The following is a 72,089-nucleotide window of genomic DNA, read 5'->3' on the forward strand; positions in this document are numbered from 1 at the left end:
ATCACAACAGGCCCTAAGAATACGAAACAAGTTGAACCAAACCATTTCTTAACCTTAGGGGTTGTTTGGTTACACAAAGAAAATGGGGGAAGTGGAAAATCATGGGAATTTGAAAATACATGAGTTGTTTGGTTGACAATAAAAAGTGTAAATGAGGGAATTGCAAATTCATGGGAATCGTGACTTCCCACAAAATATGGGAAGTTAATTACCTAACCCCCCTAGGTAAGTCAAACTTCCCATGATTTGCAAATTCCCTCGTGCCAACCAAACAACTTTATACAATTCCCATGATTTTGATGTAGGAATTTAATTCCCATGAAATACAAATTCCCATGGGTAGTAATTTCCCATAGCAACCAAACGACACCTTAAACTTTGCTTAAACCAAGTTCAACTTCAATTGTACTTCCCTAATCCCTACAAATCTTCCCCTCGTCCCTCGTCCCTCGTCCCTCGTCCCCTTAATCTAACTTCAATTAGGATACACCCTAACCCAATCATTTTAAAACAAAAACAACATAAAAATATAAAATCCCTTCAACTGTGCATTCAATCACCCCCTCTTCTTTCCTCTTTCTCTCTCCTCCCCTACTCTCCTTCCTCTGTATTCTGCAATGAATTTCTTCAAATCTGTCTTCGCAGACGAAGACCCAGAACCCGATCCTCAATCACCACAATCTTCTCCCAAACATCAACAACCCCTTCAACCCGAACCCGAATCCGAACCCGAAGATCAATCCACAGCACCACCCACATGGGGTTTCGTCGGCGGCTTAATCAAAACCTTCGCAACAAAATCCGAATCCGTAATCGAAACATACCGTCGTGATTTGCAGGAATTTAGCTCTGGTTTAAAGATTGAAACCCAGGTTTTCAAAGAGGTTGCAAGTTCATCTCTCGAAGTTGGTGCATCAAAAGCGCAAGAATCCCTTGAATCTGTTGGTCAAGCAATTGATAATATTGGATCTGTTGTTTGGAAATCTACTGCTCAGATTATTGCTCAAGGGAGTGATTCGGATCTCGAGAACCCGGATTCGAGCCCGCGATCGAATCCGGGGTTGAATTTGAATCCAATTGATGGAAGGAAGTACAGTAGGTTTGATGCGCAGTTGAGGGGGATTCAATGTGATGTGAATACGTATGTTGAGGAATTTGAGGATGTGGGTGAGTTTGAGAAGTGGAAATCGTCGTTTAATTTGGGGGAAAAGAGTGAAGAAATGGGGAATTTGATGAGGGAAAATGGGGTTATGGAAGGGATTTATAAAAGGGTTGTTCCCAATTTGGTTGATCATGATTTGTTTTGGTATAGGTATTATTTTAGGGTTTATAAATTGGAGCAAGCTGAGAGTGTTAGGGCAAAATTAGTGGAAAGAGCGAATGAGGATGAAGAATTGAGCTGGGATGTTGATGATGATGAAGAAGAAGAAGATGATGAATTGAAACAACCTGATGTTGTTGATGGTGGTGATAATGTAGGGGAGGAGGAGAAGGGAGAGAAGGTGAAAGACGAAGGCGGTGTTGTTGAATCGAATGAAGAGGCGAAAACGGGAGGGAATGAGGAGGAGGAGGTGAAGAAGAAGAATGTGGATGAGAAGACACCCTCAGAGGGGAGTAAGGATAGTGATATAACAGTGGTTTCGACACAACCATCTCGAGGAGAGGAGGAAGAGGAGGAGGATCTTGGTTGGGATGAGATTGAGGATCTTGGTAGTGATGATGATGTTGGTGAGAAGAAAGGGAAGCAAACTGAGGGTGGTGGTGGGAGTCCGAGCAACCGGGAAGAATTGCGAAAACGGTTGAGTGTTGCTGAGGATGATGAGGATTTGAGTTGGGATATTGAAGATGATGATGAACCTATTAAGAAAAGTTAGAGAAAGGGTATGTTATAGTTATACTTTGTGGTTACATGATCATTTGATTTTTAAGAATGCAATTGTTATTTAAAAGCTTTGATATGCTTATTGTCTATTGTCATGTAATTGCTTAGTTTCAAATATATGCATTAGTTTAATTCTTTTGTGTGGTTTTAGTCCTTGAGTTCATTGTATAAAGTTATATGATTTGCTAAGAATGCTTTGTCATAAACCATTCGAAATTGAATACGAAGTACATTGCAAGAACAAGTAGTAGTATATTGATCCAAAATGTTGGAATTTGAATGAGATAGTAAGGGTTGAATTTTTCAGAGAATTGGGAGTTGCTAATATTGCTATCTTAGAGTGCCATATTCATCAATCAATTATTGATTTATAGAAGAATAATGGTACGATCTTTGTGACTACAAATAATGGATTCGTTGTGGATTATAGCTTGGTCGTTGTAATGATTATTGATTAGTAGAAGAATCATATGCAAATCTGTGTAATAACCAAAATGCTACAACTGTATATTGGAGATTGTTTTGGCTATGTTAATTCACTGCCTGATGTCGTTGTAAATTTGATAGAATCTTAGCCCAGACCTCACTGCTTTAGTTCATAGTTCTCATGGAATGTTTTTGAATCAGTGCAATGTACAAGAGATTATATAAGGTGATGAATCTGATGATAGGTGAAGCATAAATAAGGGTTAAAGCAGAAAGTGTATAGGGATATGGAAGGTGCATCTTAACTCGTTAAGCGATCATCATTGCTCAGGTTGTGTTATTATTACTCAATGAATCATTTAGCAATAAAAACCATTGCTGTTGAAGCCCACCAAGGCACCGAATGCACAGCAACCTGCGGTTAGTCCTATACCAGAAGTCCAGAAGTCTGTTTGGCCTGTTAATACTAGAATTGACCAGGGATTCACTGTAAATGCTGTCTTTGCTCGTTATTGCCAATATATTGGTCTGCTTCCTTACATTTATCTTGTAATGCCTGCAAATCATTGATAGATGAAAGGATCGTGTATGCTCTTTTAAGGACTAGCTAAAATAGATTACCTTTGTCTGTGCTGATCTACTTCAAGTGGTTATAGTATTTACTGTACTGAAGCGCTCTACACGACAATCTTATTGTTTTAGCCGTGGATTATTTTTTAATCAATACAACTATAACTTCCCATATCCTTTTACGTATCTTACCTATAATTAGATGTATAACAGCTGGTATAGGCTTATAGCGCAGCTTATGTTGTAGCGTTAAGCTAAGAAATATACAGTCGGGAATATCTGCAGTCTGACCTTATCCAGAGTGTCTACAGGTTTTTTTTGAAGGGAAGAGAGAAAGAGGATTATGTTAAGGGAAGAGATGAAAAAGAGACTGTAAAGATTGATTGGTTAATTAATTTGCAAGCTAATTAGTAATTACTACCTTTACTAGTACCGCGCAGAAGCATTGTAAACGCTGTTTCTGGTCTAAAACAATATCTACAGTTGTGTTGGAGTGTCTTTGATTCAACATGGACACTTGGATTGTTAGGCCAAAATAATTCGTCAAAATAACTTTATATATTACTAGGTTACTAACTTCATAATTAGTATGCACGATTTTCTACAGTCTAAAAAAAAAAGGTATTTTAGAATACCTCATTTTTTTTTTCTTTTCACATTCCTTTCTTCCTTACCAACCCTTGAACCCTTGTTCAAGTGTAACCAAGCAAATGATTTATGCCAACAAGACACAAGGAGGGTTGGTGTCTTCATGTGAAAATCATTTACTCTAGAGTATTGTCTGTGGTAACAAACACAAATTTTGTACCAAGTAAGGCTTGGCCTGTAAGGATTTGGACTTATGACTTAAGCCTTGTTTGGAAAAGTGTTTTTTGAAGAGTTTTTAGCTTATAGAGACATATTACTATATTAGAGGTTTGACCACCTTAAAAACCTAATTTCGTTGTTTGGAAAAGAAAAAAAAAATGAAATTAGCTTATTGAATATTTAGGTTTTTGGTTATTATATACACTTACAACCAGTCAAATCTAGGAGTGTCCATTCAGATAAAACCCAAATCCAAACCGAATTATCAATTCGGATCGATCCAAACTTTAAATCGGGTTAAATTCTTTTGAAAATTCGAATTTTTGAATCGGATCAAATTGACCTTATTCAGATCCAAAAAAACCGAAATAGAAAATGTTATTTTCTATAAAAAAAATAAAAAATAAAAAGTATTTGTAATATAATCATGTTAAAACTATTTTTATGATTATATTAGTATTAGTTGAGTAAACCTATGCTTTCAATACTTGTATTAATCGCGTACAACTATACTATCAAGAATTGAATTTTTATTATTGCATTTTTATTTTTATAATCGCATTAGCCCCAAAAACATTAGCAACATATTTTAATTCGGATTTTCTGGATCCAAAAAATCGAATTATAATTCGGATTGGATTTGGTAAGGAATTCGGATCAAATTGGATTTGATAATTAAAAATCGAAATTTGTTTCGGATCGGATTGGATTGGATTTGGGCTAAATCCAAACCGAAAACCAAATAGACAACCCTTACTCAAATCTCTAATACAACCAAATAGTCAAACCAGTAAAAACAACCCACAATATTAATCAACTATCAACTAATTACCAAACGAGGCCTTAATAATCCTAGGATCAAACCTCATTAATTAGAGGCTTTTATGGGGTGATGTTTCACTTTATCCTTATGGCTTACCCCTTCACTATCGAAATAACAGTAAATAGAAAATTTGGTTTTTGCATGACTGTGTACAATATTTCAATCTTTATAATTTATTGGAAAATTTGCAAATTACAGCTATTTAAAACTTGTATTTTGTAAATTGCAGCCATTTTAAAAAAAAAAACAAATTGCAACTCAAAGTTGTTATAAATTGTAAATTGCAGCCTAATTCAATTTTTCATCGATTTGTGTATCAAAAAATGTTTGTTTAAGGTTTTATATTTTTGTTATGCAAAACAAGGCACTTACGTTACTTTTTTGCCAATTCCGAGGTATTTTAGAATACCTCTATATTTTTCTCTCTTCTTCTTCCTCTCTCTCTACCAACCCTTGAACCCCTGACCTTGAGCGTATCATTAGAATGATTTTTGCCAACAAGGCACAAGGAGGGTCAGTGTCAATTTGTGACAAATATTTTTAATTATATTCTCCGATTTTTTGAGTCTTCGACACAAAGGCACCAGTGCAAAGGAATCTTTCCATAATATCAAAATGAGATTGTGGTTATGTACTCTAATCAAGTATTTTGACACGTTATCTAAAATAAAATAAAATAATGTGTAATAAATCGAGAAAAAAGAGTGACATGTAGCAAAGTTTTGTAACATAATACACCTTCAGAAAGATGGATACATAGATAATTAGATACACCGTACTTCATATTAATTTTTGTCAATGGGATTCAATATTAGTAATGTAATTAAAAGATCTTTCTTGGGAATTGAACGCAAAAAGTCTTCCACTAGTATGCAATATTGCAATCATGTTTTCCATAGGAGTTTAGATTGACAACTTGACATCAAATAGAAAAACCCGAACAAGTAATATTAGTCTTAAACCACTTAATTTAATTTGTACTCTCGCTGCCCTTTTTTATTCTACTCACTTTTCCAATTAGGTCCACCGAAAGTCCTAAATCAAATAATTGTAAAATTTTCCTCTTTATGACAAGTTATACACACAAAATACACAATTGTGTTTGAAGAAAAAATGATTAGTGCCAATCTTATCATAACAAATTAACAATGCTTACTTTAAAAAGTTTAGTCAACTCTTTAAGGAAACTAAAGTAAAAACGTAACGCAATATCTTAAGCTGTAGATTAGCATACTAAACACTAAAACCAAAAGGCAGAGAGAGTATTTGAGATGCTCACCATTTCCATTTCGTGCCTTCATCCTAAGCATTAGGCAAGACGTTATATCAAACACTTTATGTAGCATATATACAAGCCCAATTTCTAGCTCTATATGTGCATATGTTAAATTATTCGTCGACCACTGAGCAAATCTGAAAGCCGAAAGAAGACATGTCTGATGCCTTTGTGGTGCTCCTGATAATGGTGGGTGTAGGGATTGTGGTGGTGTCCATCTATGCTGCTATACGTTCTTGTAGAAGATCCAATTTTCTCACTTGCATTGCCAAGATCTAGCTCGATATTTTTCCAGGGTGGATCACAGTGTGTTTTTTTTCATGAAGTATAAGGGCGCTTATTTGCAGGGTTAGTAAATCATTCAATTTCTGGAACTTTGTCTGTTTCATTAACATGTATTAACATATTGTAAAAACATAGACAATGTAACTTAGGAATATAAGGGGATATATTTCACACAAGATGCTGTGTTAACACAGATTAAACACGAAGTAGAATAGCAGCAACAAGCAGCCAAGAAGGCATAGATTTTGGTTGCTAACAGCACCTGATGTAAATTTCTGCAAATAACATTAATGAAGATGGAAGCAAAACAGATACAATGTAAAATTTGATGAGTGTGAAGCGTAATACCAATTTTTAATAGACTGAAACACAGGAAATCAAGCACAAACTTGTCTACAAAATTCCCCATACAACTCTTTTTAATAAAGGCGGATAATCACTAGAGTACAAAACTGCAATTGCTCAATCTCATCAGTAAAGCTTGCTAAACATCGACTTTTAACTAGAACACAAACCACGGTGAAGTAAACTTTGTTTAGACACCAATAACTTCTGTGGTCTCACCCTCTGCGATGGTTCCCTCAGATGGCCTTTAAATATTTACACCTGTTTGATTGCAATGAAAATCACTGACAAGACTGGGATCAAGCTAGCTGTCTATGCTGTGAATTGCTTCACCAGGTTTCTTGGCCGTGACACTACATTCTAGAGCTTGTAGAGTCTGGAGCAAATAAAATGTGAAACTGATCAAATCTGAAGAAGCCTGCTGTATTTCTGAGCTGCTTGTTCTACATTTTCTACAGGCAAAATAAGTTAAGCAGAATGCTATAGAATGATACATCGCTGTCCTAGTGAACAGCTTCCATAAACCCTGTTGACATACCAAAGCATTATACATTGATAGCGCGCAAGTGCTGTTGCCTTAGTTCAAAGTGAAGAGAAAAATATAAGAATCAACTAAGACTTATATCATAAGCTCTTCATTATCCAAATTGAAGGGTGAAAAAGAAAAATTACAGAGAGCAGAGGAAAGCCTGTTTTCGAGCGATTAATACCCTCTGATTCTGTTTTTTGGGGGAAAGAGTGAGGGGGTGGGATGTTAGGAAGGAAAGCAGGGGAAGATCAGTAATGAACATGCATACTGTGAAATAAAATATTCATTAAAAAGGTAACCACAGAATTAATATAGCCTCAAGCCTTAAGTAATAAGAATAATTTAAAATCTTGTTAGCAAACATACTCTAACATAGATTAGGTTACTCAGAAGAAAACTACAAAGTATACGCCATCACGGAAAAACCTGTAGGCTCCAGCATACCAAATGCTTATGCACCTGCTTCCGAAGACCTCATCTGTTGCTGCAACTCCTCATCAGCATTCCTCAAAAATTGATCCCAACCACTTCCAGCGTTCATATCTATATAATCATAAGGAACCGCAGTCTTTAATCCTGGACGTACTGTATGCTGGCTTCCCACTATTCTACAATCAATATCTTCCTCTAACTTTCCAGCTAGCTCCAACTCTTCCCAAGTAAACAGTAATGGCAATGTAAATGCACCCCATGGATTAAAATCAATCAACTTGACCTTATTATCTTTCGTAACATAAACATCAAACGTGTAATTTTCAGATTTAAATTTCCCTTCAACATTATCCATAAAAAAATCATGGATCATATCTTTGAGCTCGACTTTCCTTTCCAGCACAGCAGGATAATAAGCAGTGACTTCACGTTGAGAAATTCCAATTAGCTGCTGAGCATAGACATAACAACGGAACTCCATCTCTGGTCTCAAAGAGGGGTACCATTTGCGCAGAGCAAGGTAAAAAAGTGGTGGTCTTGACAAAGTCTTGTCACTGCATGAATCATACGGATGGCACAAATCATGCACCACTGAATCAGACGATTTTAGTAAGAGAGCTATGTCACAAAATGATGTGCATCTGAGGGTTCCTGTAGAGCTAATCCAAGCAGCATCTTTTGGCGAACTCCAATTTAACTTGGGAAAGACAGCACCACCAAGGGATTCAATTGATTCTTTGATCTTTAATTCAAGTTCCGGGAAAGAAGGGGGAGATGGTGGTTGCTCTGATTCATCTTCAGATCCTTCTGACACTTGATAGTCCTCCTCATCTTCAGGTTTATGAATCCTATTGGGCAAGGCGTCCTCATTTGAAACTGAAATGGGAAGCAAAAGGGGGCCATAATCTTCACACAGATACTCAATAAAGGATTCTGGGAGTTCATGGACAACAGTCTTTAAAGAGACAGATTTAAATTTCGGATACCATTCTTGTATCTGGCAACAGTTCACTTCTTCTAACTTCATTTTCTGAGACAAAAAAGATAGCACAAGTAAGAGCAGAGAATAAATTTAAATAAGGATAAAACAATTACAGCACAAGAACTTGGCAATAAAATAGAATAAGAGTGTTGCACATAGTCATTAATGGTCTGTGTCAATATTAAAATTTAGTCTTTCCTGATACGAAAATCTATTTGGGAGGGCAATTTTTTCTTCTGATATTAATTGCACCAATATCCCATAATGACGATCCTACTTTGTTAATCAACCATCCTATATTGTACTCAATTTTTTGCAACGATTGCATTTTCATACACATCATTCATTCTATTTGTTGTAAACTCCAATGATTATAACTAGAAAGATAAACATAAAGTACAATATCATTAAGAACCAACCAAAGATACAAGACAAAATCCATCATAATATCTATTTAAACATCAATATGAGTTTGCCCAATTATAACTTTCAACAACCAAAACTTAGATCATACTTCCATAAAATGACATTTTACACCATCATAAATTCATAACAAATGCAAGTCATTTAAAAAAAAAAACAAAAAAAGAACACTCCAATCAGCAAGACATTTAAAAATTCTCTACAAAGCATAGAACCTCAAAACTCACCAAATAAACCCAAAATGAATTAAATTTTCTAGGCGACTTCTATCGGGTTGATTAAACAGTAGGTAGATAAATAAATCCTAGACTTTCAGTTTTCAGGGATAATCATTTGCTATGGTTGAGTGAATTATTATTAGTAATGAAACCCAATATAATTATTTTATCATGGTAACAACAAGGAATTCATCAAATAAATAGCAAATATGTATCAAGAGTCATAAAGCTGGTGAATTTTAATTTTTCGGCTATTTTGCAAACAAATTGATATTAATCCCAACTAGTTCTCAATGAAAGCATAATTAAACTAAACAATTGGATGAGTGTTCTGTTATCTAACCAGCAAAAATCCAACAAGACATATTTCATAATAATAATTATTAAAAAAAAAAAAAAAAAAAAAAAAAAAAAAGAGGGTTATTTGAACAATGCCCAGATGAATTTCAGCAAAATTATGTACAATTTTATATTTTTAAGGGCAATAAAATCAAAATTAAAGAGACAGTACCTTTGAAGCAACTATTCGACCACCTGACCGGCAATGAGAATAATCTTCTTTGTGAATTGTTTTAACTCTTTTGATTTCAAATTCTAGGGTTTATATAGATTTTTTTAATAGAGATTATATTAGATTATTAGAGTAAAAAAAAAATTATTAAAAAAAAAAAACCCACAATCACTGTGGTTATAATCTAATTTACTGTATTCGTGCAGGACCGAAACAGATCGACCCGGACATGACCAAAAATTAGAATTTTAAAAATCGAAAACCGGACTGCTTAAGTTAGGATCAAACGGAAACTCGGACCTGACCGAAAGAATCAGTCCAAAATCCGGACAAGACTGCTTTGGACCGATTTAAAATGTTTTTTAAAAAAAGAATTCTAATTTTTTTAATAATTTTATGAAAAACTCGAAAAAAGTAAAGGAATTCTATTTTTCAAAAAATATGCTGACCATAGGTTTTGTCGAATTTTCATTAATAATATCCCTCTTAAGTGTCGTGCTTAGTAAATGGCTGCGCAGAGAGCTGTCAAACATACACTTCTAATAAAAATACGACACCTCACCATCTACAAAATAAAAGAGAGGGAAATTATGGGGGGGAAATTTCAGACATTAACCGCCAAACTAAAATCTTAGGCGGGAGAAATGATTTGGCGCCAATGGTAAAAGATTGTAGGTCCTACCTTTCCCACCCACTTTCATCTTCAATTTATAAAATAAAATAAATAAAAATAAAATGTCTCAAAGGAAGCCATTAACATTACAACTTTTTCAGCCAAGTTTTTATTTTATTTTATTATTTTTTTTAAATAAAATCATTGGTGTTCAACAATATATTTCTTATTTGTGATGTTCAAGATCCTATTGTTCAATATTTCATTCTCCATACTCCATCTACAGTAAAGCATGTTTTATGTAATGATATTAAATCAATGAACTATAATGTTGTAATTTCAATTTTTATTGTTATCGTTTTTTTTAATAGTCCGACAATAATCTTTGTGGTTGTTTAATTTGAATCTTACAAATATTTTGTGTTATTTAAATCAAATGATCTGGTTTTGACAAACTTCTGGAATTGTACAATTCTGGTTAAAATTCACTATTTTGGTTCGACGAAGAAGAAGAATCGAGTTCTACGTGATGTTAAAATGTTTATATTAATTTAATAACAAATACAATTTTTAAGTATCTTGAATACTATATATTAGTAACTTGATAATGACACGTATATTATTTGTAGTATAATATCTAGAGTTACTAAACAAATGATGGAAATAAAATTCAAATACATTCCAAAAAAAAAAGGCACTTATAATTAACAAAGATAAGATTCGAACTCGGGACCAATGCATGGAATATGGTTTATACATTGCACTTGTAACCAAGATTACAGGATATTCATCATGTTAACAAATTTCTGCGTTAAATACTTATAAAACACATCGCTGTTATTTGCGAACTATAATACAAGTTTTCAATACTATTTAAATTCATATTGTTACCAAATAACAAACAAACTTACAAGAATATAATTGAAAATTATATTATTGCCAATAATTTGTTTTAATTTCAATTTTAATTATCATAGTAATGGACTACAAATATTTCAAAGATCGAAAAGCATGATGTCTTAATTTCAATTATCATAGTAATTAATGGAATTCAAAACCTTAATGAAATTCAAACACATTATGATAATTGTCGAATTGTGACACGGTATTTCCCCCTGTCAAGCTACCTTTGCCCAAGTATATCCACCGTAAAATTAAACCGTGAAATACCTAATGTTTGGTTAACCATCCAATACCATCGATAATAATAAAGTTGGAGGGTTCAAATTAAATAGTGAAGGTTTAAAATCGTTTATAAAATTAACAATTGTAATTTTAAAAGTAGTTATCATTTACTAATAAATGTGACTATACAAAACTTTTTTATACTTTGTTACATCTTGCAAGGAGGTGTATCAATTTTTTCCTTATGTGAAGGAGAATCCAAATTTTAACAATAAATCATTCATTCACTATTCGTTAGCATTATTAATATGATGTTATTACTTACCTTAATAAGACACGTACAATAAATCCATAAGGGGTACCTCATAAATTTGAAAGGTAGAGATAAAATTACTAACTATCGAACAATTGTTTAACCAAATATGTATATATTTATATAAAAATATATAGGGAAATTCTCTTTGGTAAACTCATACTTTTTAATTTTCTCAGTGGTAAACAATAAAAAAAACTTATTATCCTTGGTAAACTTTAATTAGTTATAATTATTAAATGGTAAACTAAATGAAATTATAAGCTTAACCCTAGTTAACTAAAGACTTAATGACTAATTTAGCCCTTATCCTTAATTATAGCTTTCCCCAAAAAAAACTTCAACCACCCAAAAGGTACATCCATCAACCAGAACCACCGCAACCATAGCCGCCATCGCCATCACCACCAGAACCACCTTCCAACCGTTGACATTACCACCAACAACCGACCCAACTTCACCGCCCACCCAATTCGCCCTAAACCCACCTAAAAAAGCCAATCCTCCATGAGATCCACCCCACCGAATACCTACCCTCCCTGGTCGTCGCATCTCTTCCCCTTCCTCCTCCCTCCTCGGCCGTCTCATACCCTCCCCTCCCTCACCACCCGTCCCAGCCCCCTCCCCCTCCCTCGCTAGGTGTGTTTGTCGCGCAAATATATATCATCAGAAAAAAAAAAAAAACAAAAATCCCGACCTTCAAAAGTTCAAAGCATCAATGGTGTGGTAGTCGGATCTCTGATTTCAATTGATTATCAACCTAATTGAAGGAGGAATTACAGAAATTGGGGAGATTTTGAAGTGAAATACATTGTTTAGGTAGGAGAGATTGAGGATGTAAGGGATTGTTTGGGGAGGGGTGGTGGTTCAAGGGGAAGGAGAGACGCGTGCAAGGGTGGGGGAGTCCAGCGCACCGGCGAGTGAAGGCTGAGCGCGGGGCGCCGGCGTGGGTGGGGGTAGGGTGGCTGGCCGGTGGTGATTGGGGGGGATCTTGAAAGTGAGAAAGGTAAAGAGGAAGAAAAGAGAAGAGGATGAAAATGGTGATAGATTGGGTTTGGGTGAGGGTATTTTTGTAATTTGAGTGTATTAAGTGGGATATTTTAGGAATTTTATTTTATTTTTTTTTAAAATAATGTTAACCATAGTTACGTAATTATATAAAATCATCATTAATGTTACCATTGATTTAGTAAAGATAATTAGGGTTTACCAAGGATAATAAGTTTTTTTATTGTTTACCACTGAAAAATTTAAAAAGTATGAGTTTACCAAAGAGAATTTCCCATATATATATATTTACAATGTAATGACAAAACTCAAGTAAAAGGGCTAAAAGTAAGGTGTGAAGGGTTATAATCAAATAGTGGAGGGTTACAATAAAAATAACTGCAATTCATACAAAAATTATTAACTACTAATAAATATAGAACATTGTCAAAAATGATATAAATGAAGTAAAATTTTTACAAATATAAAGAGATCTCTTACTAGTCTTTATTTTATTATCATTTTCCATCTTCATTAGCATCAATTATATGATCTAAAATATTTTTAATACAACGTTGTTATTTGCAAACTATTATATAGGGTTCCAATATTATTAAAATACATATTGTTACTAAAAATATTTCGACAGTAATTACATATATTTGATTCGAGTAAAAAAAAATCACACTTATAGCGAACACATGATTCGAGCCCGGGACCTAAATGCATGGATCTCGTATTAACTAATCAAAGTTGTAACCAAAATTGCGAGATATTCACCATATTAACAAATATATTTTTAAAATACTTATAGTACACATCGTTGTTATTTGCAAACTATCATACATGTTTCCAATACTATTTAAATTCGTATTGTTACCAATTGACAAACAGACTTACAATCGTTTTGTTAATAATATAATTGAAAATTATTGCCCATAAAATATTTTTATTTCAATTTGAATTATCATAGTAATGGACATCAAATGTTTCAAAGTTTGAAAAGCCTGATCTCTTTATTTCAATTAACATAGTAATTAATAATAGACTACAAAACACTACGGGAAAAAAATGTATTTGGCACCGGTTCAAACCCGGCTTAAGGCATCGGTTTGAACCGGTGCCTATTTGGGGGGTGCCAAAAAGGGGTTTAAAAAGGCACCGGTTCAAACCGATGCCAAAACTTGAAATTGGCACCGGTTAACCGGTGCCAAAACTGGGTTTTAAAAAATGTGGAATTGTTTTTGGCACCGGTTAACCGGTGCCAAAAGTGCCAAATATTATAATTTTTTTTTTTTTAGAACAGCAAAAAATTAAAAATCTGACTTAAATTATTTAGAACATCAAAATATAGATTGAATTTCAATCAACATAATAAAAAATTTACAATATATAATCAAAACAATTTTACAATATAGATCAATAAAGTAGTAGTTCAATTACAACAAGGAAAAAAAATATCGAACAATTAATATAATTAAGCTTCCATCTTGCTCAATATAAAAAAAAATTCGAACGATTAATATAATTACAACATATAAAAAAATTACAATATAAATAAAAAAATAAACTCAATATTCTTGCATCTTGCTTCTTCCATTTAAGATCTAACTCAAGATATCTGCACCAATTAAAGCAAAAAAAAAAACGATTAACCCAGAACATCAATTAAAAAATAAAATCCAGAAAAAATAAAAAATACAATCGAATAAAATAAATATAAAAAATAAAATCGAATAAAATAAAAAAAAATCAAAAAATTAAAAAGAAAATCAGTTGGTAAGAAAAAAAAAACCCCAGAACATCATTTAAAAACCAAAATTGAACCCAGAAATTAAAAACCAAAATCGAAAATCTGAAGAAAAAAAAAAAAAAAAAAAAAAAAACCTCAGAAAATAAAAAAATTTCGAATTTAAATCGAAAATTTAAAAAGAAAATCCCAAAACAAACCCAGAACAAATCTTGCATCTTTAACGGATCTAAATCAAGTAAAAAAAATCAACAAACCCAAAAACGCATGCATTAACCCAGAAATCGAAAAACAAAATCAAAATAAAAAAAAAAAAAACAATCGAAATCGAAAAAAAAAACCCAGAAATAGAAAAAAAAAAATCAAAATCGAAATCAAAAAAATTAACCCAGAAAAATTCACAAATCGAAAACACCCAGAAATCGAAATAGTTGAACTCGGAAAAAAATTGAAATCGAAAGAAAAATCAAAAACCCAGAAAAAAAAAACGTAACAAAAAAAACCGAGAAATCGCTGAAAAAAAAAATCAAAATCAATTGAAAGAAGAGTTTGAAATTAAGAAAATCAAAATCGAAAAACAAACTATTAAATTCGATTGAAATACCTCAAAATCCGTTTTGCATGTTGTTGTCTTCGAATTTGTTAGTGGTTTTCGAGTGATGATAGAAAGGAGGAAGAGATCCAGAAAGATAAATGAAGGAGAGGAGAGGAGAGGAAAGAGAAAGAGGAGAGGAGAGGAGAGAGAACGGCCGAATGAAATATTTAGGGTTTTGGGTAGTTATAAGGGCGGTTTTTTTTTAATATGTAAATGAACCGGTTCGTAAAGGCACCGGTTCAAACCGGTGCCCTTTTTATTATTGGCACCGGTTTGGGCTGAACCGGTGCCTTTTCCATTTGTTTAAAAACCCGCCCAATTTTGGGCCGATTTTTGGCACCGGTTTGGCTTGAACCGGTGTCATATGGGGGGTGCCTAATGCTATTTTTCTACTAGTGAAAGCATGCCGTCTTTATTTCAATAATTAACATAATCCATAAGGGGTATCTCATAGACATAAACTCAAGTTAGAGGGCTAAAAGTTAGTTATGAAGGGTTATAACTAAATAGTGGAGGGTTACAATAAAAGCAAATTTAATTCATATAAAATATTATCAACTACTAATAAATACAAAAATTTTTCAAAAATGAAATAAATGAAGTAAATGTTTTTACAATATATACCATGCAGAACCTCATCGAACACTGGTGAACGGTACAACACATTAAGATCATTACAAGATCCGGGAATACCAAAGAAGGAATGCCATATCCATAAATCCTGATCCGCAACGGCTTCCAGTATTAGCGTTGCTTTCTTGTTCCTACCGGCGTACTGCGCTTTCCAAGCCGTTGGACAGTTCTTCCATTCCCAATGCATGCAATCAATGCTGCCTATCATGCCTGGAAAACCACGCAGTTCATTTTGATGCAGTATCCGGGCCAATTCATTAGTTGTAGGGTTTCGCATGTACTCGGTTCCGAACTGGTCAATGACCCCGGCACAAAAACGTTGTAGGGCAACTCGAGCGGTTGACTGACTGATTCGAACGTATTCATCAACAGCGTCTGCAGCCATGCCATAGGCTAACATTCGTATCGCGGCTGTACATTTTTGCAGAGGTGATATGCCTAACTTTCCAGTTGCATCCCTACGCTGCTGGAAGTAAACATCACCTTCAACGACCTTGTTCATTATACGTAAAAACAAAGGTCGTTGCATACGAAATCTTCTTCTAAATTGGGTGGTATTGTACACAGGATTATCGGAAAAATAATCATTGAACAGCCTGGCATGTCCCATTTCCCAATCTCCTCTGTTCGTACCCCCTCTACGTGATTTTGAAGTACGTTGGGATTGTGTTTGGGGCATGAGGAAAGATGTGGGTTGGTATGTGAAGAGTTCATCAACGAGTTGATCATATTCTTCATTATTGGAAGAAGATGAACTTGAACTTGAACTTGATGATGGTCTGGAATACATCATGTATTAATATTATAATTTTCTTAATTGGTGTGGTTGTGGATATGTGCCATGCCTACTATATATAGCAAATAAATCAAATGAATATGTGGTTACAAATCTGAATGACCACACCAACTAAAGCATTCAAATTTTCAGCCACGGAATAGGTATACTATGCTAGTTGACAATGACAAATCTTGACAAAGTGTATTCAGAACAAAAGTGACTACACCATGTCGGTATGAATGACCTAAAGTTAAAGCATACTGACAAAGTTAATTCAGAAACATGTGACTACACAATGACAAAAATGTGACTACTGAATGATAAAGAGTTATTGCAATTTTGTTGCCATGAATGACCCAAAGTTAAAGTGAAATCAGAAAAAAAGTGACTACCCAATGACAACAATTGAATGCAACTATGTCGGTAACAATGACAACTGAAATCAACTTGTTAAACAACTTGTCATTCAATATTGGAAAATCAGAATACAAGTTTACATATGACAGTGAAATTAAACACACCACTAATACATGTTAAACATAAAAGACTACATTGCGCATAATTAAAAACTTAACTAATACAAGCGTACACCTACTACAACCAAACATGCTTATAAGCCCTGTAATTTACCCAGTAAGAAATTCTTGTACGACTCTTCTTCAGGAGTGAGTGGAGTAGGCGAATTCTTCATAGCTTGCACCATATCAAACCAGGTTTTCATCTTATGAATGTCAAGTTCCTCCCTTTTCCTCTGTTCCTTCTCCCTTTCAATTTTGATCCGCTCTTCCTTCAGAATGGCCTCCCTCTCGCGAATTGTTGCCAATTCCTTCATTCGTTCGCTAAGCTCAGACGAACCACTGTCCGAAGCTACTTCTTTCCCTTTACGCTTGGCCTTTGCTTTCTTCACACCTTCGGGTCGTTGTATTCCTCCAGATGAAAAACCATCCGTAGGGGTTTCATCCCCTCCATCATCTCTGGACCTCTTCCCACTTCCAGCACTACCTTGCTCCTCAACATCACGAACAGCTTTTCTTTCCTCCTTTGACAAGGACCATCTCAGCTTTGGCCTCCACTTTGGATCTCTATTAAGCATTTCAACAGCGTGAGGAAAAGCGAAATTACGACCTTGGGCGAGATGGAAAAGCTTCGACGCACTTTTTATACGGTCAGCTTCGTTGTAACCACTCCCTCCCTCCGGAAGTCTACCTGCTTCATCATAGCAAGATATCCACTGTAGTGTGTCTGCTGCCAACCTTCTCCAGTGCGACGTCAGACTCTTCATAGGTCTTGGTGGAAGTATATGCGGCTTCTCCGCATGAGCAAGTTGATATGCTGCGTGTACATCGCGCCAAAGGGAAGTTGCTTTCTGGCTCGTGCCTTTAATAGCATTCTCACTGATCTCCAAGTACAACCCAATCAGAGTTTCATCTTCCGCAACTGACCAAATTCGAGTCGCTCGTGCAACAACCTGGTTGGATTTCAGTTCGGGAACTGGTGGAGGATATTGCGGCGTCTCTGGTACGCTGTCCTCTTCGCTCTCATTGAATTGTGTGTTGCTATCATGTACAGTTTCAGGTGTACATTCTTCAATAACATGGTTTCATAGGGGAAACTGAGTGGGTGTCTGATACTGTGGAGATGGTTGCAAAGACGTATTGCCCATTCTTTGCAAGAACAATTGAAACTCGGGATTAGTTAGCAAATCATCACTAAAACCAGAAAATTGTTGGCGGAAATTTGGGTTGTTTGGATCCATTAAAAGATTCTGCATCACAAAACAAAAGATAAATATTTGTACTAAAATTTACTAATTTTTTACAAAAGATAATTTTTTTTTTCACATAATCACATATATACTAATTTTAATACATAACTAAATTTATATATTAAAAAAAAAATTAACCAATAATTGGAAGACTTTATTAACTACGAATTTAGTAATGTTTGAATTTAGTAATGTATGGAGAAAACACACATATACTAATTTTAATACATAACTAAATTTATATATTAGAAAAAAAAAGTAACCAATAAATGCAACACTTTTGCAACTACAAATTTAGTAATGTATGGAGAAAATATCAACAACTTTCTTCAATTACATAATGCAATTAAACAACATGGTTTTATATTTTTTTTTTTCAAAAAAACACACATATAATAATTTTAATACATAACTAAATTTATATATTAGAAAAAAAAGCAAATATATCAAATAAATGCAACACTTTTTTTACTACAAATTTAGTAATGTATGGAGAAAATATCAACAAATTTCTTCAATTGGGTTTTTCAATTAAGTAAACATGGCATATAATATTTTTTTTTTCAAAAAAACACACATATACTAATTTTAATACATAACTTAATATTACAAAAAAAAAAAAGTAACCAATAAATGCAACACTTTTTTTACTACAAATTTAGTAATGTATGGAGAACATATCAACAACTTTCTTCAATTACATAATGCAATTAAACAACATATATTTTTTTTTCAATTACATAATGCAATTACATAATATTTTTTTTTTCAAAAAATCACATATATATTAATTTTATTACATAACTTTATTTAAATAATAATAAAAAAAAAATTTACCTCAATATGGGTGTGTTGCAACAAAAATGCTCTTCAACAAATTTAAAATGCTTAAGAAAATAAAAAAGTGGAGGATTTTAAGTGATTTCGAAAATATATCAAAATATATCAAAATGCATGTCTATTTATAGAGAATTTAATTTTATGACCGTTGGTAATTTTTTTTTTTTTTTTTACTGAAAATATTTTTCAGAAAATGCAATGGGAAGATTATAACCGTTGTAAAACGGCTAATTTTGTCATTGGCCAACACCCTGAACATGCCACGTGTCGCGCTCCTACTCGCTGGCAGCCTGGCATGAACAGTACCCGTATTTTTTTTTCCAGCTTTCCTCCAGCTTGTGGGCCCCACCGAGATCACTGTTCATCAGAAGAAATGCCCATGCTATGGACATTTTCATTTTTGCCCATGGGCTTTTTCTTGCATTTTTGGTTTAGCTCACCATTGTGGGTGATGAGCAAAGTATTTGCTCACAAGAAATGCCCATGAGCATATATTTTGCTCATGGTTGTGAGTGCTCTTATAAGCTTCTTTTACATATAGCCCTAAGGGTCATCAATGTCAAGTTCCTTTAATAAATTAAGATATGCCTAATGTCTATCCTTAACATTGATAGTATATTATTCTGATTAATTTTTTTTATCTTTTTATAAAATTGCGTACACGGTCTTTTTATTATTCTGTTTAATTTGGTTTTTGGTATTTATTTGTATTTTTTTTTTGTGTTAATATTGTATCATAGAATAAAATACAAATATAAAATCAACAATCTCTCAAATTTCTATATTTAATATTTCGTTGTTGAAAATTATCTTATGTTTTTGGTTAAAAAATGATTATTGCTTTTGTTTCTTGAATTGATATTGTAATTATGTGTGAAATTTTCTTACATTTAGTAATATGTTCCACATAAACATAGTAACTACAAAATATTTATATGTAACAGATATTGAAATATAAGTAGTATAAAATCTAAATTAGTAACAACGAATCCCTTATATCGAACTTAAAATTTGTGTTTAATCAGTTACTGGGATATATAGAAGAGATCCATGTGTTTATGATTGTGAATACTACAACTTTTATTTTGTGTTACTAAAAATAAACTAACTTATCAAACATTTATGTTGATGATAGGAGAAAACCGAAGAACATTGGAATTAACGATTTGTCATTTTTCTTCAACGAAATATTATGTTTTAATTATGGAAAACGCCAAGTTCAATTAACGTATTAGGTTGATGTGAAACAAATCATATAATGGAAAACCCCAAGTTTAATTATCTATAGTGTTAAATATTAAAAATTCACATTCATCTATAAATATTAAAATTAAACACTAGAATAATAAAAACAAAAATCGTAATCGGCGAAATAGATCTCCAAATTGCTGTTACACATGCAATTCTCCAGTTTAATTCGGATCACCCATCATCTTTCCAGGGGTAATTCTCCATTTTAATTACATTTCTTCAGTACTGGAATTAAACTCCAATTTCGTGATTACGAACCCTAGAAATTATTAGGGATTTCAAGGGATGTGAAAAGAAAATAAAATAAAGAAATTATTAAAAATATGGAGCAAATTGTGTACACAAATCCAGAATATTGAAGATTAAAAATATGTAAATTATTTTCACAAACAAATCTGGGAACAAAATTATAGAAGAATAGATGAACATTATGAAGAACAATGGAGGAAAGAGAAGAACCATATAAATTGGGGATTTGTGAAACGAAAATTAAAAATAAAAATCGTAAAAAAAAAATTAAAGCAAATTATTCCATAAATTCATAATATTAAAATTTTTGACATGTAAAGTATTTTATAAACCAAATTTGGATAAAAAATTTAAAAAAAAATAGGAACATGAAAAACAAGAATAATGGAGGAAAGAGGAGAGAGAAGAGAGAAAATTAGACCCAAAAAAGGAGCTGGTTGAAATGAGAGAGGAGAGAGAGTGGGGTGGTTGGGGAGAGTGGGGACCAAGTTTATTTGAAATTTGAAAATAAAATTTCAAATGAAATTCAAATTTTTGTTTTTTTGGACTTTAATGAACAACCAATGGAAAGATGACACATCACTGGTGTATGTCTGGCCCACATACACTCAGTGTATGTGTAGCCTTAGCCTGGTTGCACATCATGACAATTACTAGTAGAAGTTTTAAACTACTTGGTAATTTATTTTCACCAAAAATATTTACTTCCCTTTGTTAATTAGGCTTTCATTTTGGTTTAGCAATGTCACCCAACTTTAATGAGGGTTGGGGCTTGGGACTTGCAATCAAATTAATGTTTTATGTTCCTCATTTTCATTTGTTCTCACATGTGAAATGTAATATTGTAAACTTTTTGAGGAAGTAGAAATCTATACATCTATACAATATATTAAAAGGTGTTCTACAAACCGTACATGCGTCACATGACAACTTTAACTTCTATCAAAAGGCCACATGTACATATGTCGTCTCATTAACTTCTACTCCGTACTAGAATTGTGCTATGTAGGATGAGGACACATGTAAATATGTTTTTTTTACACCGGATAAAACAAGTTTAATAATAATAAGAAAGCGAATTAAAAGAAGAGGACAGGGAAACTAAGTTGTTAGCTGCTTCTTTTAGGCAGATTATGAGCTCATTCCACCTTTGATCTTGATTCTTTTCGAACCACACACCAGTTTAGAGATTTTGAGTTGTTTTTCATCTCGTTGATAGTCCACGCCATACTCTTATCACCAATATCATCCTGCTGCAGAAGATCCACTAGGCCCGAAGAATCCATCTTATTTAATTTATCCATGACTTTTTTTTTTTAACTAATTATTGATTATATACAAGAAGCTAGATTATAAATGAAGCTATTGAACTAAACAAGCAACCGAGTCCAACTATTAGTGTTTGTTCTTACTTTTCAGTACGTGAATTTTCTGAATTTTGAGATATAACATAAATTTATGATATCCTTTGCTTTTGTTTGTTGACAGAAATTGATGGATTTGTTAGAATTTCATACCTATTTTCATTGATAGATGTGATACACACAAGTAAAGTTATACGGTATATGAATCATGCATGATGAGAGATAGTAATTCTGTTTAATGACTATTAGACTTAGTGTAGTTAAGCCGGATGAGGTTACAACATGTATTGTTACATTGCAGAGATTTATATTTTGGGGCTTAACACTGGGATCATGAACTAAAAGTAAATTTTGTAAATGATTACAACAAAATACCATATAACATAGTCATTAATTAGGCATTAATGACAACTAGTAGTGACAGCTGCAATTACTCTTCTCAGAATGCTAGTCATTTAGACCCTTAGTAGTGATTAATAAAAGTAGATAAATAATAAATCTTACTCACTCTGTTCCTTAGAGCATGCCCACTGGTTAACCAATTGGATTGGTGATATGTCCATTTTATATAGTGTTTTACCCCCGTCCCTTGGTCGTTATTAGTAGTGTTTTTGGCTCTTTCGGGCCACTTTTATTACTAATTTGTGTGTTCTAGTGTTTTCGTAGTCTTAGTTGTATTTTACAGGAGATTGCATTCTTAGAGCATTTTCCCGGGCTTTATGGATCAACTACGAAAGCTAGAAGGACACGACCACTTTTGGAGCCCAAGATCGGTGAGAGCTGGTGATTAAGGGCTCGGTAATTGGGATCCCGAGGCATTTGGACCAAGTACTTAAGACTCGAGGAGGAAATCCGGATTGGGCCGAGAAATCAAGCCCAATCGAAGTCCAGGCTCAAGGAGAAGCAACCGCCCGATCGGGCTACCTCTAGCATGATCGGGCGCGGCAAGACTAGTAGGCTGAGCTTGCTGAGGCGCGCCCGATCGTGCGAGCTTCTAGCACGATCGGGCGATGCTTCTTGGGAAGAACGCGAAGAAAAAGGCGCGCCCGATCGGGCGCGCGTTTTTAGAAGACCTGATTAAGTTTAGTTTTAATTCCTGTTTTAGAAAACGTTTAAATACGATTTTGTACGGAATTATTAGAGTATCTTCTTCCTTAGACTTTCTCTCTCTACTGAGGATCTTTTCTCTCTCTTAAATCTTCTCTCAACTCTTGTTCTTGATTATTTTTCCCATTAATACAGATTAGTTTGGTAACGATTTCTCTTCTCTTAATCTTAGTTATTTACTTTATTCTTTTTATCATGTCTTGCTTTATTGCTTTGATTAGTTTAGTTTTTAATATGTGTGAGTAGTTTTATTTCTAGGGTTTAAGGGGATCCATAAATAATATGAAGGGGTAAATTGTCGTTGTTAACTATCAATGTTAGATTTATTTCCTATTGATTAATTTAATGCTCTGTGACTAGATTATGCCTATATTTTATGCATGAGTTTGACAACATTGATTTGAGATTCGACAGATGAGAATTAATGTTTAGGTCTAGTTTCTATAGGCAGATTAATTTATAAATGGTTAAGTCGAGATTCGAGAGATGAGATTTGATACCGGTAAATTAATTGTGTGATTGTAATACGTAGCGAAAGCCCTTTACAATCTGGTTAATTGATGCATTGATGATTGACTATTATTGGTTATTGGTATTGCATGATAATTTCTTATTGAATTGTTTTAACGTTTTACAATTGCGGCTTGTAAAAGTGTAGCAATATTAAATTGATGAATCGAGCAGATGTTAATTTGATATTAAAGGATATTTTCAATAAGAACTTAGATCTAGTAAATTGCGAAAGCCTGTTAGATCTATGGTGATTAATAAATTGCGAGAGCCTGTTAATCGTGTTATTTATTGCAATGTTAATGATTGATTACTATGTTTTACCCTGGAATATTATTTATTGGTGAACCTATACCCTAGATCCTTTCATATATTGTTTTCTCTCTATTCTCAATCTTAGTAGTTTAGTTTCTTGTTCGAATATTAATATTGGTTACTTAGATAATTTAGATTATAATAATTAATTAGGAGTAAAAAGACTTGTTTCCCTGTGGAGATCGACCCTACTTTCCAATCTACTTTAGTTAGAGGACTTAGGAATTATTTTTTATTAGGGGATACGACTTTACCTTGTCAGTTGGTTATTAGGAGAGAGAAAGTGAAAAAATAATAAAAAAAATTGAAGAGAGAAAAAGTTGGGGGAATATTTCAATAACCTGGTTATTTGGGGTTGGTTATGCAATAAAATATTGCAAGTGGGTGGGTTTTTTTGACAACCCTTATGACGTGGCACAAGAGGATTTTGGCACCTATTTCTTTAATCAATGGCTGAGATTTGCTCTGATTTTTATTACCGTTGTAATTTTGTAATGGCCATAATTTTTATAATACAATTCTAAAAAAAAAAAAACACCAACGACTCTATTTTATTTTTCTCTATAAAATGAGCCCAATATTGAGGTATTCATTCCTACAATATCACAACCACAAAATGAAAAAGAAGGTCTTTTTGCCAAATTACAAGAAGCTGGACGAAAGGATGTTGAGCGTGATTTTGGAGTATTACAAGCTCGTTTTGCAATAATACGGAATCATGCGCTAGCTCGTGACACATCAATGTTAGGAAAAATAATGATAGCATGTATCATTATGCACAATATGATCGTTGAGGACGAAAGAGATACGTATAAAACGTATTACGATCCAAATGAATATGATCAAGCTACAAATGCGTCTTCAAGTAATAGAAACACTGAAGAGCCTTTTTAGTTCGAAAATAGCAACAACCGAATTGCAAGTTTGGAAATTTATATTTCTAATACAGCTCGTGTTCGTGATGAACCTATACATAAAGCCTTGAAGAAAGACTTTATTGAACATATGTGGCTTAAATTCGGTGTTAACAGTAGGCAAAATAATTTGCATTAATAGCTGTATAATCGTAACATTAAATTATTGTATTTGTATTCAAGCACAATTCGTTTTTATCTTTGATTGAATATGTATTATTTTTATTATTATCAAATTTAGTAAAGTTGCAATTATTGTGTATTTCTTAATTATTGTGTGTTTCTTAATTAACGACTAATTACTTACTAATTAAATAATATAATGCATTAATTTTAAACTTAATTCATTTTATTTAAGTAATGTATGCTAATAATAATTATTAGTTTTAATTGATTATTACCAAGTGCATTATTTATATATGATAGGATTTAAGAGAGATATTGTGTGGTGGGTTGGGTAAAAGTAGGAGAGAGAAAATGTATAACTAAAAGTTGTGGTTAACTATTGGGAGACATTGATTATTAAATGGGTATAAGAGTGGTTATAGGTGAGGTGAAAGATGTAAAAATTAATAAAATAAGCAATAATCCTAATGGTTGTGGGCAACAATTGTGTTTGCTCTTACTAATAGTCTCTTAGAGCAAACACAATGGTTGCCCACTAATATTGGGCTCATTTTATAGAGAAATATAAAATAGAGCCGTTGGTGTTTTTTTTTTTATTTTTTTTTTTTGAATTGTAGTTTAAAAATTATGGATGTTACAAAATTACAACGGTAATAAAATCAGAGCAAATCCCAGCCATTGATTAAATGAATAGGTGTCACAATCTCAAAAAAACCTTGTCATTATGTGTCACTATCAAAAACAATAAAATATTCCATGACCAAGCTACAATAACCGGTTATTCTACTAACCAGGTTATTGAAAATTTCCCCCAAAAATTTCTCTCTCTTCATTATTTTATTATTATTCCACTTTCTCTCTCTTAATAACCAACCTCAATAACCAATGACTGGGTATACTCTTAAGGTTAGTTTTCAGACCCAAAATGATAGTCCCATTTGCTTTTTTCAAGTATCATTAATATCAATTTTTTGCCAAAATTCCTTTCAACTCGCAACAATATTTTCAGTTTAGTTCAGTTTAGTTCAGTTCAACTCCAATTCGTTCGGTTCAGTTTAGCTTCTAATTTCCCTCTCTCATAAAATATTCTTTTCATCTCAGTTCAATCAGCTTCAATTAGTTCAGTTCAACTCCAATCAATTCAGTAAATGTGAACAGACCCTACGTATATTTATTAATTTTTCTAAATTGCCCATAAGAGACTATGAAGTATGAATAAAAGGGAGTAAAACGCACCGTATACAGTACATCACAAAATTCACAATGACATAAACCCCTGTCTCTGATGCTGGCATGCTGCGAAACCGAACACTTACATTTCTGTGCAGTAAACTTGTTAAACCCTATTCACTTCTTCCACCGTCGACTACGCCAACTACGACGGCGACAATGGCTTCCACCGCCGTCGATAATCTTCCCGCCGATTCTCAAACCTCCATTACCAAACCTCCATTGAAGAGTGTCGATGAACCTGACGTCGGAATCCTCTGCTACATCTCTCACCTCCCTGGTTTTCGCGGCATTCTCAAACAAAGGTATCATCGTCAAAAAAATCATTGCTTAATCAGTTAATTACAATTTTTTCTGCTTCAAAATGTGTTGATTTCGCTTTAATTTGGTTGAATTTTTTAGGTATTCGGATTTCATTGTGAATGAGGTTGATTTGGATGGAAATGTTGTGCATTTAACTTCATTGCATGTTTCTCCTGAGGTATTTACCTAATTAGTATTAGTTTAAATTGAGGTGTTCTTCAAATTTTGAATTAGTTTGTGATTGTGAAATTTGAGTTTTGTTTGATATTGTTAGTTGGCTGAAAACAAGGAAGAGATTGTAGCTGAAAAATCAGATAAAAGTTACACTGAAGAAATTGAGTCATTTAGGTTATTAGTAGGTGACGAGGATGCTGATCGCCTGAAAGAATTGATTGAGAAGATTAGTGCTGGTGTTGATCATGATATTTCACCTTTAGTTCTTTCTCCGAGTTCGGATAAAGTACACCGCACGGTAATGTCTTGATTCTCAATTCAGATTACTTTAAGCTTTGATGATATGAATTTTAGCTTGATATTTGATTTAGTAAACAAATCATATGTGTGCTCTATAGAGTTTAGGAGAAGAGATACTTTTCTCATTAAGGAGTTAAGCCTTTATATAGGCAATTACAAGAGAGGTTACAGTGGGATTTGAGAGAATAAAATCCCCTAAAATTAAGCTTATACATAGGAGCAATACTAGGAATACTAATAAGTAAACTAAGAACCTATACAAGCAAATTGACTATATTCTACAATATACAATAAAATAATATCCCATAATGTGGGTGATTGATTTTGACTATTTATATCTTCTACATAACCCCGCAAGATGGACGACCGTTTAGCAAGTCCAATCTTGGTAAATAAGTCATGAAATCGAGACCTTGCTAGAGGCTTTGTGAGACCATCGGCTAACTGATCACGGCCTGAGATATGTTGTACACGAAGTGTACCTCTTTGAACTTGTTCTCGTACAAAGTGGAAGGCCAATGCTAGATGCTTCATACGAGAATGAAAAACCGAATTAGCCGCATAGTGAGTTGCTCCCAGATTATCACAATAAATGCTAGGAGCTTTGTTAACATGAACCTCTAATTCTTGGAGAAGAGACTTAAGCCATATGACTTCAGCACTAGTGGTTGCCATGGCTCGAAATTCAGCTTCCGTCGAAGACCGAGCTAGAATCTTTTGCTTCTTTGAACTCCAAGATAAAGGATTTCTGCCTAAATAGACAATGTAAGCGGTGGTTGAGACATAATTATCTCGATCACCTGCCAATCCGCATCACAAAAAGCATGAAGTTGTAATGGAGATTGACGATGAATAATAATACCATGATGTGAGGTACCATTAAGGTAGCGAAGTAGCCTTTTTAGTGCAGCATAGTGTAGGTCTGTAGGCTTGTGCATGTATTGAGATAGCTTGTTTACCGTAAATGCTACATCCGGCCTTGTTAAAGATAAATACTAAAGGCTACCAATTAGCGCACGATAATCAGTGGGATTAGATAGTGGTGAGCCATCAGTGAAATTGAGAGAAGGATAAGTAGCCATAGGTGTTGGAACCGGCTTCGCATCGGACATCTTGGCACGTTCTAATAAGTCTTGTATATATTTCTTTTGATTTAAAAACATCCCATGCTCATGAGGTAGTACCTCGACACCAAGAAAATATGATAGGGACCCAAGTCTTTGAGAGAGAAGCGGGATGCCAAACTAGTAATAAAACCTTGTAGAGCGGAAGGTGAAGGATCCATAATAATAATATCATCAACATATACCAATAGATAAAATGTGACATTATTTTGCTTATAAATAAACAATGAAGGATCAGCAATTGAATTACGAAAACCATACGAAAGAAGATAGGTACGGAGTTCTTGATACCAAGCTCTTGGAGCTTGTTAGAGGCCGTAGATAGCCTTATGGAGCTTGCATACATGAGTTGGATTATCCTTATCCAAGAAATCTTAGAGGTTGTGACATAAAAACATCCTCATTAAGATGGCCTTGAAGAAAGGCGTTGTTAATATCAAGTTGCCGAATGGTACACCCATTTGTGACCGCAAGAGATAACATAAGACGTTCAGCGGCTTATACTTGACTCAATACACCCATTTGTTGCCAACTACATTTTGAGATGGGTGAGATGGAACAAGAAACAAAGTAGCATTTCGTACCAAAGCATCATATTCCTCTGTCATTACATGACGCCATTGAGGATCTTTTAGAGCTTGGGTAATGTTGCGGGGCTCAAGCGATTGAACTTGAGTGGTGGTGAGATTAGCAAACTTTGGATTTGGCTTAACAATATTGTTTTGTAGTCGTGTGACAATGTTTCTAGTGGGAGGAGGTGGTGGTGGGGAAGGAGAAGAAGACAACATAGTGGTGGTTGGTGTAATTGGGGTTGATGGTTGCGTAGGTGAAGGTATGATAGGAGTGGATATAAGTGGTGATTGAGTCTCAACATTGGGTGGGTTGCACAGTGGGCGGCACTTCAATGGGAATAGCCACTGTACACCATTCGTCCACATTAGAAGGGGATGTGGGAGTAGATGTGGGACTAAAAGTTGGGAAAGGGAATACATCATCTACAAATTTTACATGTCTAGAGACATACACTCTATTGGTGGGAAGATGTAAGCAATAATATGCACTTTGTGATGGAGAATAACCAACAAAGATGCATGGAAGAGATCGATTATCAAGTTTATGACTAGCATATGGCCAAAGCCATGGATAACATAGACTACCAAAATTTTGCAACTTTGAGTGGTTAGGTACGACACCAAAGAGACGAAGATAAGGTGAATCATTGTGAACTGTGTGGGTTGGGAGACGATTTATTAGATAAGTGGCTGTAGAAAAAGCATATGGCCAATATTTTAAAGGCATTTTGGCATGAGAAAGTAAAGCTAGTCTTGTTTCAACAATATGCTTATGCCGACGCTCCGCAAACCCATTATGTTCCGGGGTATGAGAAGGAGTAGTAAGATGAGAAATGCCATGAGTAGCAAAGTAAGGTCTAAGTTTCTCGTATTCTCCTCCATTATCACTAAATACTTGAATTCTGGGCCTTTTAAAATATTTTTCCACTAGGGCCCTAAAATGATGGAAAGTATTCTCAGTGTCAGACTTTCTTTTGAGAGGATATAACCAAGTGTATCTTGTAAAGTGATCAACAAAAATTACATAATATTTGTAATTGTCATGTGATACCACTGGACTAGACCAGACATCAGTAAAAATGAGATCAAGAGGAGCATTTGAAGTAAGAGTGGAGTTATAGAAAGGCAACTTGTGGCTTTTATTAATATTGCATGAATTACAATATGACATAGAGAGATTGGAGATACCTAATGAAAACTTGGAATTTAAAATCTTAAGGATAGAACTAGATGGATGCCCAAGCCGATGGTGCCAATCATGAATGGGCTTTTTGAAACTTGTATATACTCGAGGAGTTGACGGGTATCATTCATAAACTCCAGCTTTAGAAGGCCCCTGAAGAAGAGTTGTGCCCTTCAATTGTTCCTTGACACGAAAAAAAGAAGATAAGAATTCAATGGAAGTATTGGTTTTCTTGACAGAACTTGGAAATAGAAAGAATATTTTGTGATATAGATGGAATATGTAAGACATTAGAGAAAGTAAATAATTTAGAAGGAGTTGTAAGAGAGAAAGAACCAGTGTTTGCTATCGGAAGAGATGAGCCATCACCAATCACAATTTCATCCGAGCCATCATAAGGTGCATGTAGAGAAAGATTGTTGAGATCATATGTGACATGATGAGATGCTCCACTGTCTAAAAGCCAACCATTATTAGTCGAGGAGCCGGGATTAACTGAGTGCACCATATGAGCTTGGGGTAGAGAATGGGAATGTTGACCCATCTGACCCGTTTTAGCATAGACCGGATTTGGTACGACAATGTTAGGAAATAGATTCTTGAAGATATTGCATTTGTCGAGAGCATGACCGGTAGCACGACACCATTGACATTTACCCAAAAAAGGGCATTGTGACTTCACTGAAGAAGGAGAGTGAGGAGTAGGAAGCAAGCCCGGTGAAAAAGAGTTTGATTGCTTACCCTTGTGATAACCTTTCTTGTATTGAGTAGCATGCACAGTGGCCAGGTATTGGGTGGGGGAGGGTGTATTAGCAACAACCACCTCCTTAGTAATGAGTTTTTCATGAAGTTCTTCAAATGAAATGGCGGTGTCTCGCGCATTGACAACATCAATGACAGATTTGTACACCTCATAATCAAGTCCATGGAGCACCTTGTCATTGATATCCTCATGGTCCATAGGCTTTCCCATAGCGGCAAGACGATCGGTGTGCCTCTTGATGGCCTGCATATACTCATGAATTGATTGGTTGGTATGAGTAATTTTGGAGAGTTGAGCCTTGATTTGTTTGAAGTGCCCACAAGATGGACTAGCATAAGTGTAGGAGAGGATGTCCCATGCCTCCTTGGAAGTACCAGTTTGAGATACAAGAGGTACAATAGAGCACCAAAAACAAGCCGATCTTGTCGGAACCAAGTTAAGGCTGCTGGATTGGAGACAGATGAGCCATCATCATTGGTGATAGAGGTAGAAGGAGAGGGAAAAGAGCCATCAACATATTTCCACAGGTCATAGCCTAGAAGAGTTGCTTGCAATTGAGTCTTCCAGGCTATGTAATTGGTGGGTGTCAATTTGATGGTATTTTGTAATTGTAAAATGGTGAATTTTCTGGCAGGCTCATTAGCATTAGGAATGAGGGACCGATCATTAGCCATTGGAAGAGAGAAATTTTTTTTTTTGAATAGAGTAGAATCTTTTAGGCGACTGATACCATATAGAGTTTAGGAGAAGAGATACTTTTCTCATTAAGGAGTTAAGCCTTTATATAGGCAATTACAAGAGAGGTTACACTGGGATTTGAGAGAATAAAATCCCCTAAAATTAAGCTTATACATAGGAGCAATACTAGGAATACTAATAAGTAAACTAAGAACCTGTACAAGCAAATTGACTATGTTCTACAATATACAATAAAATAATATCCCATAATTTGGGTGATTGATTTTGACTAATTTATATCTTCTACATGCTCTATGGCTTTGTATCGAATAACTTGCGAGTTGTGACTTCAGTTACGTTTACTTGCTAAAATACATTTAGGTAGTGTTTGGAACCTTGATTTCATTTGAAATGAAAGAATTCGATTCTGGAAATTCAATTCCAAACACCATGTTTGGGAGATTCTAGAATTTATGTTCTAACATTTCAATTTCACCAAAGTGTTTTGGGAAAAATCTGCAATTAAAACTCAAGAACATTAAATAATTTTCTGTACTTCATACTCTGTATTGTTTTCTTAAAACCCTTGATTCTTGATTTTTTTTTTACCCCAATTTGAGTTCTCTCTCCTCAAATTGCTTTGCCTCCTCATCTTAGTCGTGTTCGTCGGAGCCGACATCGGTAATCTAAATATTGTTTCAAGGTAATTAAAGGCTGTGCTATTATTGGTAGAGGATAAAATCGGTCGTTGGACAATCACCCTAAAACCAAACAATAATTCTACCTAAACCAACCTAAGACAAGTCTAGGGTAAGTAGAGGATCGTATCCACAAGGAATGGGTAAGTACACCGAGAGTATGAAACGGTTGCAATCTAGTTCGGTCACAAATTGGGGGTTTTGATTAGGTAACTACTATGGAGAAAAACACTAGGGGGAAATAAGGATCGACTCCAACCAAACTAACGGATCAAAACAATAGGCAAGTATGAACACAAATTGGGTGATAGAGAGGGCACTCAGCATTGCCTTCTTTCAAAGCCACAACACTAAGCATTTCTAAACCAAACTCAACTAACAAGATAGGCCAACCAAGTCTTAACAATGAGAAGTAGACTACTAACTCGGGTTTGTCTTTCGATCGGTCCAAGAAAGCATTAAGGCACAAGCAATTGAGATTTCTCACCTAATTGTTGCAACTAATACTACTACGTCATTCAAACAAGGAACCATAATCAAGAGGAATTTAGCATAATCATATAAGAATAGGCTAACAACTAGACTCCATCTCTCAATGTAAGCATAGAAGTGAATACATGAGCAATAAGTGGCCATCCAATTACACATGCAATTAACCAATTCTTTAACAATCAATCATCAACCCAAAATAAACATGCAAGCGCATACATCAATCAACCCATGGCTTGGTTGGGTCTTCACCCAACCCCTAGCTAATTAACTACTCACTAAACATGATGAAGGACATTAAAATAACAAGTTCCAATTCAAACATTAAATTAACAAGTTGAGAGGAGTAGTAGGAATAAGGTAGATTGGACATGCAACAACAATTAAGCAAGATTAAGAGAGGAATTAACAATTCAAAGTAAATAAAAACTGAAATTAATGAGTAAGAGATAGAGGAAAGAGATTACTTAAAATGCTTCAAAGTTGAGAAATTGTTGAATTCAAGAGAACGATCTTCAATTAATCTACTACAATGATTGAGTTTGAGAAGATCTAAGCTTATTAATGAGGGTTGAGAAAAACTAAGGGCCTAAGAAAACTAAAAGGGAAAGAAGATCTCAAAATCTGAAGTCAAGCGTCCTATTTATATGCCCAGAAATTACATCGTAAAATCCGTCAAAATCGGGCTTCAGAACAGGAGGAGCGCCCGCTCTTGGGCTCTCTGCATGCCCTCTCCTCTTGCAGCAGTTTGGGGCAGAATGTAGGAAAACAGGGAGGAGCGCCCGCTCCTTGAAGGCTGCACGCCCGCTCCTATATGTGCAGGGGGAGGCAGAATGTGGTTCTTAGGTGCACGCCCGCTCCTCCTTTCCTTTGCTTCCAAAGAGTATTTCTTCATGCTTATGCTATTTAGCCCATTTTTCATTGTACCTACAAGCACGAGCACACATATAAAAAGAAACGGGGAAGCCAAAAGATGCAAATTAGCACAAGAGGAGTTAGAAAAAGGGATTAAAGTAGGGGAAAGAGTACAAAATTGTGTTTAGAAAGCCATGATAAGTGGACAAATAAAACACTTATCAATTATACTTGATAGAGTTTGAGCAATTAGCTTCAAGTTTTAATGGGGGATAGGAAAAAAAAATATATATATATATATTATCATTCAAAAGGGAATGAGATGTACATGAAAAAAAAAAAAAACAAAACAAAAAAAAAACAAAAAAAAAGAACAAAAAACATTCAAGCATAGCCGTGGAAATTTCGAGACAATCAAGCATAACAATTAATTGTTCAAGAAATTCGAGCTTCCATTAATTGGTGGCTGAAAAGAGAATGGAAGAGGGGGAGAAACAAAACAGCAGCAATAAACTTATGGGCTTTAAGAATTTGAAATGACAACTTTTGTTATTGGATTTCAAATTCATTAAAATGGACAGAGTTTTTAAAGGGTTGGATTTGTCTCAAATCCAATTCCAAATTCTATATGTTCCCAAACAAACCATTAGTGTAATTATTATTATATTATTATGGCCTTAATGGTGTGCATTTATCATCTAAATTTGATTTGAATTTATATAATTTGCTTTCATCTCATAATGGTTGTGAACTCGTGATAGGGCAGTCAGCCAGTCAATTCTCCCTGTTTATTATGAAGAAGTTCTCACTTATTCTTTTCTGGGCAAAAGTTTATGTTGTGTATGTTTGAGATGATACAGGCGGTGCACAACTTCTTCAAGGAAAAACTGAAATTTCTTGTCACAGACACAATAGATGGTCCTAAAGATTCATCGAAATGCATTCGAGTGAGACCTAATTCTTCAGGAAATCAAAATAATGGAAGAAATTTTCGCAAGCGGAAAGATAGGAATGAGAAGCCATTTGATAAAAGAGGTTCTCATGACTGGCCAGAGCATCTTGGCAAGTTCCTCAGGTAAGATTATCTGTCTGCTTCTTCCATTGAATTGATGCTTCCTGTCCTGAATACAGGTTAAAATTATTGTATATTTGTATCTGTAATGAAAACATAACTAGCCTTCTGACCCGTGCAATGCACGGGATGTTTAGGTGCACAATATAAAATTTTATTTTATAATATATATTAAATGAAAGATGAATAGTCTATAATGGAGAAGAAGGGGTGGAAATTGAATAAAATTGTAGAAAATATTAAGTTTGGGGAGAGTAAATCAAATAACATTCATACATGTATTGAGTACAAGCTAATGCTTTTTTTTTTAATTAAAAATATGAGAAACGGGATTAATTAATGAAAATGTGAGGTGACATGTGGCATTGGTGAAAAATTAAAGTTTACATGTGGTATGAGCATGATGGGGAAGGTGGTTTGTGTTTTTAAATACTAAGTATAGATATAGATGAATTAGATGCTTATTGCATGATGCTAATCAAAGAGAGGACTAAGATGGGGAGTATATGACTAATTGGCTATAATTTGCAAGAAAGGTGTGCTAATTTTATGCCAGTATTGTTCTCGCCTAACTCTCATATGTGTCTCGATTCGAATAATGACATAACATCAATATCTTTTTGATAGACATGTTATAAGTTATTTCATGTTTCTACCTGATTTTGACTTATTTCTCCGGCGTGTTTCTGAAATGCATTATTGATCTGTTCATGTAGGTTTCATCTTTACAAGGAGAACAAGGATACTCAAGAGGTCTTGAGGTTGATTGGCAAGATGCTTGGTGTCCAGGTTACCATTCCCATTTTTCTCTGTGTATATATTGCAGAAATTTGATTGGGTTCCATTGGCTTAATTGACAATTAAAAGGCATGCAACATACTGAGAAATTGACATGACATTTCTCACTAGACAACTTTGGCAATTGCAATACATAGTTATTTAAACTCGATACCTTTGGCATTTTTTGGGTTCATGATTTATTGATTGTAACAAAATACTAGAAATAGCCAAAAAGTATCAAATTAAGATGATTTGATTTTAAGGTTGCAAATTACATTTATTGGCAAAATTGCTTGTAGAAAAGGCTGTTGTGACAAATTTTCCTAATTTAAACTGCATTTCTTTATATTTCAGACATTATTGACTATCGATTCTTTACTAAAAGCTTGTTAGCTTTCTGTTTTGCAGCCTAAATCATTTGGATTTTCAGGTACCAAGGATAAACGTTCTGTGTCCACTCAACAGGTATATTTCTCTTTACAGCCGAGCTTAATGTCGTTACTCATTTTATCTTCTTTTTTGTCCATTGACTGATATGTAATGTTCCATCGATGTATTTCTCCAATTTAATTTTTCATTTGTTTATTTGCTGGAAGTTATAATCTTGTAAAATTGCTTGTGGTGATATGTAAAACTGCTGTTCATGTGACCTTTAAATCCCAAGGTTTAGAGGTTTTCATTGAAGCATAAATGTACTGGTTTTCATTGAAGCATAAATGTACCTAGTTTTCTTGATCTTTTATTGCTTCATTCTTGAAGTTGACTTCCAGATTTCCAATTGCTTTTAGGCCTTTCTGGTTTTTTCTAACAACTGAAGTCTTTTTTTTTTTCAGGAACTTGTTCATCTGCTTTATGTTAAGAAAAAACATGAGTGAAACTGTGAATTTGTGAAAATATAAAAAGAGAAATTTTGTAGTTCATGATTCTTCCTTTATTATTTATTTTTTAATAATATTTCGATGTTGTTCATGCTTTTGAAGTAACAATTTTAAGTGAAATCCTGTCAGAGGGAGAATTCTTGTTTGTGTCTGCATTTAAAAAAAAAAAAAAAAAAAAAAAAAATACTATTCTCTCTCCTTGACCCTTCTTGTAACCTTTCTTTTCAGGAGTCATATTGTCAAAGCATCTCCTTTCCTTTTTAATATGTAGTTATTGGGTCCAATTTTATAGTCCATAACTTCATGTGGTATCCAATGGCATACTACATATATATATGTTCTGATAACTAAGCTTGGGCTCATGTGTGTATTTTGGTCCTTGTGCATGTTCTTTGCCTGATTTACTCCTTATTTGGAAACATCTCCCTACGTCTTTGCATATCTAGAAGTTAGCTGTTGGGAAAATGTCTTATTGCTGATCACTGTGTTGGACCTTCTGTTAATTAAGTTGAAACAATACACATTTTATAATGCAATGTATTTACTTTCATCTATCTTCACAGGTAACTATGTTCAAGCAGCGGGCTAGTAAATTGGCTTCTCTCAATGCAAAGTTGATTGGTATAAAACTTGGTGACTTCTGGTATGGTGAAAATATGGGGTTGTGAACTTATGATGCCTTCTTGAATCTGCTTATATGTTGTGATGATACTTCTTTTTTACTTTCTAGCTATGTTAGAGAAGGGCTTCAGCTTGGGCAGCTTTTTGGCAATAGATTTACAATAACGTTGAGGTAAGATGTCGTTGCTGAAGTATGGATTCCTGTCCGTTATCATCTAGTATGAGGTGTAAGAGCTTTCTTATCTTCTCAGAGGTGTTACTGCTGATTCTGAAGACACCATCAAAGCATCTGCTGATGCCTTGGGAAAGCATGGATTCATTAACTATTTTGGTCTACAGGTATTTCTACTGCTTTTCTGTGCTTCTGCATTATTTCTCACGAAAGTCAGGCCACTGAGCTGAAGTCTTTGACACCGTATTTTAAAAATTCCTCATCTCACATTTGCCCCCCAATGAAATTTTTTTTACACTATTTGATATGAAAACTAAATGGAGCAATGTTGGCATGAATTAACACAGAGGTTTGGAAGTGGCTCAATACCGACTCATCTTATTGGAGCCGCTTTACTTCGTGGAGAGTGGAAAGCTGCAATTGATATGATTCTTGATCCTAGGGAGGGAGATATCCTTGCATTAATTTTTTAGATTTGACTAGACCCATCTTGTGAACTTCTTTCATTTACAGTACATAGTGAAATAACCTGAGTCTTCCTTGACTGAGATTTTACAAAGGGAAGCTGTTAGAAAGATTCGGGAACAATACAAGGAAAGCAACAATGTTGATGGAGCACTGAGGCGATTGCCACATCATATGGTTGCTGAGAGGTCTATTGTAAGTCCATGCCTACTAGGCTACTAATGCTTTCCTAGAGGAGGTTACACTTTCGCATTACAGCTGTTCAAGGCTTTTTAATAACAGAAATACAGAATAAGCTAGGCGTTATGGATAATTAAGTATTATTATGTGTTTAAAAACAATATGATTTTATATTATATTTATTTATTTAGGAGGATAGGAACATTATCATTAATTAGCTTCCATACAACATCTACAAATTAGTATCCCTTGGTAAATGATGATTAAATATATCAATTTGAAATATTTCATCCGATCTACTAGTATCAGTAGTATGTTCTCTTTAAAATTACTCCTTTAATATGGTTATGTGTCAATAATAAAAAAAATTTAATTACTTAACATCTCTGATACGGTGATATCTGATGTTCAAGATCTTCAACCAATAATAATCTTCCCTTATAGAAATCAGATTTATAAACTTCTAAGCTAAAAAGTAAAATAATGCTCGTAAAAGAGAGGAGACAAACTCATCTAAGTCATTTTAATGATGGGAAAAAGATTTCCTTGCAGAATGAGGGAAGAGCTATTAAAAATAACCTGTAAGCTAACATGTCGAAAGATTTTTCTCACTAGAATAACGAATCTGGGCATTGTATTTGATGGAAGCTCCTACATAATTCTCAAATGGAGGCTAGGGTTTAAGATACAGTGTGATTATAATATCTTGCTAGTAAACTATAGTTTTTGCCTTTTTGCTAATAATGTTTTGCTCTGGTGCCAAGTATATGGACAATCTTTACAACTGCTAATAATAACCCTTGATTTTGTACTGTAAGTTTTTTTTTTTCCTGACAAGGAAATTTCTGCTCATTAGTGCTAAACGTTTGTTTATTTGTCCCTTGTGAGTTTGACTTAACCTTGAAGCAGCATTCCTATTGTACCCTCTTTTGTCTGTATGGTTTTTTTTGTAATGATCATGGAATAATCAGTTTAGACACAACTAAGAATGCTCTTGTGATTAAGCCCTTTTCTGTCGAAGTTTTATCCCTTTTTTGCTTGATTGTAACCCTGTCAAAAAGGTTGGTTAGACAGGTTTCAGATCAGGTTTAGTTTGATTTTGGGTACAATGTGCGAAATCTTTTGCTTGTGCCTTATTGAGCTTTCAATTTTTTTTAACAAGATTTTGGAAATCAGGAGCAGTTATTTCCATTTTCACCATCGATAAAATTAATATAAATATTGCTAATTTTATGCTTTTTATACAACAACCTGCATTAGATGACTACTCAAAATCTTAAAACCAGAATCTAAATATCGAACAGGATCTTAATTTTCAGATTTATTTTGGGTCAGGTGAAAAATAATCTTGCTTACCAGTTGTTAGGGGATCGGTTAATCTTTTTTGGGTGATAATTCTCTGTTATTAAGGCTACAATTTTCACTTTTCGGGCTTGTTTCCAGTTCATATTTATTTTTGCCTACTATAATTAGCTCTGCTGATCCCATATATATTGGATGATGGACCGCTACTCAATTCTCTTTCATTGGTGCTTTCTGTTGCTGCAGCCTACTATTTGAAATTTTATCACCGTTCATTTGATTCCCACTTCCTAACTTTACAGCTCTTGTGTCTAAAGAAGTCCCCTGGGAATTACCAGCAGGCACTAAAGGCTATTCCTAGAACAATGAGAATGATGTAAGTGGTTGTACTGGCTGTCCAACTTTTACTTGTTCACTGTGAGATCTGTATTCTTGAGAAGAATTGAAGCAGCTTATTTTATATGTGAAGTTAAAAATTTTATATTTGCCAACATATTATATAACTATGGGATGGACATTTTGGAGAATAAAGGAAACACCTTATTAGTAAACTTGTACTTTTGTAGTATTTTGAACATTAAGCAGCTAGCAGATTAGTAACTGGTACATCAACAATATGCCAATTCCCTTAAAGATATGCCTGCCTAGGGAAGGTTTAAGTAGGGTGGATGTATGCAGCGTTACTCTATAATGACAAAGAGATCTGAATATGAACCTACATTGAAAAATGACATTGCATAACTTCGATTGTTGTGATTAGTAAGACTGGATAGTTGAAATGCACTATTGTGGGACATGGGACATAGTGTGAGAACTTTATTCGCTAATTTAATTTGTGAACCTACTCTATGGGTGTACCACATTCTTATAACACAGTTCCAGCCTTCCAGGTTTGAATAAGGGAGAGGGCAGATAGATATTGTCGGTTGTGATATTTGCTGCCAATAGGATTACCTTTAGCTGTTCGTCTGGTTCTCTGGAATATCCTAATAAAGTACTTAATCTGTGTTTTTTTTTTTTTTTTTTTTGTGCCATTGATTACTTTAACCCAGCTGGAACTTTTCATTCTGTCCAAAGCATCTTTCAGTAGACCTGGCTCTGGAATATAACCATGAAATTGTATGTATCTTAGCTGTTTTCTGTATAGATGATGATTCACCAAAAATTGTTTTATGGTATCTCGTGTTGGTTTGCTATAGCTGCTATACCGATGCTTCTAGTAGTAACTTTGTTTCCTGAGCTATGTTACTTCTGTTTTCTGATAGTAGTTCCATCAAACTTCGAAGCTAGAGCTTACTGCTTTTCTTATTTCATTTTCTAAATCCTTCCTCTTTGGGTTTTGTGTTTTAGGGGGGGGGGGGACCGGAGTGCAATTGCACGATTTTCTCCTGACTATTTTCATGGTATGAAGATGTTCTTTAGTCTATGAGGTTTTACGTATGTGGGAAGTTATGAATACCTGGAATACTTAAGAAATTTTGAGCAGTATAGAGATGATGGTCACCTAACTGCTTAAATCTCCTTGGGGTAGTAGCAATAGAGAAGTCATTAAGCTTGCATTTATGCCTAATACTCTGTGTAGTGGACTAAGGTTGTGACATGCTCTATTTATTCTCTGTTCAGGTATGTACACAGTTACCAAAGCTACTTATGGAATCATGCAGCAAGTGTTAGATTACAGAAGTATGGTATGTAATTCGAAACCTTCATATGTAATCTTTGTAAAATTTTTGTTATTTCCTAATTATTTTCCTGATCTTCTGTTCATTACACTACTTTTCTGCTTAATTATCTGGCAGGAGCTGACAGTGTTGTTGTTGGAGATCTTGTTTATTGCAAAGAAGATTCCGGTGAGATTATTACTGCCCCTAATGGAAGTGAGGAGGATATTATTGATGAGGTAGACAATATTAGCAACCTAGAGGATATTGAAGTTGATGTCCCTGATGAAAAGATTTTTTCAGTCAAAGTAAGATGCTTACAAAATTTTCCTATTCGTTAATCTTGTGTATCCGGCTATATTGTTGTTGGCATCTTACACTATAGTGATGCTTTTATCTGTGTGAAGGACAAACTGATGCTTTTGCTAGGATAATCAAAACAATATTGTTGGTTTTTGTGATAGTGTAAAATTTGTTAAAATTTTAATCCTAACCTATCTAATTCAAGTTCACAGGTTGTATCATATATTTGAAGTGATTTGATTTTATTCAGTTCAATTAGGGAGGAAATTAATACATGGATGGAAGTCAAATGTAGATTAAAGTATTCAAGTGAAAGTAAATGGGAAGATATTTAGTGAAAAGAAATCAGAGATTGATAATGAAGGCTAATAGCTTAATGAAAAATTCCAGATGTATAAGCAATAAAAGTTTGTGATGTATATGCTCTGTGGCTTCCTGGCTTACAGACAACATTACTGAAGTCTTGAAACTTAAGTCCTTGTTTGTACAGATCCTTTGTTGCTTAGATACATTCTAGCATTTGTACATTGCTTATTTGCACTTCACCATGACAATGCTAGTTTATTGCTTTGGCACTTTATGCTAATAATACTGCTGATCAGGCTGTAGATGAGGAAGATTTGCTCAAACAAAAGTATACAATCGATGATGTTGTCCTTCCATTGCCCGGGTGAGTTATACTATTGATGCTGGTTAATTGCATTGGTATGGTGCTAGATTATGATATGTTCCCTGTTAACACAAATATTGTGACAGTTCAAGGGTTATGTATCCAGCAAATGCTGTTGCTGATGTCTATCATGACCTGGCTAAGAAGGTACTTCTACTCAATTGAATATCTGTAGCATGGTGTTAACATGGATATGATTGTTATAAATGAAATTTATATGGTGATTGAGAGTGATATGAGTGCTTTGGGGATCGAGGAAAATATGGTATTGGATAGGGCGGTGTAGAGGGAGAAAATCCACGTCAACAACATGTCATGATTATACATATCTTTGTTTATATTCTATCGTAGTATTTACTTTTATTATTATATTCAATATCGGATTTTATGAACTGTATTGGTTTCCTTTGCTAAAGTTTTCTCAAACTTTTATGTTTTAAACTCACACGTTTTACCACTCCTTTAGAACTTTCTTGAATTATATCTCGGTTCTCGTTTAAAACTCTCTTATTTTTTACTTCAATGCTCTTTCTTTTTCTCACTTTACACACCTTTTTCAAGCTCTTTCAACTGATTATCTTGTTATGTCCCCTTTTTCTATATTGGATGGTTCCTTATAACGATTCATGTTAGCCGACCCCAAATCATTTGGGGACTAAGGCTTAGTTTAAAATGAGAAAGATCGATTAATTTCATATTTGCTAGTTTTTTATTTGACTTTTCGATTACTAAATTAATATAACTTTCATAAAAAAAAATTAAAAAAAAAAAAATAATAATTAAAAAATCATGAGACAGACAAAAGCATGTCAAAGTTGCCACTTGTATCAGATGAGACCTTGCTAATATACATTAATCTGTTCTGTTATCCTGGCACTTTGTCAATGTTAAACTGAAAGGTCTTGTCTGAGACTGAGGGAGGGATGCCTGTTTACCAGGGTTATGTCTGGCAAGATTTCCCAATTATTTCAATGTAAATACTACCTCGTTACATATTATTTGCAACGATTAGACATTTTCCCTCTCTAATTTATGTCAAATCGTTGCAAATAATGTGTAACGGAGGTAGTATACACTTATTCAAACAATAAAAAGGAGCTGGTCACTCATAAAATGGCAAGCCTTGTCCAGAGTGGGTTATAATGCAAGAGGAAGTTAATATTTGATGACTCTTATGTAATTTCTATCTACTTGCCATAATTTGGGTTGGGTAGGTGAATTGTTTTCCTGTCTTCAGCTCGCTTTTGTTAGTGTGATAAACAGTGTCATATGCTGCTCAAGTAGAAATATCCCAACTAAAATTCTGGGTGTTTTGAAGTTTAAAGTCTTGAAACAGTGACCTGTTTCTGCTTTTGTCCTGACACTGGAAAATTCTTCCATCTAGGCTAGTAATAATTTATTTATTTTAATGTATTTATCTTGGGTTAAGTGCTATTTCTCCCCTTAGAAAAAAGAAACAAAGGATAACTCAATATCTTTCAAAACTATATGAGGAAAGACTTTGTAACCACTTGTAATCAAACTGACCTTGTAAGTACTAAGATAACCTTTCAGTGGCCTTCCAGGGTTCTCATTACCAACCTGACTACCATCCCAGCAATGAAGCAACAAATTGCATCTTTGTTCATTTGTGCTTGTGACTGTTGAACAGCTAAAGGCAAAATGTAATCTATGATCCAGTTCCTGGAAATGAGTGAGTGAAGAAAGTCAATAGGACTCGTGATTTTCTTGTGGAGAGAAAGAGAGAGGGGGGGGGGGGGGAGGGGGGATCTTGGTGGTTCTCACTTTCTGTCTGGATCAGTTTTTGAAACCTTTGGTCGTTTGGTTACTAAACGAGGCAGATGTCCTTTCATGCTGGCTTTTATGTGTTTACTTTGGCTTTCTGTAGCTTTGAGTTTTTAACAATCATTGGACATAGTTCTGTCTTTCCCCACTTTTTATTAATGTCATTTTTGGGTGTTTGTCAGGATAATATCAGCTTGACGGAGAGTGTACACAATGTCAAGTATGTTATTCAGCGATCATAAAATAAATCTTCCTACTTGTGCCACACATTCAATATGGCATGCATCTAATGACCTTCTTCTGCTTTTCAGAGAATTCTCAATAACAAGTATGACTGGAGCTTATAGACGTGTTTTCCAGAAACCAATTGATTTTGAGTGGTACTCCTTTATTCATGTTTATTTATTTTTATTTTTTTATCTTTACCTGTACTTTTGTTAAGTTATTAGTTGCAGAAATGATATCTGTATGAAGATTTCACAATTCACATTGTCATTTTTCAGGGAAGTACTCAAGTATACAGATGCTAGTACACCTTTGGCAGAAACAGATTTGGACATTCTTGCCAAGACTGAACCTGCAATTAAGTATCAAAAGGTGGATAAAACCAATGGAAGCAATTCCTGTAATGCACCAGACAAATGTAAAGACGGAACTCCAGATAACACTGAGTCAGATGGTCCAAATCAGGCCACACAGACAGCTCTCAAGCTCAGTTTTACCCTCCCATCATCTTGCTACGCAACAATGGCTATAAGGGAGCTCCTCAAAACATCAACATCTGTACGTAGTTCAATCTTTGTGATATCATTCTGAAGGATTCTCCTTTATTACTTGCTCATTTATTGCTACTCTGTTGGGCTGTGTTGGTTTACGGAGGTCAATGAATTTCTTAGTAGAGATTTTGTCAATCCCTATTAATAGATTGCTGGCATCTTACTTGACTACAATCATTCAACTACAGGTTGCATTTCATAAAACATTGAACGACCAAGTGTAGCTGCTTGAAGCAACACATTATATCTGATGCAATTATACGAGGTGAAATATACGCAGCAGGTATATTTTCTTGATTGCTACCGTGTTCTATGCTGATTTTATGATGTTATTAACATGAAAATAAAAATGTCTGGAATTACTTTCCAATGCACAATCTATAGTTGTCTAGTTGATATTGATAAATATCACGCACCATTGAACAATAGCAGTATACTTTTTTTTTTGTTTTTTTTTTTTAAATATGCTTATGTTATTACGTTTGTTGTAATGTAATTGTAGCATGTATATCTTGATTTTACAGAGCTGGACTGTCAGCTGAGATATGAATGTTTCTTCAGTCTTCATTGCCCCGAGACTGTACTAAATACTTTCCAAAAGGATGGTACAGGTGTTTAACGTAATAGGGCATGGTATAGGACAATAGGACATCCCAAGGATTCATAAGAATACACCAGAATACCAGACATGCCATGGGAATGAATCATACATGTTCTCCTACCCCATGTAATAACAATATTACTGGGAAGTTTATGTAATTTGTGTAACATGTTCAGGCATAGAATCAAGTTCATTTTTCTATGTAGTTTATGATCTTATGCTTAACTGTGTATGCTAACAATATAATGTTACAACTGATGAAAAAAATAAAAAAATATTACCATTCACGTCAATATTTGCAATTTTTTTTCTTGTATCATCAAAGCTGTAGCATGTCCTGATTTTAAAGCATGTGTTGAGGTTTCTTTGCATAAATATACAAGCAATTCACTACTTTCATTTGAGAAATATGTTCAATATTTGAATACAGATTTAGAATACTACCTCCGGTCCAAATTACTCGCAACTTTGGGGTATTATTTGTGAGATATAAAATATTCCAAAACTGTGAATAATTTGAACCGGAGGTAGTATACAGATACAGAGTAATACAAATGCTGTATAATGCAGGCCTCTTAGATTTGTGGTGCGCGATTTCATGGGATGTGGGCAGTGGTTATGATTGATTTGATCGTGAAAGTGTTGTTTTTTTTCAGGTTCATATTGTTTTTTTTTTCAACTTGAATATGTAAATTGTAAATTGTGTTGATTGACGCACACCAAAATTGTGATTCATATACAGCAATAGTCAATAAGACGCAAAGCGTTTCATATCTACATTGTTTAATCGCAGGGTTGTTAAGGAAACAACAAACAAACTACGCATTAAAGTGACAAATCAGAAAATTTAGGTCAAAATCGTGATTATGATCATATAATTTGCACAAATTACGTCCTCGTGAAAATCAGAGAACAACAAATTGATCAATTAGCTAAATAAAAGAAATTGATATAAAACCAGTTAAAAAAATAATTAATATCCAAATATTAGCAATGTCATCAAATTAAAAAATTGTGTCTAATCCAAAATTTCAGATGGGCAGATTAGGCGCAAATCTTTTCAACAATGGCTTTCCATAAACAACAGCACCAACAGCAATACCACCAACAACACCACCGATCAAGCCAGACCGGAAACCCGATACGACACGATAAACCGCTCCGGTACCGACACCCGCCAACACACTAGCACGAGCATCATCAACATCCAAATTATGAATAATAGTAGATTCCATTCCAGCATACAACAAACCCAAAACACCAGTTGCATTACCAAAAGTTCTACCCTTCAAACCACCCATGTTGAGCACACGGTTGCTTCGGATTTTGAGGGACTCTCCGTATCGAGCTGCGGAGAGTCCCTCAAAAGAACCCTTAACGGAGCCGACTACGGCACCGGTAACGTAGGAAGTGCCAGTGTAGAAGGTGAGGTTTTCGAAGGCGTTACGATGAGTTCGTGACGCTTGTTCTTCGAAGAGGTGTTCGGGGGCGGTAGGAAGATTGTAGAGCTTAAGGTGAGGGGAGTTTGGAGCAAGGTCTTGATATGGAGAGTATTTTTTGTATTTTGGGGTTGAGTTTTGGGAGAAATCGTCGTCCATTGTTGATCACTTTTTTTTTGGGAGGGTTTTAGGGTGATGTATGTATGATGTTGGTTGAAAAGGGTTTTTGAGTTTGTGGGGTTTGGAATTTATGGGGGATTTGCGATGACTTCTTTCCCAAGTCGATTCTAATTAGGATTTTTATTTCTTTCAAAAAAAAAAGAAAGTAGAAATTAAGTAGGAATAGTTTTAGAGGAATAAAAAGAAGACTACCTAATGGCTATTATAGTCCTAATTATAATCAGCTCGTCTTGTGTGCGGCCGGCCACATCGTGTGACCACTTAAAGTAACCCCTATAACATTGATTAAGTAACCCATGTAATACCAATCAAGTAACCCCTATAACACCGACCGAGTAACTCTATAACAATGATGAAATAACCCCTATAACACTGATCAAGTAACCCCCATTACACTAGCAAAGTAACCCCTATAGTGGCTGACCACACGGTGTGACCAACTACGTATAAGACTTTGTGAATTATAATTGTTTTGGATTTAAACTTTCTATTTTCAAAAGGAAACGATCTTATCTATTATTCATTTATTAACTAGAAAAATATTATTAAAAAAATATTACGATGTACTTTATATTGAAATTATTATTTTTTAAAACTAAATTAAATATATTGTACATGAATCTTATTTAGAAGAACTTTTTGAAACGAATTTTATTATAGAAATAAAATCGAGTTATATGATATTTATTAAAAGTTATTATTAATTTTGTACATATAAAATATTAGAAGTATAGGATAATAAAATTAACTCTATATAACATTTTTATATTAAAAATTCTATCCAAAATTCGCTTATTTAGCATCATATGTGTCGTAATAATATCTATTTGTTGCCTATATGGCGCCGACACTTGGCGAAAACTGGAATGCTAAGTGTTGTTGTCTCGTGGTCTGGCTGCGAGATCGGCTTTATATATATACTAGTTTTGTGCCCGTGCGATGCCCGGGTCGTTCATTGAATATTCAGATAAATTTTTAAAATACATTTCAAATTTTAAAATGCATCATTGATACAAAATTAGCTAGGAATTCAAGTGTTTTTGACAATTTAAACTATGTAGTAGACATGTAATGACTAATAATAATAATATTGGTGAAAATGTTGAGCAATACCCAGTCAATTCCCCAGATAAACAAAATTGTCTTTTCAAGTACCAGTGGAAAGGTATATGCGTCTTTTCATGTACTAGTTGACGGGTACATGCGTAATTTCCTCACCAAACAGTAAAAGCAAAAGGCAAACAATAATTGGACAGCTTATCAAAAATACTGAATAAATGACCCTGCTTTTTCAATATATTTACAAAAATGCCATCAAATTAACAAAAATTCGTTTATCTGGCAGATTAACTTGTATTTTCCCGAAAATGTTCGATTAAATATATTTTTAAATAATAGAAAAATAAGCATGAAACATACGAATATTGTAAAAATTAGCAAAAATAGATTAAATAAAAAAAATTGTTCTAAGTCCAATGGGTTGACCCGAACCCAAAACCTTGGGCTAAGGTTGAACATTTCTTGACCCGTAACCTGAAATGACCTTGTCCGAAATGACTCGAGACCTGACCCGATTGACAGGTCTACACACAATAATAAAATTATATTAGATTGTGAAATATATTATTTTAATTGATTAAAATATATTATAAATGGATGTGGTACATTTTGAACTACTTCCTAAAAATATTATGATACAAAAAATAAATTTATATGATAATTTATGAGAGTTATAATCTAATTATTTTTTGAATAAAATTATAATTCAATTTGTATATATGAAATTTTGATACTTTATCGAAAATAAATCTCTAAACTAACAATTTTATCGTAAAAATCTATCAAAATTTGATTGAAAATAGGACTAACTTTTTTATCCTACAAATTGAAATCTATATAACTCTATCCTACGTGGCGCGACACTTGGCGAGTATATATATATATATATATATTTTTAAAGACAGACCGGCTTTACTTTATATATTAGTGATATGATATGATTAGGTTTTTATATTTTCACCTTATTTTTGCTAAATTGATTTTTTTTAATTGAATTGAAATTATTTTTCATTTAATATATTTTTTTGGGTTTTTCTACACAATAGCTATCCTTATTTTTCTTTTACGTTGTGCCCTCCATATAGCATTTTTCACACAGTAACCTGGAGGTATATGTACTAAGTATACAGACATATGATAACCTTATTGTTATCCCGCCGTTAACAAATTTCGTTAGTGGGACCGACTCTCCACTTATTAATAATTTTTATCTATTTGCGTGTTGGAAAATGTTTCATTAATGGATTTTGGGGCTATTTTGGATCTTAAGAGTCCAAATAGATCTCAAAATTTTTAAAAAGAATAACGTAAATGTCTCGTTTTGCGTATTAAAAACATAAACATGCAAATCGAGATTTTTTTTATGTATAATATGGTTTCTTCAGTCTAGTATTTGGGCTCAGACAATACCCCGGGTCATTACATGGAAGTAATATTATGATATTACATTTTAATTAATAACCCAATAGTTTTTGTAATTAAATTTGTTATTCATATTTTTTTCAAAAAATTTTGGTTATTCATATTGTCATTCGCTACACATTAATATTTTGCATCAAAAAATAACATAAAGTATGACATAGCTTGGTGTTAGGGGTGTTCACAAACTGGTCCGAACCTGAAAAACCGACCTGAAGCGGACTTGTTTGGACCGGATAGAAACTATACCGGTGAATTCATGTCCGATCTCGATCCTTAAAAATCCAGGATTCCAGGTTTCAGGTCCGTTTCGGGGAAAATCCAAAATTTTCAGGTCCGAATTTAAAACCGATAAAGCTGCTTTTTTAATTTAACATGTCAATAAATAGGTCAGCAGGTTTTTTATTCAAAAAAGAAAAAGAAAAAAAAAACTAATTAGCTCTATCCAGGTCCAAACCCGGACCGGACTTGATTTTTTAGGTCTAGACCGGAACCACGGTCCCCGGTCCTTAAAAATCAATAATTCAGGTCCGGGTTCGTTCATACAATTAGGTTGCAAGTTCGAATTTCATGAGTAACATTTTTATTATAAATTAATGACATTTGACATGTAATGGAAAACACATAGAGGAGAGCACCACGTGACATGTATACTATGTTTGGAATAATCGGTGGTTCCTGCAAGCGGATGCACGATCCGCATGGTGCATCCGCCGCAAAACGACACTCATTTGTAAATAAAACGCAGGTCCTGTCACTAGTAGAAAAAACATTATGGGAAGCGGTTCAAAACCCCAAATGGGAAGCGGTTTTGAACCGCATGGGTTTGGGGGGCTTCCCAATTGCCATGTAAATGGCCAGCGGTTCACAACCACTTCCCATTTGGGGGGAATGGCAAGCGGTTTGGCGCCAAAACCGCTGGCCATTTGCACTTCACATAACCTTATGTGCAGTGCAAATGGGAAGCGGTTTTGGCGCCAAACCGCTTCCCATTTGTAGTTTTATTTTTTTATTTTTTATTATTTTTATATATATAATAATTAATAATAATAATATTATTAGTGACCTGTTTTTAGAAGCACATTATTCCAGTTTTTTAAAAATTATTATTATTAATAATATTATTATTAATTAATAATATTAATTAATATTAATAAATAATAATTAATTAAAAATATTACAAATTTTGGAATAATAATAATTCAATAACAATAACATGCATAATAATAATAACATATATAAAACTCATAAATAATGTATAGTAATAATTACAAATAAGTAATATAATGTACATATGGATTTACGTACTATATATAAAAATAAAAAAGATACGGTAACATAAAACTAAATATAAATATTTATTGTTCATAAAAAAAAACAAAATAAAAATCAATCTAACAAACACATATATATTATATATTCTACCTAGATGCCATCAAATGTCACAAAAAAAGCCCACATGTCGCGAATTTCATCAACCTCTTCCTTTGTCAAAGGGCCTTCCCTTTTACATACCTTTGAAAACAAAAAAATACCAAACATTAGACATCATTCATATATATTACATAAAATTCAAACTAATAATTAAAAATAATAATGTATATATGTTAAATATTTCATACATCATTCTAACTTGCCCGATTTAGCATTCAACTAAGTTTTAGGATGGCTTTTACCCAAAATCGCCTATTTCACTACTACTTTGCCCGGTTTCTACATTTCTTATCTAATGAGCTATTTCTTTATCATAACATGTCAATTACAACTAGTCTTAGGTGTCTAATGTTTGAAATCATTGCAAATTAGCATTATACTTTAGTTTTAGGACGACTTTTACCCGAAATCGCCTATTTCACTACTACTTTGCCCGTTTTCTACATTTTTTATCTAATGAGCTATTTATTTATCATAACATGTCAATTACAACTAGTCTTTGGTGTCCAATGTTTGAAATCATAGCAAATTAGCATTATTCTAAGTTTTAGGACGGCTTTTACCCGAAATCGCCTATTTCACTACTACTTTGCCCGTTTTCTACATTTGTTATCTAATGAGTTATTTATCTATCATAACATGTCCATTACAACTAGTCTTTGGTGTCCGATATTTGAAATCATAGAAAATTAGCATTATTCTAAGTTTTAGGACGACTTTTACCCGAAATCGCCTATTTCACTACTACTTTGCTCGTTTTCTATATTTCTTATCTAATGAGCTATTTATCTATCATAACATGTCAATTAAAACTAGTCTTTGGTGTCCAATGTTTGAAATCATAGCAAATTAGCATTATTCTAAGTTTTAGGACGGCTTTTAACCAAAATCGCCTATTTCACTACTACTTTGCCCGTTTTCTACATTTCTTATCTAATGAGCTATTTATCTATCATAACATGTCAATTACAACTAGTCTTTGGTGTCTAATGTTTGAAATCAGAGCAAAAGATCATTTTACTCAGTTTTAGGACGACATTTACCCAAAATCGCCTTTTCCACTTCTACTTGCCCTTTTTTTATATTTTATTCCGTTTTGAATTATTTTTCACAAACATTGTCCATAATACACTAACAATGCAAGTACGCAAAAATTACACAAAGTTGCATGAACGACTCGGTTTCACGACCGGATCGATGCTTCCTGTGCAGCTGCCTGGTGGCTGCTGCAGCTGCCTTGGAAGCTGCCTGTGCAGCTCCTAGGCTGCTGCTGCAGCTGCCTAGGCTGCTGCTGGTGCCTGGGCAGCTGCACAGGCTGCTGCTGCGGCTGCCTGGCAGCTGTTGCAGTTTGGTGGCTGGCTGCTTGCAACTGCCTAGCATAACCCGAGGTTGTTGCCTCGGGTGCTCACTTTCCCAATTTCTTCATTTCTTACCTAATGAGCAGTTTCTTTATTATAACATGTCAATTATAACTAGTCTTAGGTGTCTAATGTTTGAAATCATTGCAAATTAGCATTATACTTAGTTTTAGGACGACTTTTACCCGAAATCGCCTATTTCACTACTACGTTGCCCGATTTCTACATTTCTTATGTAATGATCAATTTATTTATTATAACATGTCAATTATAACTAGTCTTAGGTGTCTAATGTTTGAAATCATAGCAAATTAGCATTATACTTAGTTTTAGGACGACTTTTACCCGAAATCGCCTATTTCACTACTACGTTGCCCGATTTCTACATTTCTTATCTAATGAGCAATTTATTTATCATAACATGTCAATTATAACTAGTCTTAGGTGTCTAATGTTTGAAATCATAGCAAATTTGCATTATACTTAGTTTTAGGATGGCTTTTACCCGAAATCGCCTATTTCACTACTACGTTGCCCGATTTCTACATTTCTTATCTAATGAGCAATTTCTTTATCATAACATGTCAATTATAACTATTCTTAGGTATCTAATGTTTGAAATCATAGTAAATTAGCATTATACTTAGTTTTAGGACGGCTTTTACCCGAAATCAAACCGGAAAAAGTAAAAACAAGTACCTCCTCAATGTGTTGGGCTTCAGTGCACCTATTGACTATGTCATTCATAAACCTCATCACGTAGAGGGCACAGTCAACGTTGTTGTCTTGTTGCGCACACTAAACTGACACAATGTTAAAATAGTCATGCATAGCCAAAACTCAAGGCAATTTTTAAAAAAAATCAATATATCGAGGCTTTACCTTCGCATATTTCCACGTGGGACCCGCAACCGAACGACAATTCAACTTCTTCATAACACTTCAAAAAAATAAAAAACAAACGATTTAGGAACATAGTCACTCAATCACTTAAGTGAAGATACAAAACAATATATAGGAAGCGGTATGTACCTATTCAATAGGTTATTCACTAGCAACTTCCTTGGTGGCCATATACGAGCCGAGTCAAAGTAGTAGATTGTGTTATTGGAAACACAAATCACCATAAGGCTCCAATGTAGACTACATGTATATTAAAGCAAATATCATATCAATCAATTGTTATGCGTCAACATCTATACTTAACAAACAAACTAAGAGTGATATATTTACACTTACTCCTCAAAACAAGGGGCTAATAAGAACTTGTTTCCCGCACGCATTGATTCTCTAATAGCCCGCTCAAGGTAATCTATCACATCACGAGGGTTATTCAAGCATTTGGTTACGGAGGTCTGCTCGGGGCATAACCACCCAATTGCTGCTTCACCATCGGGTTTACTAGCAAGGAGCTCCTGTAGTGACCTTCAAGAAAGTAATGTGTGCAAGTAATTACTAGTTGCATTGTTTTGGTATGAAAATATCAAAAATACAATATTTTTAGAAATAGTCTCGTTAATTTACCTCATGAATGTTTGAATGATGGATATGTTAAGCATGGAACCGGTTATAAATTCTGTCACATCCTCTCTAGAAATGTATGCGATCGCATCCTCATCATAGTGGAACAATGCCTTAGGCAAGTTCACTTGAATATGTGTACTCGTAGGCAACTCACTAACACGGTTGTGAAGAAAAGTACATGCTTTCGAAAGCGACCTAAGGACTTTGGCTTCTACTAGTGGAGTAGATGAAGCTCTCGAACTCTTCTTCGACACTTGTCCTTGTTCCATCTTCGGAGGACCTTCTTCCTTGGATTTTTGCTTCTCCACCTTCTTTCTTTTAGCGGACTGAATTTCCATAGTAATCTACTGCATAAACAAACATGGTCATTGCACAAAGCACATGTTAATCTAGTTACATACAAGTATTGTTTACTTACCCCTCCTACTAACCTCAACCGATCACGTGGCCATTGCACAAAGCTCCCGGTCGCGTCACGCAGCTTAAAAAAATCATATTCCTCTCTAGGCACCGGTAGTGGTAAGTCCTCAAACCCAGCAACTATAGAATCGATCCCGACCGAGATGTAATGGGTGCTAGTATTAGACTTAAAATGCACCTTGTCAAAAGGTTGTGCACTACCATACCCCACCAACTGCAACTGTCCACCGGTTGTTTCCCTGGGGTGAAGAAGCTCACAAGGCGTCTCTTCCTACATATTTGGTTAGGAGTTAGGACATAAATTAAGAAATAATAAACGAAAGCCTAACATAAGAAAATCTGATTAGGTAGTGAAGTTCACCTTAACATCTAGGAAAGGTTCAGGCATCGGATTTGCTCTCTTCAGTGTCTCTGCATCCGTAGGACTTGGATCCTGCAAAAGTAAAATAATTAAACATACAAACGACCTCATTAGACGAACTTCATATGACGTAATTCGTCCTAGTACTAAAATTACCTCTCTCTCAACTACTGGATCGTCCTCGGGGCCTCCTGGGTGACTACATGAGTCTACTGGGGTACTCGAGGGAAATGGCAAAGGCGGCAAGTTCATGTGCTTCAGAATGGCATTGAATTGACTTTGCATCTGTTCTTGCAGCTCCGCGCGTATCTCCGCCTTAATTGATTCCTTTTCCTTCTCATCAATCCGATTTGGCGAATTAACACTTGATCTGCTTTTTGCTGATTTGGTGTATTCTGAACCCATCACCTTCTCCCACCCTAGTTGTTTCCCGCCAAAACCAATTACTCGCCCAGGGTGGTATGGTTTTTCCAAAGCTAAGGTGAAAGGATCATGTGCGATGCTTGGAGTCAGCTTGCCTTCAACCACTTCCGAAGTATGCTCGAGCTTTAACAACACATAAAAATTTATCAGATCTAAGTACAATGTACTTGACAAGGAAATATAATTAATAAGTAGAAAAATTTGCTTACAAGTGCATCTGCTACTACTTTCTTATCCGGTTGCATGACATACTTGCCGGTTTCCTTGTCCAACCCATGCATAGCACACCACCAGTCAATTGCACGAGTAACCAAAGTTGTCACCGAGGAAGAAAGTGGTTTATCAGTTGATGATGACATTATGGATTTGGGGTATAGACCCGCTTTGACCCACTTTGGTCTTGACTCCGCAAAGGTCTTACAACCCATATGATGATTATACAATTTCTTTCCCGCATTTATTCTAGCTTGTTCGGTTTTTTCCTACACATTCAGATATATATGTTAGCATCAGTCATTTTAAGAAACTAAATATGAGTAGCCGACTCTATTGTTAAATAAAAACATACAAGTGCGGTCCTAGTGGAAGATTTTTCCACAAACTTCTCCCAATCATCCACCGTTATTTGTGGATATAAATCCCACGGTTTCTTATCAGGTTTCTCTTCTTCTCCATCTGCAGGCACATTTTTCTTTGGTCTTCTCTTTCTTCTCTTATGGATCCATCTCGTCCTCAAGTAACTCTTGAAGTTTTTGAATCTCTCTTGTACAAAAGATTCAAACACTTTTCTCTTGGTCGGCTCGTCAGGAATATGGAACATACTCTGTAATTGGCGCAAACATCCACGTTAGGCAAGACAAAAAAACATGCAAAAAAAAAGGAAAAAAAAAACCCGAGAATCGGGCAAGGCACCTGCCGAGGCAGCTGCAGCAGCTAGCCCAGGTTGCTGCCAAGGCAACTGCAGCACCCAAGCAGCAGCCCAGGCAGCTACAGCAGCCCAGGCAGCTACAGCACCCAGGCAGCAGCCCAGGCAGCTGCAGCACCAAGGAAGCAGCCCCGGGCAGCTGCCAGCTGTAGTCCTCGGGTTAGGCCCGGGGGTTGTTTTTGCAAGTATTTTTTTTAATATATATGAATTTAAAAAAAAAGTTTGATTGCATTAAATAAATACTTACCATAGTATCGTCCCAAAATGTTTGAAGCAACCCGTGAGGTATCTCGGCAAACTCAACTGTGATTGGTATTTTACGAGTTAGAATGCCAACTTGACTAGAAAATTTGTCGCGCCATTGGCCAGTAGGTTGACCTAACTCATCAAACTCAAGCACCATAGGAACGCCGGGTTTCTTGAAAGCTTTAGTTGCACCCTTACTTTTTCTGTTCACCGGTGGCTTTACCCCTCCTCCACCACCGGTTTTTTTTCACTTGCCTTTGCATTTGAGTTTCACAATGTGAATCACCTACAACTTCGGTAACCACATTATCATTAATAGGTGGGGCAGTTTCAGCTATACGCTCAAATTCATCAAGCTTATGTTGGAACTGGTCATAAGCTTGGTCTTTCGGTTCCCCCATATATGTCTCCTTATTAACATCATACAACTCGTCCCCAGAATCATCATCTATATCCTTATCAGAATGAAGGTTCTCATCAGGATCCATGATATGTGCACACCTACAGTAAACAAGCAAAGCATGTTGTTAGTCATCAGTAATGGCAATCAATTCTGAGGCACGATGAAAGACAAACACTTACCCAACTTCTTTGGTTTCATAACAAATTCACATATAATCCTCTAAACAATTCATGTATTTAGTGAATATTACATGCTTATACGTTGAAAATACAAAAAAAATAAAACACTTCCCGAAATAAAAACAAACTTGTTGGAGTATAAGATATTTAGTAAATGAAACATGCATTAATAAAGTACCTCATTCGAGTATTCCCTCATTGTGGTCAGATCGAATATAAGTAGCATCATCATCTACATCAGTTGCTACATCAAGTGTAGGAGCAGTGAAAGGGGGAGAATCATCAAATGCATCATATTCTTCCTCGTCCTCAACCTCTCCAACCCCTAAAATTCTCCTTTTGCCAGATAGGACGATGGACCATCTTGGATCGTACGGGTCAGTTACATAGAACACTTGCTTAGCTTGAGATGCAAGGATGAATGGTTCAAGACTATCCCGCAAGTGGCCAAGATCTACAAGAGTGAAGTCATCATTTCTCACGTTGCGCCTATTATTATCGACCCATTTACACTTGAATATACCAACCTTGAAGTCACGGTAATCTAGTTCCCATATTTCCTGAATTCGTCCATAGTATGATAATAGTGCGTCAACTGGTGATGTATCCTTCGCACTGGCAAACTCTCTTGATGAAGCCACAAGAGTGACACCACTATTTTGAGTCGATGAGTATTTCTGATCCCGACTTTCAGTCCAAAATGTGTACCCATTTATATCATATCCCTCAAATGAATGAACATCTTCCTTCGGACGATAAGCTAGCCACTTTATTGTATCAGACACAGTCTCATCCAATTGACGCATCACACGATCATGGAACCACTTCACAAACATCTTATTATGCAACAGCATTAGTGCTCTTTCCCCTTTTGATGGATATTCAACACGCAAACTATCCATGTGCTCTTCTAAATATGGGTGAACCTCCGCAATATGATGAAGCACAAATAAGTGAGCTTGCATGATTTGATCTCGAGCAGCCCAGATCCTTTTTGACCCGATTGTGCCATGACCATCAAGTCTCCCTTCATGTCGGGATGTAGGAAGCCAAATAGGTTCGGCAACGGCAACATACTCTGCCACGAAATTCCCAATCTCCTCGGACACAATTCCTTGTATTATACTGCCTTCCGGGTGGGCTGGATTTCTTACTTTATCTTGCAGTGTACCCATGTGTCGTTCAAAAGGGTAGCACCACCTCATAAATACTGGACCACACAACTTAATCTCACGAACCAAATGCAGAATCAAATGCACCATTATATCAAAAAGTGAAGGTGGGAAAAACATCTCAAATTTGCACAAAGTTACCACAACAGTCGCCTGGAGAGCATCAATTGTAAAGGGATCAAGAACTTTGCTGCAGATAGTATTGAAAAACCCACAGAGGCTTGTTATAACTTCTCTCACGTGCTTTGGTAAAATTCCACGAAGTGCAATCGGTAGGAAAACTTGCATCATCATGTGACAATCATGGGATTTCATACTTGTCAACTTCAATTCTCCATTTAAGGAAACAAACCTTTTCATGTTTGACGAGAACCCAGAAGGAAGCTTAATGTCATACAAACAAGCACAAAACCTCCGTTTTTCTTCCTTTGATAATGTGTAGCAAGCTGGAGGTAAATACACCTTTTGGTTTTTTCCTTTTCCATCACCTTTCTTCTTTGCGATACCCGTGGCCTTGTCCTTGCGCTTCCCCTTACGGTTTTGACCACCATCTTCGTTTCCCTTTTCCTTAACCTTCTCCATCTCCACCTTAGCTTGAACCCACAACTCCGGACGAACACCCCACTCTTGCAAATCTAACCGCGCATTCTTGCCATCCTTCGTTTTTCCAGGAATGTTCATAATTGTCCCCAGAATTGCATCACAAACATTCTTCTCTATATGCATCACATCGAGACAATGTCTAACATCATGTTCTTTCCAGTACTCAAGCTTCCAAAAGATTGATTCCTTTTTAAAGAGAGCGTGTGGGTCAATTGGTTTCGTTGTTTTACCAAAAACACATGGAATACCCTTCACTCTCTCATAAACCTCCTTTCCACTCAATGGCCTAGGCGCAACCCCCTCCTCAACTTTCCCATCGAAGGCCTTTTTCTGCTTACGATACGGATGATCGTGCCTAAGAAATCTTCGGGTCCTCACGTACAAATCGTTGCCATAGTGGTCAAGGTACACGTTTGGTGTGTCATCAATACAAATGGGACATGCTTTATGCCCTTTGTTCTTGTACCCGGACAGATTGCCATATGCAGGAAAATCATTGATGGTCCACATAAGGGCAGCACGCAAAAGAAACATCTCGTTCTTATGGGCATCATAAACGGTAACACCTTCATCCCACATCTTTCTCAAATCATCAATAAGGGGCTCAAGGTAAACATCAATGTCGTTTCCAGGTTTCCTTGGCCTCGTTGTCAAAAGTGAAAGCATTATATTATTCCGTTTCATACACAACCATGGAGGCAAGTTGTAAATCACTAAAAGTACCGGCCATGTGCTGTGTTTAGTACTAAGAGTGCCAAATGGATTCATACCGTCTGTGCACAACCCAAGCCTTAAATTTCAAACTTCACCACCAAATGCCCTAAACTTCATATCGATGTTCTTCCATTGTGGAGAGTCAGCAGGATGCTTCAACAAACCATTTTTCTTTCTTCCCTTAGCATGCCATCTCAATTTCTTGGCGTCTTTTGGAATTGTAAATAGACGCTTTAACCTTGGAATAATAGGAAGATACCACAACACCTTGGCAGGAGGTCCTTTACTACCAGCATTGCAGCTTGATCGCTTGTAACGCGACTTACCGCAACGTGGACACTCCTCCAACTCTTCATATTCATTTCGATACAGAACACAGTCATTAGGACACGCATGTATCATTTTATACTCCAAACCAAATGGACACATTAGTTTCTTTGCATAATAATAGGAATTAGGAAGTTCATTCCCATCTAGGAACATATCACATAACGCAGTCAACAAAGAAGTGAAACTAGTGTCACTCCAGCTATGCTTAGACTTAATGTTAAATAGTGTAAGCACGGCTGAGAGTTTTGTGTATTTTTTGGACCCAGGATACAAAGGCTTTTTGGCAGCCTCTGATAATGACTCAAATACATCAGGTCGGTCACCAAATTCACCTTCAACATCACGCATCATCTCATCCAAGTGATCATCACCACCACCATCCTCGGTGTCATCCCCTTCACCACCATCATCACTCCCATTTTCTTCTTCAACATGAATCTCGGCACTTTCAACATGCGTCTCATTGCCAACAACATTCTCCTTATACGATCCCTTCTCACCATGCCAAACCCAAACATGATATTGAGGCCTAAACCCATGACATTGTACATGAGACATGATGGTATCCACACTATTGACCCTTATGACATTATTACTCTTGAACCCCATTAACAAATTCCAATGTATCACGTCTACCATACATCCAACCGCGATCCATTGACGATTTAAATTGCCTTTAAACATACCAACACATTTCAAACAATGATAAATGTAACATATATTATGTAATCAAAGTACATATATAGCATATATATCATCCATAAATCGTAAAAATGAATGCTCCCAAAAGGTCCTTATCACTCCAACCTAACCCATCCTTGAACGTCTAATCTCACTAGTGAATGTATGTCAACTTTTCAATTTTAAGGAAAATCCGGCAGCATTTTCCCCCAGTTCTCCAAGTACACGATGTAGGTAATAACTTACCTACATATGTACCCAGAGAACATGGTGAGAAAATGAGAAGCCCGGATATTCCTTAAAATCGAAAAAGAGACATACATTCACTACCTAAGTGAGATTAAACGTCCAAGAACAGTCCCAACTGGGGACTATTCAAGACTTTCTCCTATTGAGAAAGACTCGAACGGGTATCTAGGCAAATGATGATGCAAGCATTTAATTATTATTTGCATTTATTTGACATTCAACAATAAACAAGTTCAATCATTTAAATAGGGCTAATAATTAAATTAACATACATACAAAATCAAACTAAGTTTACATGGTTTCTTCAGTCTAGTATTTGGGCTCAGACAATACCCCGGGTCATTACATGGAAGTATATTATGATATTACATTTTAATTAATAACCCAATAGTTTTTGTAATTAAATTTGTTATTCATATTTTTTTCAAAAAATTTTGGTTATTCATATTGTCATTCGCTACACATTAATATTTTGCATCAAAAAAAAACATAAAGTATGACATAGCTTGGTGTTAGGGGTGTTCACAAACTGGTCCGAACCTGAAAAACCGACCTGAAGCGGACTTGTTTGGACCGGATAGAAACTATACCGGTGAATTCATGTCCGATCTCGATCCTTAAAAATCCAGGATTCCAGGTTTCAGGTCCGTTTCGGGGAAAATCCAAAATTTTCAGGTCCGAATTTAAAACCGATAAAGCTGCTTTTTTAATTTAACATGTCAATAAATAGGTCAGCAGGTTTTTTATTCAAAAAAGAAAAAGAAAAAAAAAACTAATTAGCTCTATCCAGGTCCAAACCCGGACCGGACTTGATTTTTTAGGTCTAGACCGGAACCACGGTCCCCCGGTCCTTAAAAATCAATAATTCAGGTCCGGGTTCGTTCATACAATTAGGTTGCAAGTTCGAATTTCATGAGTAACATTTTTATTATAAATTAATGACATTTGACATGTAATGGAAAACATAGAGGAGAGCACCACGTGACATGTATACTATGTTTGGAATAATCGGTGGTTCCTGCAAGCGGATGCACGATCCGCATGGTGCATCCGCCGCAAAACGACACTCATTTGTAAATAAAACGCAGGTCCTGTCACTAGTAGAAAAAACATTATGGGAAGCGGTTCAAAACCCCAAATGGGAAGCGGTTTTGAACCGCATGGGTTTGGGGGGCTTCCCAATTGCCATGTAAATGGCCAGCGGTTCACAACCACTTCCCATTTGGGGGGAATGGCAAGCGGTTTGGCGCCAAAACGCTGGCCATTTGCACTTCACATAACCTTATGTGCAGTGCAAATGGGAAGCGGTTTTGGCGCCAAACCGCTTCCCATTTGTAGTTTTATTTTTTTATTTTATTATTATATATATAATAATTAATAATAATAATATTATTAGTGACCTGTTTTTAGAAGCACATTATTCCAGTTTTTTTAAAAATTATTTATTAATAATATTATTATTAATTAATAATATTAATTAATATTAATAAATAATAATTAATTAAAAATATTACAAATTTTGGAATAATAATAATTCAATAACAATAACATGCATAATAATAATAACATATATAAAACTCATAAATAATGTATAGTAATAATTACAAATAAGTAATATAATGTACATATGGATTTACGTACTATATATAAAAATAAAAAAGATACGGTAACATAAAACTAAATATAAATATTTATTGTTCATAAAAAAAAACAAAATAAAAATCAATCTAACAAACACATATATATTATATATTCTACCTAGATGCCATCAAATGTCACAAAAAAAGCCCACATGTCGCGAATTTCATCAACCTCTTCCTTTGTCAAAGGGCCTTCCCTTTTACATACCTTTGAAAACAAAAAAAATACCAAACATTAGACATCATTCATATATATTACATAAAATTCAAACTAATAATTAAAAATAATAATGTATATATGTTAAATATTTCATACATCATTCTAACTTGCCCGATTTAGCATTCAACTAAGTTTTAGGATGGCTTTTACCCAAAATCGCCTATTTCACTACTACTTTGCCCGGTTTCTACATTTCTTATCTAATGAGCTATTTCTTTATCATAACATGTCAATTACAACTAGTCTTAGGTGTCTAATGTTTGAAATCATTGCAAATTAGCATTATACTTTAGTTTTAGGACGACTTTTACCCGAAATCGCCTATTTCACTACTACTTTGCCCGTTTTCTACATTTTTTATCTAATGAGCTATTTATTTATCATAACATGTCAATTACAACTAGTCTTTGGTGTCCAATGTTTGAAATCATAGCAAATTAGCATTATTCTAAGTTTTAGGACGGCTTTTACCCGAAATCGCCTCACTACTACTTTGCCCGTTTTCTACATTTGTTATCTAATGAGTTATTTATCTATCATAACATGTCCATTACAACTAGTCTTTGGTGTCCGATATTGAAATCATAGAAAATTAGCATTATTCTAAGTTTTAGGACGACTTTTACCCGAAATCGCCTATTTCACTACTACTTTGCTCGTTTTCTATATTTCTTATCTAATGAGCTATTTATCTATCATAACATGTCAATTAAAACTAGTCTTTGGTGTCCAATGTTTGAAATCATAGCAAATTAGCATTATTCTAAGTTTTAGGACGGCTTTTAACCAAAATCGCCTATTTCACTACTACTTTGCCCGTTTTCTACATTTCTTATCTAATGAGCTATTTATCTATCATAACATGTCAATTACAACTAGTCTTTGGTGTCTAATGTTTGAAATCAGAGCAAAAGATCATTTTACTCAGTTTTAGGACGACATTTACCCAAAATCGCCTTTTCCACTTCTACTTGCCCTTTTTTTATATTTTTATTCCGTTTTGAATTATTTTTCACAAACATTGTCCATAATACACTAACAATGCAAGTACGCAAAAATTACACAAAGTTGCATGAACGACTCGGTTTCACGACCGGATCGATGCTTCCTGTGCAGCTGCCTGGTGGCTGCTGCAGCTGCCTTGGAAGCTGCCTGTGCAGCTCCTAGGCTGCTGCTGCAGCTGCCTAGGCTGCTGCTGGTGCCTGGGCAGCTGCACAGGCTGCTGCTGCGGCTGCCTGGCAGCTGTTGCAGTTTGGTGGCTGGCTGCTTGCAACTGCCTAGCATAACCCGAGGTTGTTGCCTCGGGTGCTCACTTTCCCAATTTCTTCATTTCTTACCTAATGAGCAGTTTCTTTATTATAACATGTCAATTATAACTAGTCTTAGGTGTCTAATGTTTGAAATCATTGCAAATTAGCATTATACTTAGTTTTAGGACGACTTTTACCCGAAATCGCCTATTTCACTACTACGTTGTACATTTCTTATGTAATGATCAATTTATTTATTATAACATGTCAATTATAACTAGTCTTAGGTGTCTAATGTTTGAAATCATAGCAAATTAGCATTATACTTAGTTTTAGGACGACTTTTACCCGAAATCGCCTATTTCACTACTACGTTGCCCGATTTCTACATTTCTTATCTAATGAGCAATTTATTTTATCATAACATGTCAATTATAACTAGTCTTAGGTGTCTAATGTTTGAAATCATAGCAAATTTGCATTATACTTAGTTTTAGGATGGCTTTTACCCGAAATCGCCTATTTCACTACTACGTTGCCCGATTTCTACATTTCTTATCTAATGAGCAATTTCTTTATCATAACATGTCAATTATAACTATTCTTAGGTATCTAATGTTTGAAATCATAGTAAATTAGCATTATACTTAGTTTTAGGACGGCTTTTACCCGAAATCAAACCGGAAAAAGTAAAAACAAGTACCTCCTCAATGTGTTGGGCTTCAGTGCACCTATTGACTATGTCATTCATAAACCTCATCACGTAGAGGGCACAGTCAACGTTGTTGTCTTGTTGCGCACACTAAACTGACACAATGTTAAAATAGTCATGCATAGCCAAAACTCAAGGCAATTTTTTAAAAAAAATCAATATATCGAGGCTTTACCTTCGCATATTTCCACGTGGGACCCGCAACCGAACGACAATTCAACTTCTTCATAACACTTCAAAAAAATAAAAAACAAACGATTTAGGAACATAGTCACTCAATCACTTAAGTGAAGATACAAAACATATATAGGAAGCGGTATGTACCTATTCAATAGGTTATTCACTAGCAACTTCCTTGGTGGCCATATACGAGCCGAGTCAAAGTAGTAGATTGTGTTATTGGAAACACAAATCACCATAAGGCTCCAATGTAGACTACATGTATATTAAAGCAAATATCATATCAATCAATTATGCGTCAACATCTATACTTAACAAACAAACTAAGAGTGATATATTTACACTTACTCCTCAAAACAAGGGGCTAATAAGAACTTGTTTCCCGCACGCATTGATTCTCTAATAGCCCGCTCAAGGTAATCTATCACATCACGAGGGTTATTCAAGCATTTGGTTACGGAGGTCTGCTCGGGGCATTAACCACCCAATTGCTGCTTCACCATCGGGTTTACTAGCAAGGAGCTCCTGTAGTGACCTTCAAGAAAGTAATGTGTGCAAGTAATTACTAGTTGCATTGTTTTGGTATGAAAAATATCAAAAATACAATATTTTTTAGAAATAGTCTCGTTAATTTACCTCATGAATGTTTGAATGATGGATATGTTAAGCATGGAACCGTGTTATTAAATTCTGTCACATCCTCTCTAGAAATGTATGCGATCGCATCCTCATCATAGTGGAACAATGCCTTAGGCAAGTTCACTTGAATATGTGTACTCGTAGGCAACTCACTAACACGGTTGTGAAGAAAAGTACATGCTTTCGAAAGCGACCTAAGGACTTTGGCTTCTACTAGTGGAGTAGATGAAGCTCTCGAACTCTTCTTCGACACTTGTCCTTGTTCCATCTTCGGAGGACCTTCTTCCTTGGATTTTTGCTTCTCCACCTTCTTTCTTTTAGCGGACTGAATTTCCATAGTAATCTACTGCATAAACAAACATGGTCATTGCACAAAGCACATGTTAATCTAGTTACATACAAGTATTGTTTACTTACCCCTCCTACTAACCTCAACCGATCACGTGGCCATTGCACAAAGCTCCCGGTCGCGTCACGCAGCTTAAAAAAATCATATTCCTCTCTAGGCACCGGTAGTGGTAAGTCCTCAAACCCAGCAACTATAGAATCGATCCCGACCGAGATGTAATGGGTGCTAGTATTTAGACTTAAAATGCACCTTGTCAAAAGGTTGTGCACTACCATACCCCACCAACTGCAACTGTCCACCGGTTGTTTCCCTGGGGTGAAGAAGCTCACAAGCGTCTCTTCCTACATATTTGGTTAGGAGTTAGGACATAAATTAAGAAATAATAAACGAAAGCCTAACATAAGAAAATCTGATTAGGTAGTGAAGTTCACCTTAACATCTAGGAAAGGTTCAGGCATCGGATTTGCTCTCTTCAGTGTCTCTGCATCCGTAGGACTTGGATCCTGCAAAAGTAAAATAATTAAACATACAAACGACCTCATTAGACGAACTTCATATGACGTAATTCGTCCTAGTACTAAAATTACCTCTCTCTCAACTACTGGATCGTCCTCGGGGCCTCCTGGGTGACTACATGAGTCTACTGGGGTACTCGAGGGAAATGGCAAAGGCGGCAAGTTCATGTGCTTCAGAATGGCATTGAATTGACTTTGCATCTGTTCTTGCAGCTCCGCGCGTATCTCCGCCTTAATTGATTCCTTTTCCTTCTCATCAATCCGATTTGGCGAATTAACACTTGATCTGCTTTTTGCTGATTTGGTGTATTCTGAACCCATCACCTTCTCCCACCCTAGTTGTTTCCCGCCAAAACCAATTACTCGCCCAGGGTGGTATGGTTTTTTTCCAAAGCTAAGGTGAAAGGATCATGTGCGATGCTTGGAGTCAGCTTGCCTTCAACCACTTCCGAAGTATGCTCGAGCTTTAACAACACATAAAAATTTATCAGATCTAAGTACAATGTACTTGACAAGGAATATAATTAATAAGTAGAAAAATTTGCTTACAAGTGCATCTGCTACTACTTTCTTATCCGGTTGCATGACATACTTGCCGGTTTCCTTGTCCAACCCATGCATAGCACACCACCAGTCAATTGCACGAGTAACCAAAGTTGTCACCGAGGAAGAAAGTGGTTTATCAGTTGATGATGACATTATGGATTTGGGGTATAGACCCGCTTTGACCCACTTTGGTCTTGACTCCGCAAAGGTCTTACAACCCATATGATGATTATACAATTTCTTTCCCGCATTTATTCTAGCTTGTTCGGTTTTTTCCTACACATTCAGATATATATGTTAGCATCAGTCATTTTAAGAAACTAAATATGAGTAGCCGACTCTATTGTTAAATAAAAACATACAAGTGCGGTCCTAGTGGAAGATTTTTTCCACAAACTTCTCCCAATCATCCACCGTTATTTGTGGATATAAATCCCACGGTTTCTTATCAGGTTTCTCTTCTTCTCCATCTGCAGGCACATTTTTCTTTGGTCTTCTCTTTCTTCTCTTATGGATCCATCTCGTCCTCAAGTAACTCTTGAAGTTTTTGAATCTCTCTTGTACAAAAGATTCAAACACTTTTCTCTTGGTCGGCTCGTCAGGAATATGGAACATACTCTGTAATTGGCGCAAACATCCACGTTAGGCAAGACAAAAAAACATGCAAAAAAAAAGGAAAAAAAAAAACCCGAGAATCGGGCAAGGCACCTGCCGAGGCAGCTGCAGCAGCTAGCCCAGGTTGCTGCCAAGGCAACTGCAGCACCCAAGCAGCAGCCCAGGCAGCTACAGCAGCCCAGGCAGCTACAGCACCCAGGCAGCAGCCCAGGCAGCTGCAGCACCAAGGAAGCAGCCCCGGGCAGCTGCCAGCTGTAGTCCTCGGGTTAGGCCCGGGGGTTGTTTTTGCAAGTATTTTTTTTAATATATATGAATTTAAAAAAAAAAGTTTGATTGCATTAAATAAATACTTACCATAGTATCGTCCCAAAATGTTTGAAGCAACCCGTGAGGTATCTCGGCAAACTCAACTGTGATTGGTATTTTACGAGTTAGAATGCCAACTTGACTAGAAAATTTGTCGCGCCATTGGCCAGTAGGTTGACCTAACTCATCAAACTCAAGCACCATAGGAACGCCGGGTTTCTTGAAAGCTTTAGTTGCACCCTTACTTTTTCTGTTCACCGGTGGCTTTACCCCTCCTCCACCACCGGTTTTTTTCACTTGCCTTTGCATTTGAGTTTCACAATGTGAATCACCTACAACTTCGGTAACCACATTATCATTAATAGGTGGGGCAGTTTCAGCTATACGCTCAAATTCATCAAGCTTATGTTGGAACTGGTCATAAGCTTGGTCTTTCGGTTCCCCCATATATGTCTCCTTATTAACATCATACAACTCGTCCCCAGAATCATCATCTATATCCTTATCAGAATGAAGGTTCTCATCAGGATCCATGATATGTGCACACCTACAGTAAACAAGCAAAGCATGTTGTTAGTCATCAGTAATGGCAATCAATTCTGAGGCACGATGAAAGACAAACACTTACCCAACTTCTTTGGTTTCATAACAAATTCACATATAATCCTCTAAACAATTCATGTATTTAGTGAATATTACATGCTTATACGTTGAAAATACAAAAAAAATAAAACACTTCCCGAAATAAAAACAAACTTGTTGGAGTATAAGATATTTAGTAAATGAAACATGCATTAATAAAGTACCTCATTCGAGTATTCCCTCATTGTGGTCAGATCGAATATAAGTAGCATCATCATCTACATCAGTTGCTACATCAAGTGTAGGAGCAGTGAAAGGGGGAGAATCATCAAATGCATCATATTCTTCCTCGTCCTCAACCTCTCCAACCCCTAAAATTCTCCTTTTGCCAGATAGGACGATGGACCATCTTGGATCGTACGGGTCAGTTACATAGAACACTTGCTTAGCTTGAGATGCAAGGATGAATGGTTCAAGACTATCCCGCAAGTGGCCAAGATCTACAAGAGTGAAGTCATCATTTCTCACGTTGCGCCTATTATTATCGACCCATTTACACTTGAATATACAACCTTGAAGTCACGGTAATCTAGTTCCCATATTTCCTGAATTCGTCCATAGTATGATAATAGTGCGTCAACTGGTGATGTATCCTTCGCACTGGCAAACTCTCTTGATGAAGCCACAAGAGTGACACCACTATTTTGAGTCGATGAGTATTTCTGATCCCGACTTTCAGTCCAAAATGTGTACCCATTTATATCATATCCCTCAAATGAATGAACATCTTCCTTCGGACGATAAGCTAGCCACTTTATTGTATCAGACACAGTCTCATCCAATTGACGCATCACACGATCATGGAACCACTTCACAAACATCTTATTATGCAACAGCATTAGTGCTCTTTCCCCTTTTGATGGATATTCAACACGCAAACTATCCATGTGCTCTTCTAAATATGGGTGAACCTCCGCAATATGATGAAGCACAAATAAGTGAGCTTGCATGATTTGATCTCGAGCAGCCCAGATCCTTTTTGACCCGATTGTGCCATGACCATCAAGTCTCCCTTCATGTCGGGATGTAGGAAGCCAAATAGGTTCGGCAACGGCAACATACTCTGCCACGAAATTCCCAATCTCCTCGGACACAATTCCTTGTATTATACTGCCTTCCGGGTGGGCTGGATTTCTTACTTTATCTTGCAGTGTACCCATGTGTCGTTCAAAAGGGTAGCACCACCTCATAAATACTGGACCACACAACTTAATCTCACGAACCAAATGCAGAATCAAATGCACCATTATATCAAAAAGTGAAGGTGGGAAAAACATCTCAAATTTGCACAAAGTTACCACAACAGTCGCCTGGAGAGCATCAATTGTAAAGGGATCAAGAACTTTGCTGCAGATAGTATTGAAAAACCCACAGAGGCTTGTTATAACTTCTCTCACGTGCTTTGGTAAAATTCCACGAAGTGCAATCGGTAGGAAAACTTGCATCATCATGTGACAATCATGGGATTTCATACTTGTCAACTTCAATTCTCCATTTAAGGAAACAAACCTTTTCATGTTTGACGAGAACCCAGAAGGAAGCTTAATGTCATACAAACAAGCACAAAACCTCCGTTTTTCTTCCTTTGATAATGTGTAGCAAGCTGGAGGTAAATACACCTTTTGGTTTTTTCCTTTTCCATCACCTTTCTTCTTTGCGATACCCGTGGCCTTGTCCTTGCGCTTCCCCTTACGGTTTTGACCACCATCTTCGTTTCCCTTTTCCTTAACCTTCTCCATCTCTACCTTAGCTTGAACCCACACTCCGGACGAACACCCCACTCTTGCAAATCTAACCGCGCATTCTTGCCATCCTTCGTTTTTCCAGGAATGTTCATAATTGTCCCCAGAATTGCATCACAAACATTCTTCTCTATATGCATCACATCGAGACAATGTCTAACATCATGTTCTTTCCAGTACTCAAGCTTCCAAAAGATTGATTCCTTTTTAAAGAGAGCGTGTGGGTCAATTGGTTTCGTTGTTTTACCAAAAACACATGGAATACCCTTCACTCTCTCATAAACCTCCTTTCCACTCAATGGCCTAGGCGCAACCCCCTCCTCAACTTTCCCATCGAAGGCCTTTTTTCTGCTTACGATACGGATGATCGTGCCTAAGAAATCTTCGGGTCCTCACGTACAAATCGTTGCCATAGTGGTCAAGGTACACGTTTGGTGTGTCATCAATACAAATGGGACATGCTTTATGCCCTTTGTTCTTGTACCCGGACAGATTGCCATATGCAGGAAAATCATTGATGGTCCACATAAGGGCAGCACGCAAAAGAAACATCTCGTTCTTATGGGCATCATAAACGGTAACACCTTCATCCCACATCTTTCTCAAATCATCAATAAGGGGCTCAAGGTAAACATCAATGTCGTTTCCAGGTTTCCTTGGCCTCGTTGTCAAAAGTGAAAGCATTATATTATTCCGTTTCATACACAACCATGGAGGCAAGTTGTAAATCACTAAAAGTACCGGCCATGTGCTGTGTTTAGTACTAAGAGTGCCAAATGGATTCATACCGTCTGTGCACAACCCAAGCCTTAAATTTCAAACTTCACCACCAAATGCCCTAAACTTCATATCGATGTTCTTCCATTGTGGAGAGTCAGCAGGATGCTTCAACAAACCATTTTTCTTTCTTCCCTTAGCATGCCATCTCAATTTCTTGGCGTCTTTTGGAATTGTAAATAGACGCTTTAACCTTGGAATAATAGGAAGATACCACAACACCTTGGCAGGAGGTCCTTTACTACCAGCATTGCAGCTTGATCGCTTGTAACGCGACTTACCGCAACGTGGACACTCCTCCAACTCTTCATATTCATTTCGATACAGAACACAGTCATTAGGACACGCATGTATCATTTTATACTCCAAACCAAATGGACACATTAGTTTCTTTGCATAATAATAGGAATTAGGAAGTTCATTCCCATCTAGGAACATATCACATAACGCAGTCAACAAAGAAGTGAAACTAGTGTCACTCCAGCTATGCTTAGACTTAATGTTAAATAGTGTAAGCACGGCTGAGAGTTTTGTGTATTTTTTGGACCCAGGATACAAAGGCTTTTTGGCAGCCTCTGATAATGACTCAAATACATCAGGTCGGTCACCAAATTCACCTTCAACATCACGCATCATCTCATCCAAGTGATCATCACCACCACCATCCTCGGTGTCATCCCCTTCACCACCATCATCACTCCCATTTTCTTCTTCAACATGAATCTCGGCACTTTCAACATGCGTCTCATTGCCAACAACATTCTCCTTATACGATCCCTTCTCACCATGCCAAACCCAAACATGATATTGAGGCCTAAACCCATGACATTGTACATGAGACATGATGGTATCCACACTATTGACCCTTATGACATTATTACTCTTGAACCCCATTAACAAATTCCAATGTATCACGTCTACCATACATCCAACCGCGATCCATTGACGATTTAAATTGCCTTTAAACATACCAACACATTTCAAACAATGATAAATGTAACATATATTATGTAATCAAAGTACATATATAGCATATATATCATCCATAAATCGTAAAAATGAATGCTCCCAAAAGGTCCTTATCACTCCAACCTAACCCATCCTTGAACGTCTAATCTCACTAGTGAATGTATGTCAACTTTTCAATTTTAAGGAAAATCCGGCAGCATTTTCCCCCAGTTCTCCAAGTACACGATGTAGGTAATAACTTACCTACATATGTACCCAGAGAACATGGTGAGAAAATGAGAAGCCCGGATATTCCTTAAAATCGAAAAAGAGACATACATTCACTACCTAAGTGAGATTAAACGTCCAAGAACAGTCCCAACTGGGGACTATTCAAGACTTTCTCCTATTGAGAAAGACTCGAACGGGTATCTAGGCAAATGATGATGCAAGCATTTAATTATTATTTGCATTTATTTGACATTCAACAATAAACAAGTTCAATCATTTAAATAGGGCTAATAATTAAATTAACATACATACAAAATCAAACTAAGTTTACTTATATATATATATATATATATATATATATATATATATATATATATATTCATACATTGCAATTTACTAACCACATTTAACAAACTAAAATGTTAACTAATATATATTCTATTCATAAATTTCATTCAAAGCTACTCAAATTCAAACAATATATATATATATATATATATATATATATATATATATATATATATATATATATATACATATGAAACTTGGATTAACTACTTAAAACCCTAACTTGAAATTTTGGAATAACAAACAATTAATACTAATTAATACATATGAAACTAAAATTTAGCAAGAACTCACCCTAATTTGAGAGTGAGAAAGACAAAGATTGAAGATTGAAGCTAGAGTGCGTGCTTGGGCTCGGTTCAACAACACCCTCGAACATGCACCATCACCAAGTACACCCACGAACACCACCAGCTAACACCGGCGGCCTCGAGCAACCACCATCAACCTCCGACCAAGCAGCAGCCGCCTCGACCCACCACCAGCAGCAGCCTCAACCCACGACCCACACACGACCCCCAAACGCCGCAGCTTCACTTAATTCATTTAAAAGGCAAAATAAAAAAAAATAAAATAAAAATGGAGTGGTGGTGGTACGGTGGTGGCCGCAATCTAAACAAGCTAAGTGAGAAGACAGGTGAGGATGAGGGAGACAGAGAGGAGGAGTGAAGGCGGGGGAATTGAAAATTTTGGGAAGTTGGAATTGAATGAATGAAACAGGGAGGAGAAGAGGAGGAGTGAATTGAACGAAGCCCGATTTTTTTTTTTAAAATGGTAAGCGGTTTGGCCTTGAACCGCTTGCCAATTTAACTAATGGTAAGCGGTTCAAGGCCAAACCGCTGGCCATTAGTTAAAAAGGAAGCGGTTCGCGCCAAAACCGCAAGCCATTTCACTTCCCTCTTTTTTTTTTATTAAGCAAATGGGAAGCGGA

General features: G+C 35.5%; 6 protein-coding genes and 2 long non-coding RNA genes across 9 annotated transcripts; 2 read left to right on the top strand and 6 right to left on the bottom strand.

Annotated features, from left to right (window-relative positions):
• Nucleotides 1–334: 334 nt before the first annotated feature.
• LOC110708399 (BSD domain-containing protein 1-like) lies at nucleotides 335–3,046 on the top strand. 2 transcript variants are annotated; one of them, XM_021886529.1, is made up of 2 exons: nucleotides 335–1,881; nucleotides 2,554–3,046. In XM_021886529.1, exon 1 carries the CDS (start codon nucleotides 618–620, stop codon nucleotides 1,872–1,874), a length of 1,257 nt encoding a protein of 418 aa, XP_021742221.1. In that variant the 5' UTR covers nucleotides 335–617; the 3' UTR covers nucleotides 1,875–1,881; nucleotides 2,554–3,046. The 2 variants fall into 2 exon arrangements, with proteins under 2 accessions (XP_021742221.1, XP_021742220.1); XM_021886528.1 differs by having other exon boundaries at nucleotides 336–1,881; nucleotides 2,510–3,046.
• Nucleotides 3,047–5,754: 2,708 nt separating this feature from the next.
• On the bottom strand, nucleotides 5,755–9,916 carry LOC110708400 (cell division cycle protein 123 homolog). The gene is made up of 2 exons (XM_021886530.1): nucleotides 9,510–9,916; nucleotides 5,755–8,405 (listed from the first exon to the last, which is right to left on the bottom strand). The coding sequence occupies exon 2, from the start codon at nucleotides 8,400–8,402 to the stop codon at nucleotides 7,395–7,397; it is 1,008 nt and encodes a 335-aa protein (XP_021742222.1). The 5' UTR covers nucleotides 8,403–8,405; nucleotides 9,510–9,916; the 3' UTR covers nucleotides 5,755–7,394.
• A 5,458-nt stretch (nucleotides 9,917–15,374) lies between these two features.
• Nucleotides 15,375–16,318, bottom strand: LOC110708866. The gene is made up of 2 exons (XM_021887090.1): nucleotides 15,517–16,318; nucleotides 15,375–15,394 (listed from the first exon to the last, which is right to left on the bottom strand). The coding sequence occupies exons 1-2, from the start codon at nucleotides 16,316–16,318 to the stop codon at nucleotides 15,375–15,377; spliced, it is 822 nt and encodes a 273-aa protein (XP_021742782.1).
• A 415-nt stretch (nucleotides 16,319–16,733) lies between these two features.
• LOC110708401 (glutathione S-transferase T2-like) lies at nucleotides 16,734–19,043 on the bottom strand. The gene is made up of 2 exons (XM_021886531.1): nucleotides 18,906–19,043; nucleotides 16,734–18,068 (listed from the first exon to the last, which is right to left on the bottom strand). The coding sequence occupies exon 2, from the start codon at nucleotides 17,583–17,585 to the stop codon at nucleotides 16,914–16,916; it is 672 nt and encodes a 223-aa protein (XP_021742223.1). The 5' UTR covers nucleotides 17,586–18,068; nucleotides 18,906–19,043; the 3' UTR covers nucleotides 16,734–16,913.
• Nucleotides 19,044–25,997: 6,954 nt separating this feature from the next.
• LOC110708402 (multisubstrate pseudouridine synthase 7-like) lies at nucleotides 25,998–44,772 on the top strand. The gene is made up of 21 exons (XM_021886533.1): nucleotides 25,998–26,279; nucleotides 26,377–26,455; nucleotides 26,552–26,749; nucleotides 33,974–34,188; nucleotides 34,902–34,974; nucleotides 35,374–35,430; nucleotides 36,407–36,486; nucleotides 36,574–36,636; nucleotides 36,716–36,803; nucleotides 36,984–37,086; nucleotides 37,193–37,296; nucleotides 38,886–38,959; nucleotides 40,207–40,271; nucleotides 40,383–40,552; nucleotides 41,150–41,217; nucleotides 41,304–41,364; nucleotides 43,185–43,222; nucleotides 43,314–43,382; nucleotides 43,506–43,785; nucleotides 43,967–44,061; nucleotides 44,303–44,772. Exons 1-20 carry the CDS (start codon nucleotides 26,038–26,040, stop codon nucleotides 44,000–44,002), a joined length of 2,163 nt encoding a protein of 720 aa, XP_021742225.1. The 5' UTR covers nucleotides 25,998–26,037; the 3' UTR covers nucleotides 44,003–44,061; nucleotides 44,303–44,772.
• A 638-nt stretch (nucleotides 44,773–45,410) lies between these two features.
• On the bottom strand, nucleotides 45,411–45,977 carry LOC110708867 (mitochondrial import inner membrane translocase subunit TIM23-3-like). Its single transcript, XM_021887091.1, has one exon. It carries the CDS (start codon nucleotides 45,975–45,977, stop codon nucleotides 45,411–45,413), a length of 567 nt encoding a protein of 188 aa, XP_021742783.1.
• Nucleotides 45,978–51,914: 5,937 nt separating this feature from the next.
• Nucleotides 51,915–52,699, bottom strand: LOC110708985. The gene is made up of 3 exons (XR_002508817.1): nucleotides 52,508–52,699; nucleotides 52,301–52,411; nucleotides 51,915–52,208 (listed from the first exon to the last, which is right to left on the bottom strand). It is a non-coding gene; the product is annotated as an uncharacterized LOC110708985 (long non-coding RNA).
• A 10,796-nt stretch (nucleotides 52,700–63,495) lies between these two features.
• LOC110708226 lies at nucleotides 63,496–63,955 on the bottom strand. The gene is made up of 3 exons (XR_002508666.1): nucleotides 63,849–63,955; nucleotides 63,645–63,755; nucleotides 63,496–63,553 (listed from the first exon to the last, which is right to left on the bottom strand). It is a non-coding gene; the product is annotated as an uncharacterized LOC110708226 (long non-coding RNA).
• Nucleotides 63,956–72,089: the final 8,134 nt, after the last annotated feature.

The sequence above is a fragment of the Chenopodium quinoa genome, unplaced genomic scaffold, assembly GCF_001683475.1.
Source record: "Chenopodium quinoa cultivar QQ74 unplaced genomic scaffold, ASM168347v1, whole genome shotgun sequence".
In the NCBI taxonomy this organism is placed as follows: domain Eukaryota; kingdom Viridiplantae; phylum Streptophyta; class Magnoliopsida; order Caryophyllales; family Amaranthaceae; genus Chenopodium; species Chenopodium quinoa.

Bases quoted from the DNA above. Each gene is read 5' to 3' on its own strand.
- LOC110708402 (XM_021886533.1), top strand. From the start codon at position 26,038: ATGCTGCGAAACCGAACACTTACATTTCTGTGCAGTAAACTTGTTAAA. The intron at 36,637-36,715 runs GTAAGATGTCGT...TTATCTTCTCAG, and splicing joins AGATTTACAATAACGTTGAG to AGGTGTTACTGCTGATTCTG. The intron at 36,804-36,983 runs GTATTTCTACTG...GAATTAACACAG, and splicing joins TTAACTATTTTGGTCTACAG to AGGTTTGGAAGTGGCTCAAT.
- LOC110708399 (XM_021886529.1), top strand. From the start codon at position 618: ATGAATTTCTTCAAATCTGTCTTCGCAGACGAAGACCCAGAACCCGAT.
- LOC110708867 (XM_021887091.1), bottom strand. From the start codon at position 45,977: ATGGACGACGATTTCTCCCAAAACTCAACCCCAAAATACAAAAAATAC.
- LOC110708866 (XM_021887090.1), bottom strand. From the start codon at position 16,318: ATGATGTATTCCAGACCATCATCAAGTTCAAGTTCAAGTTCATCTTCT. The intron at 15,395-15,516 runs GTATATATTGTA...TCCACTATTTAG, and splicing joins GTTCGATGAGGTTCTGCATG to TTATAACCCTTCATAACTAA.
- LOC110708400 (XM_021886530.1), bottom strand. From the start codon at position 8,402: ATGAAGTTAGAAGAAGTGAACTGTTGCCAGATACAAGAATGGTATCCG.
- LOC110708401 (XM_021886531.1), bottom strand. From the start codon at position 17,585: ATGAAGAGTCTGACGTCGCACTGGAGAAGGTTGGCAGCAGACACACTA.